General features: G+C 37.6%; 1 protein-coding gene and 1 long non-coding RNA gene across 2 annotated transcripts; one reads left to right on the plus strand and one right to left on the minus strand.

Annotated features, from left to right (window-relative positions):
• Window positions 1-11,946: 11,946 nt before the first annotated feature.
• LOC139126850 (uncharacterized) lies at window positions 11,947-16,922 on the minus strand. Its single transcript, XR_011550826.1, has 4 exons — window positions 16,765-16,922; window positions 15,689-15,858; window positions 12,951-13,188; window positions 11,947-12,054 (listed from the first exon to the last, which is right to left on the minus strand). It is a non-coding gene; the product is annotated as an uncharacterized lncRNA (long non-coding RNA).
• Window positions 16,923-29,660: 12,738 nt separating this feature from the next.
• Window positions 29,661-42,239, plus strand: LOC139126849 (uncharacterized). Its single transcript, XM_070692780.1, has 10 exons — window positions 29,661-29,931; window positions 32,485-32,813; window positions 33,422-33,594; window positions 34,479-34,651; window positions 35,258-35,463; window positions 36,916-37,008; window positions 37,943-38,573; window positions 39,220-39,415; window positions 40,104-40,304; window positions 41,086-42,239. Exons 1-5 carry the CDS (start codon window positions 29,761-29,763, stop codon window positions 35,447-35,449), a joined length of 1,038 nt encoding a protein of 345 aa, XP_070548881.1. The 5' UTR covers window positions 29,661-29,760; the 3' UTR covers window positions 35,450-35,463; window positions 36,916-37,008; window positions 37,943-38,573; window positions 39,220-39,415; window positions 40,104-40,304; window positions 41,086-42,239.
• The last annotated feature ends 29,850 nt before the right edge of the window (window positions 42,240-72,089 follow it).

Raw genomic sequence — 72,089 nt, forward strand, 5'->3', positions numbered from 1 at the left:
GCGATGACATGGACATGGAGAGTGACAGCTGGATGTAATGATAAAAGAGTTAATTATACTGGCACCCAGAGGGAATATGTTTTAGGTATGTGATAATTGCAGACAATCAAATGCACACAACAAAGTTTTCTTTTCATGACATTGACTGAAATACATAAGATTCAACCAATGTTACATCATAGACCCTAAAAACGTTTTTAGGGTCTATGGTTACATTTACACTAGATACATGGAGATATAAATGAACACCCATTAATTACAGGGATAAGTAATCATTATTTTTTTCCAGTACATCTGATGGGTTCACTTTTGTAACAACTTACAAAACTTACTTGCACAAGCATGATGGTATTGAGATCAACCTAACAATTTAAACTGTCGTGAACTTTTTTCAGATCATGACCTAACTTGACATCTTCAATTGAGATACACTGCACTGTTAGTAATTGTATTATTTCAGGGGTGGACCATTTGAAATTAGAGGGGTGTCCTGGAAGATTGATTAGCTAGCGCATTATGTTATTACTCGATTTATCGTTTTTTTCAGTCTGTTCCTTTTTTTTGTCAAACCTTTCCTGGCTGTTTTTTTCTTCAGTGAAATTTGATGACATCTTTATTTTCCCCAAATATGTTCTTTCCCTATTCTTGTGTAACTAAGGTGGAGCTGTATGTTACCAATACAGTTATTTTCAGATACTCACTATTTCACGGTAATGTAAAAATCAACATACAAGACCTTTCTTTATTTTTGAGTATTTTAATGAAGAATGGAAAGGTGGGAAGGACTGTGGACATGTTGGTTGATTTGGTGTAGGTAAACTTTATATATTTATAAAATATATATAATGCATTCTAATGTATACACACATACACAACCACACACAAGTTATGAAGCAGTAATGGAATGTAATATATTTATTTAAACAATGCAATTGAATAACTGTGAATTATCAAAAGAACGTTGGCTAGAAGTGGTACGGCTTCACAAAAAACACTTGTATAAAGATAAATATATAATGGCAAAAATAACAATAAATATAATGTAAAAATAATCTGTAAATACTAAGTACACAAAACTATTTAGTTATACACTGTAACAAATATTAAATAGAGCATCAATGAAACTTGGCTCACAGTTAGTTTGGTGTGATAGGTCAGAATGAGTATACTTAAGTTATACTCCTTGGAACATGTAGATTACAATGGCACATACAGACACCACATACCTACTATATAAGTTCTCTGTAGTGGTGGTGGTATACCAAATGTGAGTAAATCAAAAAGGCAATATGACAAATCAAATGAAAAAAATGCAGATTAGATACTGAATATGAAATTTTTTTTTCTAAAATCTGCCAAATGAAAAAAAATAAACAAATAAAAAGCATAACATAACACTGTGATAACGGAGTTAAAAAAACAAGGAACAAAGTGTAAATAAAAGCTGCAAGCAGAGTTGGCGGAGCCAAGCATTTTGTAAACACTAATATGGGTGCCAGGGATTTGAGTGAAATTTTAGCACAATCAGTTTTTTTTTGTTCTGGAATTAAAGATTTTTAAGAGATTAAATTGCTATTATTGGAAAATCCAATTTTGAAGTCATGCGTGCTGTATAAAACTTTCACAATGCCCAGACCTGTAAGTCATTGGGAGAAGCCCTGTTCTGTTTGGTGAAAAGTAAATCTGGTAACTTGTTAAAATTTCAAGAATTTGGTTCACCACCTCTCATCGCCTCTAAACACTCTGCGACGTTTGAGAAGTGTACATACAGTGGTTTTTTTAGATGTGGGCTGGCAAACAATAGAAAGAAGAATAATAAAGAAAGAAAGAAAGAATAAGATTTTCTCAAAACTAATAGGGGCTAGCGTATGGGCTTTGATGTGTAACTATTGAAAGTACAATAATACTCACTGTGAGGATATGTATGCACTATTATATAAAATAAATGAACTTGTCTTCAAATGCATCAACAATGATTGTAATAGTGACTATTTGAATTTGAATTGGTGTTTGTGTCTTATAGAAAATATTTGGATGTTTTCATGCTTATTTAGATTCTATGCTCTCAATGGCAATGATGGTATTGGTGGTGTTAGCCTTGAAATTAATTTCTCGGCCATCACAAAATGCTGCTACTTCTTGTTGTAGTTGGGATTCGGTATTATTGAAAGGGTCGATTTTGAGTTTTCTAAATAGGATCTTTGCCTGTTTTGGGTATATCTTGTAGGTGGTTGAGGACATGTCATTCTCCAGTGAGAGATTAAGAATTACACCTTTTCGTGATGATGGGCCTTGCCGCTGTTTGCAAAATGTGCATCTGAAATGAGAAGAGATATTAAAAACAGTTAGTTAAAGTTACAATTGCATGGCGGTGTGGATTTTGGGTGGACTTACCTATCAAATATAAATGGGATGTGGGTAAATATTCAGAGTAATTTAACAGGAAATGTATGGTGGGATATGTTTGTTTTTTGTATATCTAGCGTTAAAATGGAATGTGCTAAAAACAGTGAAAAATGTTCAGTTCATTTGTCAATGACAACATTAGCGCCTATCTATTTACAGTGCTATTAAAGTGTATTCAAACACGCTGTAGGTAGTGGACCAAGAAACAGTGGTTGACACATGACAAAAATTGCTTAAATAGCTTAATGTTTAGGTTTATTAAGGTCATACACTAAGACATTTGTTCCATCAAAACAACCAAAATGCATGTTGACACACGTTTCATAATTCAAAGTGCAGGTTTCCTCCAGTATGAATTACAACTAAAAATGTGGCTATGAACTATTTGCTGATTGACATTTTTTCATCACTAGTACACACTTAGGGAAAATACTATACTTTGTCAGAACAAGAACAACCATCTTTTCACAAAAATTTTGAAGAATGAAACACGGTCCCTCGGGGACCGTAAATGAAACAATAAACTAAACTTGTTCACACCAAACTTGATAATGAAAGAATTTACCAACAACAGCTACGTAACCCCCCCCCCCAAAAAAAACGAATTTCGAACCCTCCATTACATTATTACAGACCCACAAGTCATGTACCTTTCATTGCATGAACTGATGCCACAAACTGGTGCTACAATACCCGGGTACAATACACGTACGTGCGAGCTAGGTGGTACCGATCGACTACACACGACTGACGTGTTGTGCCGAACGATATGCAACGACACGACATCGACACATGAACACTTCCTCCTAATCATATGCACTCTATTTATATAGCGCAGTCGCGAGCATCGAAACTTGAAAACCGAAGTGGCGAAAGAGTATCTTGATTAATCGCAATAAAGGCAACAATATTTTTTTATCTAGACAAAGTAGAAAGACAAGAGAAAAACACTGGTTCGTTTTAGTCGTTCGCGACCGGTAGCTCAATGACCCGCTAAAACTACATGTACTTCCGGATTTACTGCAGCTGCAGCTTGCACCGAACACCCTATTCTCGCGAGAGTTTTGACGTCACACGTGTACATAAGCACATGTATAAATGCATTTTACACAGGCTGAGCAGTCTTGATCTTACAAGAATTATAACTGGCTTTGTTGTCATCAGGACGATGCCGACCGCCCGTCGCAGCAGCGAAATTGAATCGTCGTGTTCCTAGTTGCTGGTCTCGGCCAGTATTTCTTACTCAATCGAAAATTGCTAAGTTTAGGAGGATTCAAGCTGCGAAACATCAGTTAAAAAATCTACTAAAATATAATCGAGATATTCGTGATACGAGGCTGATAGTAGAGGTGACGTTGCGCGGACGACCGCACCGTGCGTAAACACTGTAAACCTACGCAGAAAATGAAAATCACACCGGCCCTTTCAAAAGTGACTTTACTGATGAAAATCACACAGAATCAGTCAGACATCAAAATGAAAATGGTCTACATGCGGATTGGACGTACTCTCAAAATAACCTCACAACAAGTAATCCGCCCCGTCATTTCGGGACATTTACTGATGAAAATCACGCTACTTCAAAAGCGAGTTTACCGACGATAGACGTACATAGTACCACCAATGCCTCCCAACTGAACAGACTGACATTCAACGCTACTCGCTAGGGCTTAGACGTCAGTCTGACATCAATAATCTACATGCCGTTTTGACTTAAATCAAATTCAAATTCACATCAAAATACATGCTAAACAGTTCACTAGACGTAACCTCACAACAAGTAATCCGCTTTGTCAATTAGGAACATCTTGACACGGCAATGCCGTTTTGAACAATTTCACAGCCGCCAGCCGCACAAACAACAGAGATTCAGCAAGTGCCCGTATACAGGCCACAAATAATCATTCACAAATTACAATCCACCACTTCTAAATGTACAAATATGATAGACCATACATCCAAAAACAGCTATAATAGACATACAGATTAGCTTACCTCCTCAATCGTAAAGTATGCGCCAGCGGCAGGAAAAAATCCGGATTCCTCAGTCGACTTTGACAACACTCGGCTCGTCGTCGTTCACTTTGTTTTAGACAATGGTGCATACGCTGGCAAATTCGCTATTACATTAATTGTTACTATTCCCTCCTTACATGTATCGTTTCACCATGCAACAATAGGGTCCTACACTATCATCGTAACAGCAATTACGCAATAGAACATAGGCTGATCTTGCATAAGCAGCAATGACGCAGTTAAAAATAAATTTAAACTTTTTTTCCTTTGCGTATTTCTTCCCTTTTAGAAGTACACTCTCCATGTAATTTACCCACAAATAGTTAACAAAGAGCAATCCCACTGGCAAGAAGGTATAACAATTCTAAACCTTTTATTATTCAACATGCATTTTTGAAGAGCACAGTTGTTCAACCATAAATGAAAAAAAAAATCTTAAAAATACAAAAATTAAAGATATTCCTGTGAAAATTAACATTTTTGTAAACGATTGGTGCTACCTACCTATGCACAAAATATCAACACATTCTGCCCGCTGGTTCCTGAGTTGCAGCAGCTCAATGGATTTTCACATTTTTGTACCTCATTTGCATATTTTTGATCCAAACATTTTGATTTGAACAAATTCACATCTCCAACCTAGGATGCCCTTTGTATTAAATATGAAGACGTAGGTATTGCGGTTTTCGTGCTTTTGAGAAGGACGGACATACATACATAGATACATACATACATACGTACATACATACATACATACAGACAACCATTTTCCCACCTTATACGAATAGCTCCCATTTGCATATATGCTAATATGGGAGCTAAAAAACCAAATGTTACTGTGGCTGGTACTATTTAGTAAACCGATCATGACTGTCTAAGAGGGGGGCCATCGATAATAAAAGCTGACGCACGACAAACGTAATTCTTTCATTTAGGGGGAGTGGGTAAAAGCTCATTTGTTTTGTGTGCGTCAAAATCGCATAAAGATTTTCTACTGTTTTTGAAGTGCGACTTTGCAGTGAGAATGCAAAACTACCTTTGCGTTCATCGAGAACAGAATGACCACAAAATACGGAGACAGAAAAGACAACGAAAAGACATGAATGTGAAATAAAAACTTGTATGCTCTTTCAACGTGAAACATGTATGTGAAACATTTTCCTATGTGCGAAATACATTAAAATGTTCTGTCTTAAAAAGTGAAACGCGTAAAGTGGAGGTTTAGTAATCAATGTGCCCTTCCGGTATTTTTCATGGGTGTGCGGATCGTAGAGGTGTGTGTGGGTTTGTCAGAAATGGCATAATACGAAATTGATTTATCATAAAAACTTTCGTTTTGAGGGGGGAGGGAGGGGGTTTCATGTAAAACGAAGGAATTACATTTCTTGTGCGTCTGCTTTTATTATCGACAGCCCCTAAACATTTTATCAAATTTCCACTGTATAAAACATGTGCACAAACCTAAAGGTCGTTTGGCCAGCATATCCAAAATACATGTACCATACCATATTTTGGCTGTCGATTGTGGGTGGGGGAGGGGAGACGTGAAGATTGATTGGGTATACAATATTTTTGTGGTTATTTTCAACATCAGTACAAACTATGGACTATGCTTACAGTTTTGCGAAATCATTAGTGTGGCAGTGCCCACCACCAACCATTCATGACACTGCCTCATACTTCTTGCTAGCTTACGTTCAAAAAGGTTCAGTTTTATGATATCAGTACACCACTTTCACAAATCCAAGAGAATCAATTACAACTCAAAGAGTTTACCTTTCGCACATGGATTTATATATATGCACACACATGATTTGTTTATCTTGTAATTGTTCTGGCTTACACGGCAGATGTTCAAGCAGATGACACCTCTGAGTATCACTGACCGATTGACAATTGTTTGAGTAGAGGAACCGAAGTTTCCCAAGTGCCCTTGTGTTTCTTCATAAAGTCATTTTCCCAAAAAATCTTTGTACTTGGAAAATCCTTTAAAGTTATGTGGATTTCTGTATGGTCTACGTGTTTATGAAATGATAAACATTCATGTCATTCCAATAATTTTTGTTGACTGGTGGTGTGTTATTTTCACTGAGCGGTACACCTTACTGTTGCTATTGTTATTGATGTGTTATTATGAATTTTCGAATAGTAAGGATGTCTTTGATATCCAATATTGGAGTTTAAAGGGTGTTAGCGAAGTGACAGAGATTTAAGAGGATATGGCTAACCTTCAAGCAAATCAACCCCTTTGATTCTTCAAATAGTGTGAAGTCATCATCTTTAAACTGGAGAACTGGTCTCCAGTTTGAAGTTGAACGATGTCTATATCTCATCCGCACTTTACCATCAAATTCCTTGAACTGAAAATGCAGTGGCTTTGACTGTCCCTTGAAGTTCTTCACCATGTGTGGCAACAGCCATTTCTTTATGTCAAACACTCCTTCTACATGTTTGACAAATACAGGGACATTATATGAATTCATCACAGCACGCACGCTCCATATCTGCACAGAAAGACATTCAGAATAATAAACACTAAAGGGAATAGGGGAAGTGTGCTTAAGACTGCGTTCACAAAAACCAGGGGGGTTGGAGAAATTCGGGTAACATTTGAAAATTTTTAGGGTTAGAGGAGGGGGACTGTAAAGTTTTGCTCTACCTACAGGGGGACTTAAAATTTTTTGGTTCCCTTTTTTATGATTCCAAGGTTTGGTTGAAAATTCAATGAAATTTAATTACATTTTTATGTAATTCAATTGTTTTAATGTTAGTAATAATTATGAAAGATCTAGAACCATTTTGTACCATTTCATTACTTTTGTCTCAAAAAAAATTTAAAATTTATGAATTTTCGTTAAAAAGCAAACAAGTAGGCGTAGTATGGGGCAGAAGCTGGAACTGTTGATAAGTTTTTCAATAGTTCTTTGAAATATATCAAATACAGTTGCTTGCTGTCTCCCTAAAGTATGCTGAAACACATATTATTCAGTTTGTCGACAAAAGCCTGCATATGGGAATATTGGGTGATAATTGAATCAGAGTCCAGACTGAAAGTCATTTGTCAATGATACAAATGCGGGATACATATTCACAGGCTGTGTTGGCACGCTGAATACTGTACAGTTCAACACTCTGTAGGAGTTGAACAAGAATGCAGTTGTATAAACTGAACAAAATTATTGTCAATATTATCAAAGTTAATACAGCTACTGCCTTGCTACTGCCTACAGGCAGTGTCACTGCTACTGTATACTATAGCAGTAGTGACAGAGATAGTTCTGACCATGAAGTAGCTGAAGAAGAGTTTGGGTCATATGACACTCATGACAGTGAAACATATTTGTACACGTGATCAGGCCAGAAAGCACGACACAGAAGACCAGGAGACTTGAAAGTTATCTGGGATTTTTGAATTCTAGCACATGAGAATAATCAAATATTTCAATTTATTAGTAAAGGAAAACAAGCGACCTAGCGGCCGATATAGCTCCGCTGTGTTTATGTAGGGAATAACTATTTTTGACACATGTTGTGGAGAAGGTGGAAATCTTTGATAGCTCAATGCTATGGCCAGAAAAAAGTGGCACAATAAGCTTCAAAATACACGATTGAAGATTTCATCATATTTTGAATATATCACATCGAATCATCTCTAAGAACATGTCAACCAAAGCTATCTGATGAGTAGTTTTTTGAGAATAAAATTTTCTGACAAAAAATGGCAACAATTGCCCCCAAAAATAAAGATTGCAGATTTCATCATAATTTCAAAAGATCAAATTTAGTTCATCTTTAGAAACCTGTATTCCAAATTTCAAAGCTGTTGGACCAGTACTTTTTGAGAAACACATTTTTTGACCAAAAATGGGAAAAATTACCCAGAAAATTTAAAATTGCAGATTTCATCATTATTTCAATAAATATCATTTAGTTCATCTATAGAAACCTGTATACCAAATTCAAAGCTATCAGATTAGTAGTTTTTGGAAATACACATTTTTTGACCAAAAATGGCAAAAGTTGCCCCAAAAATACAAAATTACAGATTTCATCAGAAATTCAATATATATTACTTGGCTCATCTGTAGAAACCTGTATACCAAATTTCAAAGCTATCAGACCAGTACTTTTTGAGAAACACATTTTTTGACCAAAAATGGCAAAAATTGCCCCAAAATTACAAAATTGCAGATTTCATCATAATTTCAACAATTATCATTAAGGTTATCTGTAGGAACCTGTATACCAAATTGCAAAGCTATCAGATGAGTAGTTTTGGAAATACACATTTTTTGACCAAAAATGGCAGAAATTACCTCAAAAATGCAAATTTGCATATTTCTGCACAATTTGAAAAAATCTGAAATAGATCATCCCCACAGACATATGTACCAAATATCAAAGCTATCTGACCGGTAGTTTTGAAGAAGAAGATTTTTAAAGATTTTTTTACCAAAAATGACAAAAATTGCCTTAAAAATACAAATATGCAAATTTCATCACGATTTGAACAAATCTGACTGAAGTCACCCTAAGTAAACTGTATATTAAATTTCAAAGCAATCGGACAAGTGGTTTCAGAGAAGAAGATTTTTTACCAAAAACACAAAAATTGCCCCAAAATACAAATATGCAAATTTCACCACAATATGAACAAACTTAAGTGAGGTCACCCAAAGTGAACTGCATATAAAATTTCAAAGCAATTGGACTTGCAGTTTCAGAGGAGAAGGCAATTGTTGACGGACGACGACGGACGACGACGACGGACGACGACAGACGACGACGGAAAATCAACCTATTTGATAAGCTCCGCGTCGCTGACAGCGGAGCTAAAGATAGGGTCACCATGCTTGATTTTCTAAATTTTCATATTAGTAATACAGTAAAGACTCTAATTTAAAAAATACCGTCAATGACGCTGTAGCTTCTCTAATTAGTGGCCAGGTTAGATAATTGGTTATTGGCATGGAGTTGCTGGCAAATAGTTGATGATGTATTGGCATGAGGTGGATATGGACCCAAAGAACCCAACAGAACAGATGATTAAATATATGAATCAGAAAAAATTTTAAGTTACAGTATAAACTGCCTAAAGATAGTTCATTGTGGAAAGAAGTTAAATAATAAGAAATAAGAAATAAAAATCCTGAAATAGTAATGACACACTTCCCTGCTGACCTGAATGATGTGAAATGAACAACCTGGCGTCTGTAAATTAATGTATACCAAGTGAATATTTAAGTCACTATTAACTGTTAAAATGCAATTTCTAAAGAGTCCTTTGAAAATGATGAAAAATGCTTATTTGGGGTTTGTGTTTGTAAATGTACCGCATGGCCAATACTAGTAATTGTCATATTATAGAAAAAAATTGAAAGTGATGAAATTACAGTTTTAATAGGCATATTTTCCTTGAAATATATGACCCTGTAAAGAATATATGCTGGAAGTGTTGAAAGTAATTTCTTTAAAGAAATTACTCTGTGATAAAGGATGTTTATTCTTTGAGCTTAACATATTCAAACATTGCAGTTTTTTCAATGTTGTGCAGTGCAAAAATTTTAAATGCCTGAAAAATACAAATTTGGCAGAATTACAGTCTTTGTGATGTAAAATTAGGGGTTGACAGAAAAATAATGGTTAATCTGTTTGAAGTACTACTTGACTATGATCTAAAAATAAGTACTAGTATGCTGTAAGTGGAATGGTGTGGCTGCATCCACATGCAGCAATAGGAATGCCTTTGTCTCTCGCCCCTCATTTCCAGCCTGCCCCATCCCTGAAAAAATAGTTTGGTCCTATATATATAATGTTAATAATTTCTGTATTTGTTAAAATATGCCCATCTCAAAAACTTTGTTTATAATATAGCTTAGAATTTTTTGATTGATATATTTAATCATCTTTTGGGTTCTTTGGGTCCATATCCCACCTCATGCCCCTACATCATCAACCATTTGCCAACAACTCCATGCCAACAACCAATTACCTGACCTGGCCACACATTAGAGAAGGTACTCCGTCATTGACAGTATTTTTTTACAATTCTAATAACTTCTCTGTCTATACATATACGAGAAGCTAATAAAAATGTGTGACTAGATGGAATTATTTTAATTTTAGCAAAATTAGCATCATTCACCAAAAATTTCAGCGATTAAAACTTTTATTTGATGGAATATTTTATCATTTCTTATTGGTATTGTCAATTTAGTAAACTTCTAACTAGCATTTAATGTGCCTTGGCATTCACAATTCGTATACTCTTTCATGGCCATCATTTTGGTGTGCTCTTCAGCAGGTGCCATTGGTGTGGCCATTTCAAGTTGGATTACCTTAAAGCCGCACTTTTCAATCCCAGGTTTTCGCATTAGTGGAATTCTCCTCCCAGTCAAACGCTTGGCCAGTAAGATGTTTGATTTCTATAACACTGATTACACAAAGTGATCTCAACCTTTTATCACATTTTGATAATCCTGCAAACAGAGTTTATGCAAGCTATTGATTGACGGTCGGTTCAAATCGCCAACGGTCATTGATTCCCCACCACAAACGCTCGAATTTCCTAAAAAATTGTCTTCCAGTCGCGTTAGACTTTGAATATAACCACAGAGTTCGATCGGCAGCAACTTCGCGCTGACCGCTTGGCAGTCTGTCTGTCTTTTTGCGGCCGGGGAAAACTAAAAAGTGGCATTTTCTGGAGCGTGTGCCCGCTTGTTGCCTGTTTGGTGTCCACTTACACAATGAACGCCGCCATACCTTGGCGTCCTTTTAAAGGGAGGCTCCGCCTTTAAGTCGGCTTTGCCTGATAATTCAAAAAAGTCGACTATCTTTAAAAATGAATCAATTAAAGAACTTGCCTGGGAATATGGCTCTACAAACTGCTAATAACAGGTAGTGTTGGACACTTCTGAGCAGAACTGCCCAATAGATTTCTATATTTCTTTGTGTGCATCCCTAATACATATGCAGCTACATGATCATTGTAATCCCTAAGCAATTATAGTGTTGGCTGGCACTCTTTAATTTTTGGTAAATATTATTTATAGAAACTCATTATCATGACAATTAAATTTATTGTTATGGAAAATGGTCTCCACTCTACCAGAAAATCCTGGGAAGAACATGATGATAATTGGGGGGGGGGGGCTTTAAAATTTTTGATCATATAGACGGGGAGCTTGAAAATTGTTAAGGGTATTGAGGGGGGGGATCTGAAAAAAAATAAGATTTCAATCACAATTCCTCCAGCCCTCCTGTTATTTGTATACGCAGCCTAACATTTCCTTTTTTACTCAGGACAATGAAAACTCACAGCATGTTGCCTAAGTGACTTGAAAAAACTCAATCTGAGGAAAGTTAATGCTGAAATTACAATATTAGTATCAGACACCTGCCGTCTTATCAGAAACCTATATGGTAGTTTTCTCATTTTGTACAATATCATGAATGCATAACCTTAATGCAAGGGGGTATACTGGTGTTTGTAGCAAATCCATGTCACTCCTTTAAATTAAAACTTACCATCCATGTATAAATGTTTGTCTTCTTCAAGTGTCTGCTGATGCAGGAAAACAACTGGTCAATATCCTCGTGAGTATGACCGACCGGTAGGAAATGAAGGTCAACCTGTGATTGTGAAGGATACATCACTGAATAAATAGTGACCATTCAAACACATGGAAAACATTGTATTCTTTCACTTTAATTTACCATTTTCCATATAGGATAGAGATAAGGAAATATCTTGATAACTCTGTGCCTGATTTGAAATTAAAGGGGAAGTTCACCAAGGCTGATTTTTGCGTATGTGCTGCCTTTAGTGTCACTTATTCCGAAAAGCCATTTTCACCATTCATACCTCATGCAATTTTTTACAAAAACAGATAAAAATAGTAGTGGAAGTTGTAGTTTAGGGCTTCTTCAACTCAATTTATTTTGGATCATGGAGAGAAAGTGAAAAGCTTGGCGCTTTCATCATGTGATATGGCAAAGAAATCGCGGGGAAATGGCTTTTTCCAGAATAAGCGACCCAAAAGCTATGTAAAAATCAACCTTCGAACCTCCCTTTGAAGTTTTACACTACAGGTATAATCACACCCGTTTAAACTCATTGTCTATTTTAAAGGCACATAAGCTGTAACTTGTATCAAGTTTTTTCAGTATTTTGCTTCTGTATATCAACTACAGTGTTTGACCAAAATCCATTTGTCATGCAGAAATTTCAGGTGTTTTTTGGGTCAATGCAGCTTGTATGTGTGTAGTGATCATTGCTTACTGTTTACAAATGAATTCTAGTCTGGACTTGAAAACAGTTTTCAACAATAACAATACAGATTACACTCATATAGATTGTGTTGATATGCTAAATACTTGGCATTAAATTACAGTTTAGGCATTCAATGCAGAAAGTTTAGGGAAACCACAAAACAAAAGTTCTGAAAAAAATATCCAAAAGATACAGCTTCTGGAGCTTTAATATGAGGGATCTATTTAAAGTAACACTGTTTACTAAATAAACTCACCATATCAAATACCTTGTACTGCACCAACACATGAGCAAGACTTAACATGTATCGATTTTTATTTTCACGATAGCAGTTGTCTAATTGAGTAAATAAACATCTGGATAAACGGGCTCGGTTGTCAAACAATGTTTGCAGCAGCAGGTGCATGGATAGGTTGCTGTCGTGTGGATAGTTCACAGGTCAACATAAGCCGGTATTATTTTACCACCTGGTACATTAGTATGGATAATATTGCCTGTATTTGGAGAAAAGAAAAAATATTGGGAGAATTATTTCATACATTATTTAACAATCACTGTACTTGACTATTAGAATCAATGACATTTATATGACATGCAGACATGCAATATGAGCGATATAACCTAAAATAAAATTACTGAGCAATCATAAAAATCACACACAGCCTCCTCTCCCCATTCATTATTCCTCCCTTGTAATAGTCGCGCCAGCGGCTTACTGACTACGCATGCGCTCATTCATAATATACTATGCGAGTAACGGAAGTGTACCCTTCTTTCGGGGGCGCCGCCATGTTTTTTTTGAGTGCTCGTAAATAAACAAATTCAAAACGTGCTCTCTATTATTTTATAACATGCCATTAATAAAATTATCTTTTTTATTAGCGAGTAATTATTATTATCCACCCTGTCGCTGATACAAAATTTCTTATCATGCCTAAAAATTAAAAGAAGAGAGAAAACTGTCGTGCATATGAACGAGAACATTTGCAAAGAATGCTGGGATTGAACCTTAGAAAAGCGCCCTCTGTGTCAATAACTATATGCAAAATTTACCCGTTTTTAGAAGTAACGCTGGTTTTCAGCTTACAATATCGGAAGTTGGGCGGTACAGTTACTATTGCAAAGTTAATGATGGCACAATACGTCCTTGTTAAACACAATATATATTAATCATGGTAAAAAATTGCAAATTTATGTCAAACTTTTTTACACATAACAGAAAATCTATACCTAAAGGGGTCCGACATCATGTACGTGAACTGTCATTAGAGGGTAGGCCCTAAACCGGTCATACTTGTACAAACGTATATAGAAAGTAACAATTAATTCTATTTTATCCTTTATGATTACTAATCATGAATCGATACAAATTACATTTTTACTCTCAACGCCTGGCGTGACACCAAGGGCTGAGCCCTATATAATATTAGTATCATCTGAATAATCATATATCCCTTTGGAGTCATGATTGAGGTAAACAGAGGAATGATACCAGTATTGCCATCATGGACTGGCTGATGCAACAGGAGTTTTTCTGAATCTTTTTTCTCATACATGAAAAATAATTACAAAGTCATAAAATCAGCTTGACCTATAATTCTTGAGTATATAATTTTGTCATATTTTTTATTTAATTTTACATAATGATAAGTTTTGTTTCCAACAAAATCTCATAAACAGTCCAGGTTGCATCCATGTACCGGTACAAAGGAGATATGTTCAATGGTTCTAAAGTCGTTACAGGATACACACCGACACGGTACTGCATTACAAGCAGAAATTTCCACTATAAATGCTTAATTTTTGTAAATCTGGACAAATGTCAAAAAGTCAGCTATTGATCGAACTTGTTTGGTTTGATCCAAGAATCTCCTTATTTTACCATGTTAAAAAGAGGCCCTTGTCATTCAATCATATGATGTCTGAAAATCTTAACAAACTAAAAAAAATATTGTTTTTGTCATAGAATGCAAGTTTCAAAAACATGTGCTACACCTTGAGTGAAACAGATAGTGTTTACCTCAAATAGATGGTTATAGCCACTGTTTATTATACCAGCATTCAAAAACTACCCTCAGTGTAAAATGACATGCATCATCAGCAGTTCCACAGTGCACCCATGACTTCTTATATTCCCATTGAAATAACCACAGACAGTAGGGGGAAGATTTTTATGCAGATTTCCTCCTTAAAACACTGTGTTACATGAATATATCTAATTAACATTAGAACTTTCATCCTGTGGCCCACATACTTCTACAATCGTTTGTGTTGTAAACACAAATTTGTGCACTTTCAGAGACATGTCATACTGGCATCTGCACAGTTGCATTATTATTGGACAATAGCATGGAGAAAATTGTGTTAGCGACAACTGAGCAATGGATATACCACTAGGTTTTGACCGCTTCACTCCAGATTAGCACTTGTCATTGTTTGCGAATATATGTTGGAAACTGGTCAATATATTGCATCATATCATACCAGCATATTGATGGCACAAATGTAGCTATCAGATTGGTTGAGAATGAAAAGAACCATGGTATATACGTGATATATCATGTTTGGCACCTGCATGAGCTTTCGGCAAGAGCAAAAATCCTTTTCTGACATCAGTGCAAGAATTCCAATATACTGTTGTGATATAATAGCAATAAATCACATCTAGCAATAGTAAACCACTCATTTTGACCAGTTACTTCTTGTATACAATGGCTCTTCCTTGTGCAAATAGGTTGTGAACTGATCAAAATCTCATGGTATGCCGTCACTGGGTGTGCTTTCCCTATGTAAAATACTGGATATACGTTCTTGGACAATTACAGAACACCGCATTAGATCTTTGGGATGTATACCGCTAGTGTCGTGTGCCATACATTCATAAACATAAATCTACAAGAACGTACATAAAGTATTTTACTTGGTGTTTATTGCTTAATATCCATTGCTTGGTGTGGCATATCGCCTATGGGACAAAAGCTGACAACAACTCACCGGTAATATGCAATCGTATTCGGGCAAGCAAGCTTGTCATCTTATCCTCATTTACTAGTCTTGGGATTGCTGTTTTCTTCTGATCCATTCCATCCTGAATTATACACATTATTTCATCAGGTTCAAATCTTGCCTGTTCTCGGGTTGCATGATACACCTTTCTCTCTGTCCTATATACATAAAAGATACAATATCAACATTCTCAATACTAATCTATGATACTTCACAAAATCAACCTTCTGGGTAACAATGAAGCTTTTCACTGCTATCAAAAGACACAGGTACAACTGTGAATACCAAAGCCAATACACATGCATGTATGCGTGCAGGTACGGGTGTTAAAAAAACAAAAACTATTTTGCAAATGCATGGCCATTTATTAGTTTGTGAGGTTGTTATGTTGGTTACGTTTGCATTTGTTTTGGTCAATGGCATATCAGTATCACAGTCATTCAATCAACTTATTTCAAACAAACTAGTGCATTATGACGACATATAATACTAGAGTCAAGATAGAGTATTGTCCAAGGATAGAACTCTGAACACTTTGTCTCTCTTCATGATTGATTTAGCTCACATGCTTACAATGTTATCCATGAAACAATGAATAACTTGAAAGTATACAGCAAATAACTTACAGTACACATACATTCTCTAGGAAATTGAATTCTGAAGTGGACTTGAACTCATTTCTTAATATAACAAAATTTACTTCTTACACAGAGATGGACAAATTTGACAGGAAGAATAGTGGCATTTGGTTTATTATAGTATGATGCAAAATAGATCAAGAAGAGCAGTTCATAAACAAAAAAAGCAAAGCACTGAAATTATCAAATTTAGCAGCTTTCAACAATATAATGAATGAAGGGACCCCTATCATACTGGTCTCCCCTGTTTCAAATCTATGTGTCTGCACTAGTGACGTACCTGAGAATTTTCATTAAATTTCAGTCCTGAAAACAGCATATATCATCATAAACATTGGAACCAATTAACAATATTCACAAGGCAGGACACATGTACAGCACATAATATTATCATTCCATGAAAATTATCATACACAAAATACTTACTCAACTTGGACAAAATGTTTTTTCAGCAATTCCGAAATGATTTCTTTTTCTTGTTTTGTCTTAGCTCGGTTTCGGTCTTCTTTCAACTGTGCACATATGCTACACTCAACAAATTCTGAAGTCTGTGAATGAATATGAATGAGTGAAAACAAGATGGAAAACTCCAGTTCGTGCTGTCATATTGAGTAAATGCAGAAAAATACCCTGCACTGATATGTTCATTCATATTTTTTGTGTTGTAAGACTGTGACCCATACATCATGGCAAGTTAAAAACATCAATGTGGCCAGACTAATTCAATTGCATTGTGATCACATTTCGAATACGTATATATCAATCAAAACTACGAAGAATCACAAAATGATCAAAACCTACGGCCTTCACTTCCCTTCAAATGTTTCAGAAGTTGTGTTTGTGTGTGGGGGGAGACAATGCATGCCTTCACCTTGCCCTGCAGTTGCTAGTTGCATTACCCTGGTAATTTATTTTAATCATCGAGTTAGGAAAATTCCTAAGTCATTTGGCAAACCAGCTCTATATATAAAAGTATTCATATGCTAATTTAAGTTATCGCTATTTGTTCACTCCAGTTGATCTCCATTTCAGTTCACTATCATTACATAAATTTAGATTATAAAGTGACTACCAAAGCCCCAACTAAGTTGGTGCCAACACGTTTAGTAAGGTTTGAATAGTCTAATGCATCGATACCACAAATTTAATTGTAATTTTATGACAGAAGTCTTTTCATTGTACTTCCCTCCATATGATTTAGTTCAGGACATTAAAGTATAAGCACAAGTCATAACAATGTGCAGCGACTATTATGCATAATTTGTCATTGTGTAAACACCAAAACAATGCGGATATTGTTGCAAGCGGGTAAATGCGGGTAAATGCTCGGCCAAATTGTAGTGAAATATTCATAGCTTATGTTGTCCTCTGGTTTTATGTTATAGTCCTCTTCAAACTCTTTGCACATTCTCTGATAGAACATTTCTTTGATGATGTTTTCGGCAGGTGAACTTCAGTTTTGTGCGGCATCCAATCACCAATTCGCTCGAACAGGAAGCGCATCCACGTCAACGCCATTGTCGTTTTGCTCTTCATTTTTATCTGATCGGCATTACCGTGTACTACGTTGATAACACCATCCTTGTACATGCGTACACAATTTTCGTACCGCTTCTGACTGATGTTGTGCATTTCACGCCATGCCTTTACGCAAACGGCTTGCCGAGAATGCGGAAATCAGTCTCCGTGTGCTTTCGTTTCCCTTTCATACTGAGAACGGAATGTTGTCTAATGTTGTCGAGGATATATTGTTTCTGTTTCACTTCATTGCCAATGTCCTTGAATGTGAGTTCTACATCTTTTAATTCAGCGGGAGAAAAATCTTGTATGCATACGTTTTTGCAACATGTGACCTGGTACAAAATGGAATAGTTTCTGAGTGGCTGTGATAGACGGCGTCTCTTTGTTTGCCGTACTCTCATACTATCGTCACATGAATTTGAACTTGATGCATACTCACTGGCGTTCTCACTGTCACAATGTGTAGATAGTTCATTAGTGTGGCTTGTTTCCGTTTCTTGGTGAGTAGACAGTGATGATGAATCGCTGGATTCTGTTGGTTGATGAGAGGAAAGTATCGATGTGTCATCAACAAGATGATCTCTGCCGAAAGGTGCCGAGGGTGCCTCGCCGCTTGAAAGCGTGTCGCTGAATGGATACCCAGTTCTGCATATGTGTAACATATTGCGATTGGTTCTTCTTTGGCTATCGGTTAGGAAATTGTTGGTATGGTGGTACCTTCCTGGTTTCTTCACGCGTGTCTATATACAGGAGTTAGTCAGACGCGATTTATTTTTGGCTGGTTTTGATCCCCGTTTGGATCTGTAGCGTACGTACGCGTATACCAGCGTGAAGGTTATAGGTGTATTTGTATTTGATATTTGATGAAATTTGCATAAAATTACCATAATGTCATGTATGTAAACAGCTGTCCCCGCTCGATGTGGCATGGGATTAAAGAACTACAGTATATTAGTACGGCCCCGGAGGGACCGTGAAAGGGCAGCGCAACATGATCGCGTCTCGGCGGAAAAAGAAAAGATCGCACTATAGACACACCTTAACATGAAAATTTATCGATGGTCGGTGCCACTTGCTTTCGAATAAATGCAAGCGAGCCGCCAAACCATCACTGATACATGTATATTGCACCAGTGACGGTTTTGCGGTTCGCCTTCTGATCGGAAGCCTGTGGTTGGTGCCAACTTTGAACAGAAACAATTTCGCCAAATTCATCACTTCGACTGCGGTAGACAATCTTTCTTTGCCCGGATAACCCAGTAACACAGTGAACGATGTGATATGCAGGGTGGGGTGGGGGTTGGTTAGAAGATTTACTCTGAAGCATCATTCCTTCTTCCTGGCTGCGTCATCTTGATTTATTTCTGTCAACCGCATCTCTTTTTCATTTCCTTTTTCTCAGAAGGTTTTTTCGCCCTAATGCGCATGCTGAAATGCCAATATTTCCTGTTTTTTTCTGTCACAATGCTTTTCTTTATATGCCATGACAAAACGAATAGAGAAATTTAATGCTGCACCAAATTTACATGGAAGTACAGGATAACAGCATCTGCTCCAGAATGCTGGAAAGTTTGAAAGAAAAAAGAAGCATCTTTTTACACGGTACAGCAAATCACAGATGTGCAGACGAGAAATCATCGAGATCTCAATCTTTAAAGAACCACTACCAATTTTAGTGATAAAGTTTGTTCCAGGTATAGTAAAGGGTGCTGACACAGGAAATTATGAATAAAGTTAGGTTATTTGGTAGCCATTTTGAGTGCTCTTATACAGTCTAGTTTTTTAACGGACCCGAATTGTGTTAAGACTGAAATGATTCCAGTTACTACACATGAAATGATTTCCTGTAGGCCTACGCAGCTACTACTTGTACATTGTCAACAGAGACAAGTCACCCCACAAAGCCAAATTTCCATGTTTTTTTTTTTTAAAGAAAGGCAAATTAATAAAGCAAAATGCAGCATCTGTATATGTATATGCTACAGAATTTCCGTAGTATATATTTCAAAAGTTTATGTGATACATTTGTTCAAATTGAGGCTCATTTTGGAATGTAGCTCTGTTACCAGGTGTATGCATGCTTTGACAGACAAAATGGATAATAAATTATGGTTATCATCACGACGTACATTTATAAGAAGTGGCCGTGGTCAATTTTATGGCAAACTCTGGCATCCTTGTCCAACAATGATAGAAACTGGAAACGAGAAACATTCATTATTGGGGCGATTTTCTGAACCTCTTTATGTAAAATATACTTTTGTTGACAAGTCGTGATAAGCCTGGCACATCATTGTGAAGAACAACAACGTACACACCCGATATCCAGTGCCGGCTATGTCGGGGTCAAGCTGAATTTAGTATTCAAGGTATAACAGGTGCGAGCTGTATAGCATATATGAAGGGAGCATTATTTTTTACAGTGAGGGTCAGTGGAAATGGGGGGGGGGGTGACTTTACATTCAATTATTGAGGGAGGCGCGAGGCGCGGCAATTTCTACAAAAGTTTCTATAGGCCTAGAGTTGTGGCAAGAACACAAGAGAATGACTAAAACGAATGAAAAAACAATACAACATGGCTTTATTCTGCCTGAACAGATGGCAACAAGCAGAAATAGCCCTTGCTTTCACAAAATAAAAATTATCAAGCTGACCTGCAAAAGTAAGTTTCATGCCATGTTCACTTTATAAATGTTATAAGCAAGATTGGAACTAATTCGTGATAATTGGATCTTCATATCTTTCAAATTTATCACAATTGTTAAGCTCTATAGCTCAATGTTGCAATTTTACACATTACTATAAAAATAACTGTGTAACTTAAAAAGGAAAGCAGATGAGCTTACATTTGCAGATTAAATCGACACTACTTCACCATCCAATTATCCAAAAATTAGTTCCAATCGCGTTTATAACACTTTGAATAAATAATAATCTGAATTCGAGAATATCCTGCAAACTAATCATCGATTGTTTTCCAAACATTGAGCGAGTTTGAGAGCTCAACTGTTGACGAAGCCGTAATTCTATAATTCTATGATAGTACAGTGTTACTTTTAATATGGCCCTGAGCCCTCGAAGCCATCTCGAAAGCTTATGGATCCCAACATGCTCTCTGAATAAGGTCACTGGTCATTCAAGCTCCAGCATATAGGCACGACATTACAGACAACACGAAAAGATCTTTGTCTGTGCACAAACGTTTAGCATCGGATATACATATATCCTAGAAGTGCTAATTAAGAAAATATCGACACCATCGATAACACTTATAACATATCAATTTGATTTCGCTAGATACACATGTCGCTTCTGACATATGAACAAAATAAAATTCGATAGTAGGCCTATCCGATACTATCTGGTATCGTCTGCTGTATTGGACTAAAGATCAATAACGCCTGTGAAACATACGATGCTACCGATAATGTCGATAGGGGTACGATATATAGTATCGATAAGTTTACCGGTGTGTCATTACAGACTCATGTCACCTATGACATGGTATGTCTATGTCGCCTATAAAATATTGGACACTATTTGATACTGTATGACATTGTTATATTGTATAGTCGTGTATTCATTATTTATATTACACAAACTGTAAGCTTCTATTTAGACTTTTGAACACAAGGTGCCTATCGGAAAGCCATACTTAAACACATAAACACGAATGATACCATCAATATACTTTCAATTATTGCAGTACAGTAAAGTTTTACATCCACCAAAGCAAAATTCAAAGTGTGGAACTAGGAAACAACGTCAAAAGCTCGATGTCGGATGCTTTAATTGTTTTTTTTTGTTGTTTTGTTTGTTTTGTTTTAGGGGTAACCCAACCAAAAAACTTTTTATCCGACAGAAACAATATCAAGATATCCTACTTTGGTTTGGTCAAAAGTAAGTGTCCTATAATAATAAATTGCTAATATAATCAGGTGTTGGCCAGAGAAATTGCAAGCTGGCGAAGTCGTTTCTCTGGCTGTAAAATTTCAAAGTTGCAAACAAATAATGATTGAAAGGGAAAAAGTTGACTCTAACTGTTAGTCTTTTAGGGTAATATAAGATTTTACAAATGACCCAAGTCCGTTACGCTGGACATACACGCACAGCCTGCTAGAAAGTGATTATGCATATACCGGTTTGTGTTATGATGTGTCGGATACTCTCTTGCCAATGAGACTCTCGTACCCAAAAATCGTAATATTTAAAGTTTCATATACAGCATTTTTTTGCGTCATTGAAAATGGTTTGACCTTTCGTAGAGTTCGCATAATTTCAGTAATCGGTCGCACTGTATGAGCCATGAGCCAACTATCTTTAATTGTTCGATATTGGCATGAGAAGGAAATCGGGGGGGGGGAAGAAAGCAATCAATCAAGGGACAAAGTCGCACATTTTTTCATGAATTTTGTTTGATACGAGATACGATATATATTGCTTGATATGTTGAAAGATACTGAATGAATGGGTGACCATGCATATATTCGATACCAGTTTTAGACACGAGATATGAAACCAACGGAGAATTAATGAATTAATGGTCACAATCTTTGGTATATCCGAGAGCTAATTATTTTACCAGCCGTATAGAGAGTTAGGTACGGAATTGTGTCTGTTCCTCAAAGCCATTTCTAACTACGTGTATTCCCTATGGGGGCTAAACTAGCTAAAAACGATATACACAAAACCCCGATAATTATCGCTTTCTGAATAGCGTTCTAAGTTTAGAAATTAGCTTTAGTTTAGAAAGTCGGGCCTCTGATGAAAAACTTTTTCCAATGATATATCGGATAAAAACGATAATTATCGCTTTCTAAATAGCGTTCTAAGTTTAGAAATTAGCTGTAGTTTAGAAAATCGGTCCTGAGGTTGTAATTTTTTTTCCAAGGATATATCGGATAAAAACGATAATTATCGCATTTTAAATAGCGTTTTAAGTTTAGAAATTAGCTATAGATTAGAAAGTCGGGCTTGGAGCAGAAAAGGTTTTTCCAAGGATATATTGGATAAAAACGATAATTATCGCTTTCTAAATAGCGTTCTAAATTTAGAAAATAGCTGTATAGTTTAGAAAGTCGGGCCTTAGGTTGAAATTTTTTCCAAGGATATATCGGATGAAAACGAAAATTATCGCTTTCTGAATAGCGTTCTAAGTTTAGAAATTAGCTGAAGTTTTGAAAGTCGGAGTTTGAGTTACTGTAGAAAAAGTTCTCCATAGATATATCGGATAAGAACGTTGGTACACCATTTCTATTGTCATCTGTATATTCGTAAGTGTTTCAATGGAAAAAGTGTGAGTTTGTAGGAGCAGTCTTCAGTCCAGAAGTAAGTTTTAAAAGCAAAAGCTTAAATGTGACTTGTCCAATAGACCGACGATATAGTACTTCCCATAAGTGATGCAAATTAATGCATTGGCCTTATCAAAAGTGTTGCCGGACCAGGCTGCCATCTCCCAGCTGCGTGCTCACAGTGAAATGTGCAGTGCTTGAGATGAAGTCCCGCAAACACTTTCAAGATTATGTCGGAAAAAAGGTTGATTCACAGTTTCTGTGGTCATCTGTAAATTCCCGAGTGTTTTAAATTAAAAAGTGTGAGCATGTAGGAGCTTTCTTGTATAGCCTGGAAAATACTATTTCCCCCCGGAAGTAAGTTTTAACATCCAAAGCTCAAATGTGACTTGTCCAATAGACAAAAAGGAACCGTACTGCTTCAGCTAATGACCAAGGTGTGTTCCATAACGATCGCGTCAATTTGTGCTGATAAAGTTGTGATTCAAGTTAATGCTAATGAGGCATTGATAAGGCTGTTAGCATTAATTTGCACTACAATGGACGCGATCATCGTGGAACAAAGATAATCTGAACCACGTCTTGTCTGTCTAGAACGCTATTTAGAAAGCGATAATTATCATTTTTATCCGATTATCTTTGGAAAAATGTTTCCACTCGAGGCCCAACTTTCTAAACTTCAGCTTTTTTCTAAATTTAGAACGCTATTTAGAAAGCGATAATTATCGTTTTTATCCGATATATCCTCGAAAACATGTTTTCACTCGAGGCCCAACTTTCTAAACTTCAGCTAATTTCTAAACTTAGAACGCTATTTAGAAAGCGATAATTATCGTTTCTTGCTTAACTTTCTAAGTTTAGATTTAGATTTAGACAAATCTAATTTAGCTTTCTAAACTTCTAGCTAAACTTTCTAGAAACGGTAGAAACACAATTTCGCACCTTAATGCGTCTAGATGTATTGTAAATTGTTGCATTGTTGAATAATTGTTCCTCAGCCACTGATCATGCAAAAATTTAAAAAAATCAAATAAAATTATCATTGTCATTGAAAAAATATCATTGTCGAATGTCATTTTCAAACGGTCTTAATGCAAAACAAAACTTCTCTCAGATAGTACCAGTGCAGACAGCGATTTTTCAAAATTTTCTATGGGAGAGGGGACATCTCTTGCTCTCCCATCAAAACTTTTGCACGTTTTCCCCCAAATATCTCCCCTGTACTTTGACACTATCCCCTGAGAGATATTCTACAGCTTGTGAAAACCCTGAGTAATTACACATTTTCGCTCCTTTCGCGGTAAAGTCAATAGAGACCCTTTGATACTTTGATATTGATGTTATATGTACAGTGACAGACCGGGAAATTTTTCGAACTTAACTGGTGTTTTCATTTGAATAATGTTGCAATATCACCAGTCCTGAGTATCACTGTAAGAAATATTAGGAAGCTGTGATCAACATTCAACAATTAAGTTTCATGGGGGTTTGGGTGGGAGGTGGGGGAGGTTGCGCGATAAACTTAAAGATTTCAGTTTTTGATCAGACTTTGAACTTTTTATGTCACCTCTAATTGAACCCATAGTTGTTATCATGAAAGCTCAACACCCAAACATGCAATGCAAGATATACATCGTCTAGAATCGAAAATAGAAATTAATGACACTATCGTGTAGTCAAAACTACTACGGATCGACTAGTAGCGACACCTATGCAAAAGTTACATGCAATTCACCCGGTGCCATGGCGACATCCTTTATCTCGAATATGAACAGGAAAATATCAGAGACTATTGATAATATCGTTTTTGTCAGGTTGAGTTCACAATCTGACTCGCCGAGATTTCTGACAATGTCATCCAAACTATCCAATGCTGTTGAATGTATATGATACCAAAGACAAAAAGATCTAGGAATGTGTGACGATACGTCTAGCTGATAATTTCTAGGTTATTAAGTCAAAGTGTATTTTATGACAACAGTAGCTTTTGCCGACAATGTCGCTCGACTAATAATAACTTTCGAGCGACGTCTTATTTCCGAGAGACCCAACATCATAGTTGTCGGTGTTCGTTGCAGCTTTTAGCTTGTATGGGACGAGTAAAATTAAATATCATGGATGCCTTTTCTTTTTATGTTATCATAATTATTCTCCTCTAAAAGCAATCCTGTGAGTTTCCTAATCGTGATGTGACAAAATCCATGTTTACATTCTCACGGACGATCGGACAGGCAGTTACGAGACATGATCGGCGTCGGAGAAGAAACAATGGGGATTAGATCCATACAGGTGTAAATGACAGTGAGAGATTATAGCCGCTGTAGAAAACCGCGTACCTGGCAGGTTTTTAAAATGTCAAAGTTCACTTGCAATTGGCCGTTGTTTGGCCTCTTCTTGACGAATATTTTCCGAAACTTAAAAATTTCTATGATTCTGAAAGCACCCTTGAATCATAAAATCACCGAGTGAGCCAAAAGTACTAGTTAAAAAATGTATTTTAGCTTGAATAGCTAGACAACATTAGCTCTGCTATCACACAGTCCCTCTATCCACCGTGGCTATCGATAACATCTGACAATGGAGGTAAGAAGAGATCTGAAGTATGATACACGTGTCATCTTGTTGAGAGTCAGCCAAATCATCCACTTTCGTAAACCCAAACAATACTGCAGGGCTCGAAATTAGCGGTAGTCCCGCGTCCACAGACTACCAACTTTTCCCTGGGGCTACCGAAGTCCATGAAATGGTAGCCCACACGGACTACCAAAGCCTGGGACATGAAATACTTGGCGTGCGATGTCCGTCACTTTCGGACGAGCTAAATGCAATCAACATACAGTTTCATTTGTTTGAATAAATTATCCTTTCATCTGTAAAGAGTTTTTTTCTGGTGACTATTACAATTTTCACTGCTATGTTGTTATTTTCACAAGATGCAGAGCGTTTGATACTAGAATGTTGAGTTGCTTTTCCGTCACACGGTGTGCAGTCTTTGCATGCCAGTTCACACTATGCTGTTGATCGGCAGCATACAAGACGTACTTGTGTCGAGTTTTGGGTTTTGATGCTGAAATTTCACAAAACTGTCACTTCTATATCAAGAGATTGTGTAATCAGTTTGATTTGAAATAGTAATACAAGAGTTTCGCTGTCTTTTATCTATGGTTGTCGATCAGTATCAATGTTTACTTTCTGTATAGATAGACTCGGGTGTAACAAGGCATGCCAGTTCATAAAGATCATGAGAATATTTTTTTTCTGTTTTTTTTACTAAAGTTACAATTTCTTTGGATGTGTAAGCCGATTTTGAAAGTGATAGAAAGTGTTAAAATGTATATAAATTAACATAAAATTAAGCGTTCGTGACACATAACATGGGGTTTCTCGAGTTGAAGCCCCTAGTTTTACTGCTATTTTGTGTTGCTGAACCGGGGCTTATAGTCGAACGAGTACAGCATCCCTAAACTAAAATATTCATGGACTACCAGCCATTGTCACTGGGCTACCAACTTCAGCAAATGGTAGCCCAAGTGTACTACCAAGGTAAAATGTTAATTTCGAGCCCTGCAATACTGGACGATGTTATTGATAGTACTTGAGTATTTTTCGGTGGGAAACTACCACAATGAACCAAAATACTGTGTAGTTTGAAAAGAATTGACGGTGCTCCCTATAATATCAGCTAATTTCAACCAGCCAAACTTGTAATAAAGTATCGTCAGGCTTGACGTAGAAGTTACCACACTGTACTGTCTATAGTATAGTGTTATATATTGACAATTTTAAATAATTACTTGTGCTAGTTTTGACATTCGACAAAATAGTGAGTGACATTCACAAAAATTAGATGAAATAATTGTGGTACCTGTCACGCAGCCAAAAAGCAATTGAATTTAGTTAATTCCATCTCTTTCCTTACTTGTTCAAAGTGTGAAACTAATTACGCATTGCATTTATCATGAACACGAGACATTCGCAAAGCGAGAAATATATGGTTTGGTGTCGATAGCAAAAATAACGACACAATCATATGGTATAAAAATATGAAAGATCGATAGTAGCATTGCTCATGGCAAAGTTACACTAAATTCAGCCGGTGCCATGATGTCAAATATCTCAAAAATGAACTGTCATAATATCCAAGACCATCGTATACCATCGTTGACGTGAAGACTTCACGAAAGAGATTACCTAAAATGTTGCACTAAAATGTTGTGGAGGACCGTGTTTGACGATATTTTATTACGGCAGTGTCGCTCGTCAAAATGATTTTCGAGCGACGTCTGATTTCCAGGAGACCAAATTAGTATCCCGCATTCATCACAACGATCGAACCAGTGTATCATATTTAGCGTTTGCCCCAACATGCGCGTCATGATGTATTTATATATATATATATCTTTCTGAGTTCGTCGAATCTTTCCTCTTGCTGGAGACCAGTAAATTAAATGTATGTCATAGATGCTTATTCGTTTTATGTGACAGAATCCATGTTTACATTCTCACGGGCAATCAGACAGCAAGTTACAAGACATGATTGGCATCAGAGAAGAAACAATAGGGCGTAAATCCATACAGGTGTAAATGAGAGCGAGAGATTATAGCAGCATGCGTACCCTGGCAGATTTTAAATGTCAAAGTTCTTTGTCAATCGGTTGATGTTTGGCCTGTGCATGGCGATTTCTATAACCTTTACCAAACATGAAAATTTCCATCGATTCTGAAAGCACCTTTGAATCGTGAGATTACTGAGCTAGTCAAAGTTGTGATAATTTATCGCCTAACTTCAAAACCTAGGCGTTACAGTTGATACTATTCGACGGTATCGGACTTTTTATACCAGCCATTGTCTGGAATCAGTGACATTTGTAATGAAATATCATCTACCTTGAAAAGTCTGATAGACTAAGAGATTTCGAAAATTTCGATAATTAGATATATCTCTGCGTGCGACCACAAAATATCTTTCAGCTCGAAAAGCTCGGGAACCAACTAAACTTGCAAAAAAATGCGATCTAGCTTGGAAAATTACAGTATATCAAACTAGCCTGTCGATAGTATGATGGTATAGCGTTTGCTCTGAAAACTTAGACGGTACTGGACGCTATACTGCTATATATTCATTGAGATATATGTCTCATGGTATATATCCAACATCATGTAATATCAACTCTTCTCGCTTGTGGCCTGTAATGTAATCCTGTACCTGGGCCTAGACAGGGTTCGTGGTCTCCGTCATCAATCGGTCAAAATAAACTGACTTTGCCTAGCCCATAGCGTCTTTGTGTCACATATTGAGTTTGTGGTCTTTTCCCCTCTTTGAATTAGACTTAATCGTTGGAATTTTTTACTTGACAAGAGTAGTGTGATGTCAAACTACCGAGAGCAAAGGTTGAATATGAATACATTTATTCGTTTTTCTTGCACCCGTACATGATTTTCTTGCTGCAGGTATTTCTGGTGGTACGGGCTTTGCGCCACATAGGCCAGGTTTGTTTTACATCATTCTAGGAAGTACAAGTACGTTTACCGGAAACAGTGTTGGCAATGCTGGTTTCTAATTATCATTAATGTTGACAAGACGAGACAACCATATCGTATTCTTGAGGTACCAGTATCTTCATGGCCTACTTCAGATTTTATTGCAGGTCGATATTCATTTCAACAAATATACAGATTCTATCTATTTCCTGCTTTCCATGTTTTTTTATATTTTTATTACTAGCCTTCCATATACAGTAGTCATGAGACAATTCCCAGAGAGCTGTCGATTCGAATGACATACCTTGGGATTTCAAATCCTGACATCAGGCAAGGCTTATACCATGAATGTCATGATTTTCGAAAAGTGAGACAATTACAAACCCTGTAAATAAATTCGGTACAAATTTTCTGATATGTTCTATTCCGGGCTTCTATTCAAGGGAACAAAATGATACGTTCTTGCGTTGACAAAAAACTTACTTAAAACCTACCAAACTCCGGTCATGTGATCTAGCGCATTGTGTAGATCTGACACGCGATCGACACGCTCGCACAGCCAGGGCCGGGTCTAACATCGACCGTACGTACGTGTGTATGGCGTTGATTTGTCTTGTTTATACTTGAAATGAATTTCAAATTGTCTACATAGGAACAAAGAAATACTTTTAACTCCATGATAGGAAATATTTAAAACAACATGATATTTTATTGTAATTTCATATTACACATTCCTGTTTGTAAAATGGTGATTAAGAGAGGTTTATGGCTGTATCTTCGACATCCACCTGCAAACCACAGTAATCATTGATATATGCTATCGGGAAAATGCGCCAGTATGCAAGCAGATTGGTTGGTCACTGTCACACACGGACAACAACGATTACAAGACGATGAATTTTCGTTAACGAGGTGTTAATCGTTCTTGCATACCTAGCGTCGACTCCAGGTAGAGGTATCAGACTGCATGACGCCTGTACCTCACTAATTTGCATGCGGCACTGATCAACAGTGATAAAAGTATTTTGACTATGAGCACAATCTGGACCACGGTCCTTCAACAAGTGCTTTGCGTGTCAGGTTCCTGCCGTTCTTTCTGCGTGCTCTAAGCTGACTCAGGCTGAACAAGATGACTCGTGCTCGTGGTTGGTGGTTCGAGAAGTCAGACGACTCAATCTTCATCATATTCGATTATCGAGAAAACCCGTCAAGGCTCCGAAAGAAAGGAGGCTCGAGCGCTGTATACAGCAGTGTAGCGAAATTCAAGGCATACTCTGGTATCGGCGATGACGCAATCAAGGTAAGTTTAGTACTTGTGTTTGTTATTTGTTTCATGTTTTATCAGGCTTTGTTTGGCAATGCACTGTGATGTCTTGTTGGATTATTCCCTTCATGATATCTGCATTTTCGAAGTGCGCTGTGTTTTAAAATAAAATAAAGTATTTCAACGGCGCCGTCGCTGATCCAAAGGAAGAATCTTTGGAGATGTCTTCCCTCAGGAGAAGTTTGGAGGCAAAGAATAATAATGCGCAGGAGACCCCGGGCCCGATCCAGGTATCTATCCACAGTCACATGTGATCTATTCAGCTCTGGGACTATGCGCCCCATAGACATGTGTACATATGTCTGAGAATCTTTTTCTCAGGCATATGTACACACGTCTATACGGAGAGCATAATGGACGCAGAGCGGAATACATCACGGGAACTGGTCAATTGGACCCCACGCCAATTGGACCCAAGTCAATGGACCCAATGGTAGAGATAGAGATTATTTAATCATTTCACATTTTGTTGGTCAGCTAACGTCCGGCATCCCTGATCGCATTAAAACACTGTGACTAAGACTTGTATTGCATAGTTTGTTATTCCAGTCTCAGGTCTTGATATAATTGTGCAACGAAATTCACTTCGACAGCACTTGTACTCCGAGACGGCAACCCAGCCTGCCCGCTGTACAGTACAGTACAGTACAGTACAGTACAGTAATATGTATGGTACATTTGCGTGGCGAGCTTTGGGAGTCAAGGCCGGTTCACGGTCGTGAATTCCTCGCGAACTCCAAACATAAAAGCATGTATGCTAAATAAAAGCGATGCTCAAATAGATTGTATGAGTTCATGATTTGGTAAAACTTCGCGATCAATCATGGGGTCCAATTGACTTGGGTCCAATTGGCATAGGGTCCAATTGACTTGAAACCTCATCACAGGTGACTGTGATCTATCGGCGGCAACCGTGCGAATTGCGGACAGGCTAGGCTAAAGGCGTCTGAATTATCCGGAATAACAGCATCGAATTGTTATGGTCAACTATTCATACATGATATACCGTGAGGGAAAAAAGTAAAAGAAAACACCCGGGGCCAAGGATCACTGTTACACAGTAGCCTAGATTGGTTTGCGACAACTGGCAACATACCGGTTTACGGTATATATTGAAGGTCACTTTATAGGTCACTCCCGTGAGCATTTGCGTTGCCCAAAGCCAAGGCATGGTCGCAGGGTGTTCGTTCAACCAGTGCTGTGTTGAAGATGCTTCAAAAGTAATTGGTAAGATTTTTTTATGATAGACAAGCACTCGGAATTCAATCCACTATGTCAACCTTCCAGTCGTTTCGACTGATTTAAACACATTCGTTCAGACACGAAATATCCTCTTAACCGCACCCTGGCGGTGACGACGCGACGCTGTGCTATGGGTTGCTGCGAATCGGTAGCCTTTGCCACTCGGTTGTAGCTTGGTCATTGGAGTGGCTACCCCACTCCCAAAGAACATGTCAAGGAGTGGCAGTGCTTGTTTTCGCAGCAATGCTATGGCATGACCGTTGTTCGACCCACAATCATTGTCAAAGACCCTCGAGTTTTCTGGAAGTTCTATACCACAGTTACTTGAAATAATAGTACTAGTTGGCTGCAAGTCCGCGGTAGCTTCGCGGCCCGTGCATGGATGTGTGTAGATACACGTCTGTTGGTCTGATGTGTACACGCCATTACTACATTAAAATTCAGTCAATACGTTTTATTTGCCAACACAGATGCAACTTATTCCCTTAGTTTCCTTGAAAATATGGTGTATGGCTGTCAAAAATCTATGTCGACAAAATTACAAAATTGCTATCTCCTCCGCAGAAAAGGGGTTATTCGTCTCATTATTCACAGTGAGAAATCAGAAAAATTATGATTATGAGAACTATGTTGCGGGAATTTTGAAATTTGGACAGAGTTTTTCTGTGTACGGAAGAAATTTGCTTCAGTGAGTGATCTCCGTGTGTACAGATCATGGAGAATTGTGGGTAGCCTCACTTGTGCATCAGCCAAGTTAGTTAAAGCGGTATTGAGCCAAATCATGACGTATTTTCACCTGGTTGGCTTGGTCTATATAGCATCTTTAGTCCCAAAAAATCAAGTTTACAGTATTTATGTTTTCAACCACCTTCAAATGCACAGTATTTTTTTAAAATACACAATATATGGAATATGTTGTGTTTCATTAATTTTAACCATCTTGAGGTGATAGTGAAATATGGACTTGGCAGCAATAGGGTTAGACTGGCTTTCCACACCTTATTGTTTCAATGATACAGTTTATGATTTAGGCAAAGTTTTCTCTGACAGTGGAGATGGACATTGCCGAAAAATGAAGCAACTTGTTAAGTATTTCACTCTTGCAGCAAAGTATTTCATCAATTAATGCAAACTACTCACTTTGAGTAAAGTGATGAGGTCTGAATAGTGAGAATATTCATGATGGTTGGACCATGGTTTGTTAGCATTGATTGATAAATCAGTATATAAGTATTCTGCATTTGCCAAATACATCAACCATAATGATAATATTTGTGTTTTTTTCAGGTTTACTTTACTGACAAAAATGATCATCCATACAAGCTCCTACGTTCTTCCTTTGTGTGGAACAAGAATGACATGTGTCGCCAATTCAGAGACCTTAGAAGTCCACAGGAGTTCTGTGATCATTTTAATTCAGTATTGTCCGGTAAGGAAGACACATCTTCACCTGCATCAAGTGTGAGTAACCTGACCAACGATTCCAGTGAAGATGACTCAGAGCCAGAGGGTGAATCAGAAACAAGAGAAAATATTAGTCATAGTTCCAGTAATGGCATAGAGTCTACACCAGATGATGATGATGATGATGATGTGATGAGTCCCGCAGCTAGTATGTAAGTACATCGACATCTGAGAGACTAAAACACAATTGATGAAAACAAAACCCATGACAATTCATTGAAGAATTCTTTGGACCATACATATCATGAGTTTAACCATTTGAACTTCTAAATTTGTGTAATTTGATTCATGGTCATTGTACCCTTGAACTAGTGACCTTCTGTTACACTCCTTTGCAGTGGAATCAACTGAAACATGGTTCACATTTCACAGAACTATGAAATCACAAGTTTTCTCAGGTACCAAATTAGAGAAACCGCACATGTATGAATGCAAACATTCCAGTCCTTTGTAACCAAGCCTACAAAGAGATCTAACACAATGAGATTCACCAAGCTACTTTGGTACATATGAAGCAGCAAAGAGAATACAAGTTGCAACCAACAAAATACAGCAAAAGCTAGAGTACATATAATGCTCAAAGTCATATAAGACTGAAGTGCATGTAATACGGGTAGTCTGTCCAAAGATTTGTAATAACATAAAGCATTAATGTGAAGGGTAATGGTCCAAATCTCTGGAGACCTATTGCTGACATTGAAACCAATATGTTACTTTGAGTTGAATACAACATTTCTTTTTATTTTGATTAATTACACAGGTCAAATACTCCCTTATCAAGAAGCACAAAGAAGAGAAAATTGACAGATGCTGCAAAACAATTAGTGCTACCGACACTTTCAAAGAAAAAGAAGGCTGAAAAACTCAACAAAGAAATGAGTGAGGAGGAGCTATCGATGAAAGAAAGCATCAGGGACTGCCACATTGGAACTGGTAAGCTTGACAAAGATTTCTCTATGTTTCCCTTATCTGTCGGAAAGACAACACTCTTTGAGGAAATCTAGTCAATATCAATTAGTGCAAAGAGGAATAATTGAGGTATTTGAAATAAAGTGCAGATAAATACTAAACAACACTGACCTTTTTGGTTAAGTACAAGAAAAGAGAAGCTCGTGAAAGACTCGCTCATTCTTCAATGCGGTATGAAAAACAAAATGTCTAATTATATATGTCGTGTGCAGCTGACAAACATCACTAGTGTCAGTATGAAGCTCCTGGTTAACCTTATAAAAAGTGTATGGTTTGAAAGTGTTTACTGTTGATTATTTTAATTCTAAGGATTGGTTTAATTGAGTAATTCTTGCTGATTTTTGACAAAGAAATAAACTTGAATTGGTTATTAATTTAAGCTTAGTGCTCATCATAAGGGGATTTCAGTAGGTGACTAATCCTGAGCTTTTTGACAAGTCTATTCATACATGTATATTATTGTCTGCCAAAAAGCATTTACACAACCCAAGGATATTCACATAAAGTTATGTGTACTTGCCAATCCTAAGTTGTTTCTCAAGTGGCATGATTGATGGTAGGAACAGTGGTTTAATAAGAATTCTGTGGGTTAACAGTCCACCCATAGTTGACACACTTTCACCATCAAAACATGAACCAAATATTAGTGATATATCAAACTGTGATGTTCTATCGAAGACAAGTGCCATGTACTAGCAGATGATAACTGAAGTCTTTCTGTGCACATCTTTGGTATGGTGTGTCAGACTTTGATGAAAACATTTACATAAAAAATTATTAGAAAAATCTTATTTGTATATTATCCTGCTGTCTTCCCAATGACAATGTAATGTTTGTCTTTTCTTAAGGACCGTTTTTAATTGATATCAGCGCATTGGAACTAGGGAAGCAAGCAAGGGCTCCTGATGACAAATGGGTTGACAAATTGGAAGCAGCTATGGAGGATTACCTTGATGAGGCATATCAACCATTAATTGTTGTGTTGAAAAATGAATCAAAGGAGAACTTTAGGGAGTCCAATGTGAGTATCTTGGAACTGAACTTTACCTATGTTTGCTTGGCACGCATTGTGTCCTAACACTTTCCAGGTTGAGAATGTATCTAAACAACATCTGGGTCAATATATGGAAGGGTAATGTAATGAAAATACATTTCAACTTCTCCCTGTGAAATGTGAGACAGAAGCAGTGTCATGCAACTCAATGCCTGTGAAATGAATGCATGCAAAATGTGCTATACACATTTAGCTGTATTTACAGTATTTTTATCTTTGGACATACGGCCTCTACTTAGCAAACACATTCACATTTATTCTGTGCCTTATCCTTCACCTAGTGTTTGAATGTCAAAACATGTATCAATGATGTTAAAATTTATTAAATATACCACAGACTTTTTGGTTGATTTCCCTGTACTGTTTGAATAGCAATAATCACAACATTTCTAGATAGGGGAGACTACTTCTTTAGTTAGCGTAACAATTTCATGGTGACTTCTGATAAGAAAGAGAAAATGTATGTAATGATTGGCATTCACAAAGTAGAGCTTTTTGACGTATGTAAAGTGAACAGTTATTGCAATGTTTAACTTGTCCTGTTTCAAAAACCTGTTCTCATTATTATTCTAGGTTAACGGCTACACATATGAGGTTATTGGAGGGCAGCATTCTTTCCTTGCTGTTAAACGCCTGAGTGAAAAATATGGAAATCGGAAAGAACTGAAAAGTAGACTCGCTGTTGTCTATGCAGGACTGAGCGATGACAGAGGAAGTGGTTGGCCCATAGACATAATGCAACTGTTGAATTCCATCATTCGATGACTTTCAAAGAGAAGGTAGGATGAGTTATCTTACACATCTGATGTACTGCACTGTTCCAAGTATAACCTCAGAGACACAAAACTGCTTTTTAAAATCTTTTACTCACAGGGTTCTCCACAAGGGGTTTTTATGGGTGGGCCACCCCTCCGTTTTTGGAGCAATTTATTCTTATGTTAATAACTGCACATAAGAATACATTTTCACAAGAAAAGAATTTGCAAATTATGCACTGTTGTGTAAATTGGCCATCCATCTGTTTTTCTAAGCTGTGGAGAACACTGACTCATGTAACCAGATCTCAGAAAACAACAACATAGATGGGAAATTCTTGTATAGTGATTGTTAAAATCTATAAAGATGAAAAAAAGTAATTGTTGGAAACCAAAAAAATGTTTAGAGGATGAAATGCAACATTGTGAATAAGAATAGAAATGAAAAATGCATTGACCTAAGAGTACCGGTATATCTGTTCCATTGCACAAAGGGACAACAGAGTTTCACAAAATGATAATAAGGGACCATAAATAGCGCAGATGTTACATTATGTTACCTTCATGGAAAGGTTAATTTCACATTTTTTCACACAGTTTCTTTGGTCTGAAAAGAAATTTTACCAGTTGATTTATGTATGTGTGCAGCAAACGTAGGGCTTATGCAAAGATCTACTTCATTTTAAACCTTCCACACAAAATTAGTGCAGGGGCTTATACACGAGTAGGGATTATACTTGGACAAGCAGTATTAACTGTAACATGCTTTGAAAATTGTACAAATTTGTTCATCACAAGCCGTGTAAGTTATAAAAAATAGCCTTCGTTCCTCAATACATATACATTCCCATAAGGCTGAAGTGCCTTACTTTTGATTGTCAACAAATTGGATTTGAAATTACTTAGCAAGAACAGAGTGTTGGGTGTAAAGACTATGCAATATCTAAACAAGAAAAAAATTGTTGATACTGATAGAACAAAATATCTCTAGCCAGAATGTCAGACATTTTGGAGATTATTGTAAGTTGAAATGTGCATTGAAGCCTTAAAGGTACCATCTAATTATACAACAGCATTGATGACAGTACAATTTACATAATACATCTCCTGTTGAACTCATATAATTTTTAAGTAAAACTGGAGACATTAAAGGAGAGTTTTGAGTTTCCAACAGTTGTACAACATTTTAACCCTTTGCACCCTGACCCCCTGGTACTCTATGACGTCATCGGACATTTTTGTCCGAGTTGGTTGAAATGGTTAAGTTTATTATTGCAAGTAAAGTCAAACAAATACCAGTTGTCTTTTGGTAAGAAATTTGACAGTTTTATTTGCAGGACACTTTTGTCTGATAGACTGAACAAAAGTAATGAGTAATTCAGATAATTGATTGTGCTCAATGATTTTTGTAAAATATGTATCTAGTATGTATTTTGTTGGATAAGATGTAATTGCCCTCTTGTTTATGGTCATTAGGTTCAAATGTGCCGGGATAGATACGAAGAAATGCCAGACATAGAAGCAAAAGAAGAACAGTGGGAGAAATCATGTGCAATGATACTTAAGGAGGTAAGTTTACTAATGACTGTATCAGTTGATACATAAACATTGATGTTATATATTGAAAATGTAAGACTAAAAACCTACACTGTGTAGGTTTTCAGTCTTATATGGACAAGCTGTGTATTACCAGAACATCACATGATAATCTCCAGCTTTTGTAATTCATATAGGACTCAGCCCTTGGTGTCACGTCAGGGGTTAAGATCTTAATTTTATTTGTATTGATTCATCATTAGTAATAGTAAAGGATAAAATAGAATTAATCATTACTTGCTTTAAATGCCAATCTACCTACTGACCACAACAGTTCAAACACATACACAATATCAGACTCCCTGCAGGTATAGATTTTCTGTTTAATGTGTAAAATGTTGGACATAAATTGGCAATTTTTACCATCATACTTACCTATTGTGTTTAACAAGGGATGTACTGTGCCATCATTACCATTGAGTAACTGCACTGCCTAACTTCCACTTGCAAGCCAAAAACTGACATTGTGGCTGAAAACTGGCAATTTTTGCATCAAGTTATTTACACAGAGGATGCTCTCTAAAATTCAATCCAACATTCTTTACTTATGTTCATAGGTACAGCAGTTTTCTCTCTTTTTCTGTTTTTCTTTAGGCATGATAGTAACAATATTTTATATCATTGACAAGATGGATTATGATACTAACTGGCTAATAATAGAGATACATATTTTATTAATGGCATGTTATAAAGTTATACTTTGCACACTTCATATTTGTTTATTCACAAGTACTCAAAAAGCATGGCAGCACCCATGAATTTAATTGTGTACACTTCCGGTTAATCGCATAATATATTGTGAACCTGCATACATATTGTCAGTAAGCCACTGGCGCAATTATCGATGATGTTAAGTGTCATGCTCATGAAATTGATATGTTAATTACTAATTATTTTCTTGACACAGAAAGCCGACTCCCTCTTCATGAAGATATGCTGTGCTGTTGCGAAAATGAGACATTTTTCATTGATGATGGAAGTGTTCGCAATGTATGAAGAAGGTCGAACAAGATCTCAGAATCTCAAGCCTGCTGAACTGAGAGGATTGAAGAGGCCAGAAATTCCGTTCAGAAAATTAGGTGACTTTCTTCGGCTTAACAATAACGATCAGAAATGGCTGTTAGAAGAAATAATTTCAACAGAAATTTCTGTTACAGAGCTAGTAAAGGAATCGGCAGTACTGAGGAAATTAGACCTGGTACAGAGATTTTTCGTCATGATTACTGGCTGTGTTGAAGGGGGCTGGGAAGAGGCAAGGCAAAGATTTCCAAACGAAACAACAAGAGAAAAACTAGAACAGTTTGTAAACCTATCGTACAGTCGTGGTGTACCAGCACAGTTTGAATCATTTTGCCAAAGAGCAGTAATTCTAGAAAAAAAACAAGGAAGATGCGAGTAAAACTGCCGTATTTGCAACTGATGGCGCCTATGGATTCACAATCCACAATGCAGATGTGCTTGATCTGAATGCCTCTTCACTAAAACAGCAGTGTCCAGGATTCCGAGGAATTGACCTAACATTGGTTGATATGCCTTCAGTAAGTGTACTCTTATCATTGTTACTAACACGACCAACCAAAGCTGCTTCTTTTAATGTGTTTTGGTCATAGCCACGGAAATCAATAAGTATGGAGGTCCTTGCGTACCGATAGTATTTCCCCCCTGACATAGTTTTTCGCTTCAAATTCCACACATACACATGGTATAATCATCTGTTGTATAGGCTGGGAAACTTTTTGCCATGACTTTTACATCATATGGAGTCATCTACACTGAAAAGTGTAAGTTGAGATCTCAGTTTTTTACTGTCTCAGCCATGACTCTCAACGGCTATCTGAATTTTATGATAAGTTGTTTCATTCAATGTCATGGTTATAAAATTGTTATTGTTCATGTTTCATTGCTTGTTGGAACCCTTACGCCACCTAGCATGTCACTTTATATCTTATACTCATAAACATACACCGGGACTGTTTAGTCATGTGTTTCATGTATGTTCATGACTTAATACGGCTAGTTTTCAATCGGATTCGAACCCACAACATACGGCATCAGTCGCCTAGCTGAGAGGCCACAGACAGAACCACTCGGCTAAATCTCCACTCCCAGAATCATACTGTCTATGCTTAAATCTACCAGGATGTCAAATAGTGAATTAAAGCTGTCTCCTATTTTATTTTCAAGGAATGGTCAGCAAGTGATATCCAAAGACTGATGATTACCATCAAGGCAATAAATGTCGACTGCCAACAAAGTGCATTTAACATAGCTGTCATCTGCAGAGCATCAGAGATGGGAGAGATTATGCAGGCATTTAAAAGAGACAAAAACTTTGTCTCTGTGCAACCTGTGTTCTGTCATGTACAAAGTTGTAGCTCAAGTAAGTGCAATCACGGTTTTTACCCTATTGTTCTTTCTTCCCCTCCCTCTCGTACACATAAAATAGACCACATGATGTAGTGTAACGACCAACACACACACCCTTGTTGGTGCTTATTGACAAGTTTGATGCATGTTTTTTGGAAATATGTCAATTTTGTGTAAATATCTGATGAAGATAGATTGCCAAATACATTTACCAAATGAAATTCATTTAACCCTTTCACCCCCAGTTCCCTGTATACAGGTCCAACTTTACCATAGAAAACAATGGATTTGGGACAAACCATGGTGGTGAAAGGGTTAATTAACCCTTTTCCTGCCAGACGATATTACTTCCCCATCAGCCAACTCAGGGAAAAGCAGTGTTGAGCCACAACAATACGCATTTCCACCAATTTGGCTTGGTCTGTTCCAACAGCTTTAGTCCATACAAATAATGTTTTCAGTATCTGTGATTTCAAGGTCTTCAAAAGTTCAATTTTGTTGTTAAAATGCACCGAATGTTACATATTGTGCTTCACTAGTTTTAACGATCTAGACCTGATGGGGAAATATGAACTTGGCAGGAAAAGGGTAATGTATTCTTGGCACTCTTTGTAATCGATATTTACAAACATAAAGTGTAAAAATGCTGAAGTTAGATTTAGGCTTGTAAAATAATAGATATTATTATTTCTACATTTCAGCCCGCAGATTTGGACTGATAGAGGCCGTACAGTGTATGGTGGTGGCTATGTACTGCTCACAAGACAAGAATCCAATTCAACATCCAACCGAAGAACGACACAATATGTGGTCCTGTGACACTCCACAAAGAACGTATGACCATGTGATTCAAACTTTCAGCCACAGAGGGGGATGGATACTTCACATATTCAGTGGATCTGGTAAATAAATTACTTTTAGTTCCATTTCGTGCTTTCAAAAAAAGCAGATGCCAATGCAATTGTAGGACAAGGCAGACTACAAGAATCACACACAATTTTATTTTCCTTACTGTATCTGCATGTGCTGAGAAAGGTCTCTTTTGCAATGCTTCAAGTGCTGCAATAATTCAACTAATCTTTCTCACAAGAAAAAATTATAGTTTTGCGTACATTGATAATTTAGGAAATGTATGTTTTTAATTTGGTCAAAATTACTTGATATACGATTTATTCCTTCATATTACTGAAATACAATATAGTATTATAACCCATAAATCCAACATAACATCAAAGCACCAAAAGCTGCAACTTTTGACATTATTGTTAATGAGTGTGCAAATAAATATTATCTATCAACCTCTGTTCATGCCTTAACACTTATTATAATTGTGAACAATTCAATTTTAAACAAGTGCATGCATACAACATAGTTGCAACTCTTGCCATGGGGCTGATTAATGGAGAGCAGCACCCACGTAAAAATTATTTTGCTCACATTTCGACATTCTGTCATTAGCAGAGGTTGATAATATCGGTATGTGTATGGATACCCAACAGTATGTCTATCTACATGCACTAATTGTACATTGCATGTAACATTATGAAATATTGTGAAAAGTTGCAGCAGGACTTTTAATGAATTTGTTGATAAGACAATATGAATTCACTCATCTTTCCACAACACTTATCCTTTAATTTTCTTCAAATTTAATGGACTAATAAAAATTTGTTTCATTCACAGGTAATGGAATGATATCATCCTTGAAGAATGGCAGACACTGCATCGTCACTGATCATTCATCGGACCAATTAGCTATCCTCTGTGACAATGTCTCTCAGTTTGTTGGTACTGAAGAGCTATGAGAATCTTTGTGAAGCAAGGCAATCTCTGGGTATAGTATTATTGATAAGGGACTTTTAAAGGCGGACAATCCATGTAGCTATGTTTTTACTGCCCACTTGTGTACCATCTTAACCAATGAGTCAGGGAATGTTTGAATGGCTTTCATTGGCTGACACTGTACACTACTTCATTTAAATTTTTATCCAAATATTCAATTTAAGGCAAATTAATTTATGTTTTACTTTTAATTTGGCCTTTTAAAATGAGTAAATTATTAAAAGAATCCATTCCTCGGCACCAAAAGATACATTCAGCAATAAAAGGACAAATACAAGAAAAAAATGTACACAAAGATTGAAAAAATGAAAATTCCTCAAAACAGCATAACAGAGTTTGACTTTACAAAGGAGCCACTATTGTCATATGATGATGGTCATGTTACATATGCCCTGACTAAAGAATTTAAATCGATTACTGACAATTGTACCAATTAGCTTTCAACAAGTGAATTAGAATTGGACCAATGCCATAGATTAGTGTGTCAACCAGTGAAGGACATATGAAATATGCCCTGACTTCTGAATTAGAATTGGGCCAATGTCAAAGCCAGCCAAAGAAAGGTCATTTTAAATTGACCCTGACTTCAGATACAGATGTCTGACCAATGTCCTAGTTAAGATTGTCTTCCAGTGATGGTCATTTTAAATATGCCCTGACTTTAGAATTGCAATTTTACTGGTGTCAAAGTTTATTGTTTCAACCAGTTAAGGTCATTTTAAATTGACCCTGACTTCAGATACAGATGTCTGACCAATGTCGTAGTTTAGATTGTCTTCCAGTGATGGTCATTTTAAATATGCCCTGACTTTAGAATTGCAATTTTACTTGTGTCAAAGTTTATTGTGTCAACCAGTGAAGGTCATTTTAAATTGACCCTGACTTCAGATACAGATGTCTGACCAATGTCATAGTTTAGATTGTCTTCCAGTGATGGTCATTTTAAATATGCCCTGACTTTAGAATTGCAATTGGACCAATGTCAAAGTTTATTGTGTCAACAAGTGAAGGTCGTTTTAAATTGACCCTGACTTCAGATACAGATGTCTGACCAATGTCATAGTTTAGATTGTCTTCCAGTGATGGTCATTTGAAATATGCCCTGACTTTAGAATTGCAATTGTACCTATGTCAAAGTTTATGTGTCAACCAGTGAAGGTCATTTTAAATTGACCCTGACTTCAGATAGATGTCTGACCAATGTCCTAGTTTAGATTGTCTTCAGTGATGGTCATTTTAAATATGCCCTGACTTTAGAATTGCAATTTTACCTGTGTCAAAGTTTATTGTGTCAACCAGTGAAGGTCATTTTAAATTGACCCTGACTTCAGATAGATATCTGACCAATGTCCAAGTTTAGATTGTCTTCCAGTGACGGTCATTTTAAATATGCCCCGACTTTAGAATTGCAATTGGACCAATGGCAAAGTTTATTGTTTCAACCAGTGAAGGTCATTTTAAATTGACCCTGACTTCAGATACAGATGTCTGACCAATGTCGTAGTTTAGATTGTCTTCCAGTGATGGTCATTTAAATATGCCCTGACTTAAGAATTGCAATTTTACCTTTGTCAAAGTTTATTGTATCAACCAGTGAAGGTCATTTAAATTGACCCTGACTTCAGATACAGATGTCTGACCAATGTCATAGTTTTAGATTGTCTTCCGGTGACGGTCAGTTGAAATATGCCCTGACTTTAGAATTGCAATTGTACAATGTCAAACTTTATTGTGTCAACCAGTGAAGGTCATTTTAAATTGACCCGGACTTCAGATAGATGTCTGACCAATGTCCTAGTTTAGATTGTCTTCCAGTGATGGTCATTTTAAATATGCCCTGACTTTAGAATTGAAATTTTACTTGTGTCAAAGTTTACTGTGTCTACTAGTGAAGGTCATTTAAATTGACCCTGACTTCAGATACAGATAGTCTGACCAATGTCATAGTTTAGATTGTCTTCCAGTGACGGTCATTTTAAATATGCCCTGACTTTAAAATTGCAATTGGACCAATGTCAAAGTTTTGTTGCAACCAGTGAAGGTCATTTTAAATTGACCCTGACTTCAGATACAGATGTCTGACCAATGTCATAGTTTAGATTGTCTTCCAGTGACGGTCATTTTAAATATGCCCTGACTTTAGAATTGCAATTTACTTGTGTCAAAGTTTATTGTGTCTACCAGTGAAGGTCATTTTAAATTGACCCTGACTTCAGATACAGATGTCTGACCAATGTCATAGTTTAGATTGTCTTCCAGTGATGGTCATTTTAAATATGCCCTGACTTAAAATTGCAATTTGGACTTGTGTCAAAGTTTATTGTATTCAACCAGTGAAGGTCATTTTAAATTGACCCTGACTTCAGATACAGATGTCTGACCAATGTCATAGTTTAGATTGTCTTCCAGTGACGGTCATTTAAATATGCCCTGACTTTAAAATTGCAATTTTACTAATGTCAAAGTTTATTGTTTCAACCAGTGAAGGTCATTTTAAATTGACCCTGACTTCAGATACAGATGTCTGACCAATGTCATAGTTTAGATTGTCTTCCAGTGACGGTCATTTAAATATGCCCTGACTTTAAAATTGCAATTGGACCAATGTCAAAGTTTATTGTGTCAACCAGTGAAGGTCATTGTAAATTGACCCTGACTTCAGATACAGATGTCTGACCAATGTCATAGTTTAGATTGTCTTCCAGTGACGGTCATTTTAAATATGCCCTGACTTTAAAATTGCAATTGGACCAATGTCAAAGTTTATGTTTCAACCAGTGAAGGTCATTTTAAATTGACCCTGACTTCAGATACAGATGTCTGACCAATGTCATAGTTTAGATTGTCTTCCAGTGACGGTCATTTTAAATATACCCTGACTTTAGAATTGCAATTGGACCAATGTCAAAGTTTATTGTTTCAACCAGTGAAGGTCATTTTAAATTGACCCTGACTTCAGATACAGATGTCTGACCAATGTCATAGTTTAGATTGTCTTCCAGTGATGGTCATTTTAAATATGCCCTGACTTTAGAATTGCAATTGGACCAATGTCAAAGTTTATTGTTTCAACCAGTGAAGGTCATTTTAAATTGACCCTGACTTCAGATACAGATGTCTGACCAATGTCATAGTTTGATTGTCTTCCAGTGATGGTCATTTTAAATATGCCCTGACTTCAGAATAAGAATTTCAAAGCCAGCCAGTAAAGGACATTCTAAATTTGCCTTGATTTAAAATAACAATTAAAACAATGTCATAGTTTAGATTGTCTTCCAGTGATGGTCATTTTCAATATGCCCTGACTTCAGAATTGCAATTGTACCAATGTCAAAGTTTAGTGTTTCACCAGTGAAGGTCATGTTTGATATGCCCTGACTGCAGATACAGATGTCTGACCAATGTCCTAGTTAAAAGTTTCTACCAGTGAGGATCATTTGAAATATGCCCTGACTTTAGAATTGTATTTAGATTGTTTCAGTTAGCAAAAATTACTGATTGTTTACTTGATTGTGTGAAATAACTTTGAAGAATTGAGTTTTCACAGTAATTAATAGAGTTTGACTCATTTTGATGTACTTCTGTGAAAAATATGCTGTTGTAAGTTCCTTTTCCTGACAGAATTTAGTCATTCATGGTTATGCATGGATATTCTTCTCTTTTTACACCTGGTCAATATTCAGTTTTAATTTACACTGTAAAATTTACATTTTTTACTGTCAGTAATGTGATGTGTTGTACCATATTGGAAAAATGTCATGTGTGATGAAATTTTATGTGTAGGAAAAATAAAGATTGTTAGCAATTCTGCAAGAATTACCTTGTCAATTATTCTTCAGTGACAGTGTGAATGTGAATAGTGGAATTTAAGATTTTGCGGGGAGCGAAATTACAAACTGACATTATAACAGCATTTTGACGCATGAAAGAAAGTCAAACAATTCAGCATATTTTGATGAAAAATATCAGGTTATCTGTTGTCTACTGACAAAAACTAAAATATGCTGTCATTTTAAATCTTCATAGTAATGATTATGACAATTTGCGTTTTTTTAAGGAAATTCAAAATTTTTCCACATTTACATGTCATTTTGAACTGATTAAAGCATTTTTTTGTATTTGTTGCAAATCCAATCCAATTATCCAAAATAGTTCCAATCGTGTTTTTTCTGACAGGCGATGGGTAGTACTCTACGGGCAAACTCGAAGTCTTCTGCCTGTGTATAACCATTGAAATTGCCGTACTTTAGGTAGGGAATATAGTCAGCTCTTTATTGGGCACTTGTCACAAGCTGCCCGCTAAGAGTCACTAAATTTAACGGCCGACTTTCTAGTCCTCGCCACTTTTAGTGGTCGGCATTGCCAAACACTACCGAGCATATTGGTCACTTTATTCCTGATACAAGACAACATAGCAATACATCCGTTCTATCATGACTTTTTTGACCACTTCTAAGCAGTAAGAGACTTATTAAGCTTCTATCATCTCGGCCGTAAACTGCCTCGGGAGAATATTAAAATGCCCTTAGAACCCTGCCAGTCCAACGTACATATCACAAGGCATTTCCGTTATTACATTTATGCTGAGTCATTGAATGGTAAATTTTGTATAAAAAAGAAAATCAATCTAAATTCATGTTTGCCAGAAATAGATTGTTCCATCTGCGGTAAATGTAGACGCAGAATAAAATTTGTACATTTTTGTCTTTATTTACTTTTCTGACAGGCGATGGGTAGTACTCTACTGGCAAACTCGAAGTCTTCTGCCTGTGTATAACCATTGAAATTGCCGTACTTTAGGTAGGGAATATAGTCAGCTCTTTATTGGCACTTGTCACAAGCTGCCCGCTAAGAGTCACTAAATTTAACGCCGACTTTCTAGTCCTCGCCACTTTTAGTGGTCGGCATTGCCAAACACTACCGAGCATATTGGTCACTTTATTCCTGATACAAGACAACATAGCACTACACCCGTTCTATCATGACTTTTTTGACCACTTCTAAGCAGTAAGAGACTTTATTAAGCTTCTATCATCTCGGCCGTAAACTGCCTCGGGGAGAATATTAAAATGCCCTTAGAACCCTGCCAGTCCAACGTACATATCACAAGGCATTTCCGTTATTACATTTATGCTGAGTCATTGAATGGTAAATTTTGTATAAAAAAGAAAATCAATCTAAATTCATGTTTGCCAGAAATAGATTGTTCCATCTGCGGTAAATGTAGACGCAGAATAAAATTTGTACATTTTTGTCTTTATTTACTTTTCTGACAGGCGATGGGTAGTACTCTACTGGCAAACTCGAAGTCTTCTGCCTGTGTAAAACCATTGAAATTGCCGTACTTTAGGTAGGGAATATAGTCAGCTCTTTATTGGGCACTTGTCACAAGCTGCCCGCTAAGAGTCACTAAATTTAACGGCCGACTTTCTAGTCCTCGCCACTTTTAGTGGTCGGCATTGCCAAACACTACCGAGCATATTGGTCACTTTATTCCTGATACAAGACAACATAGCACTACATCCGTTCTATCATGACTTTTTTTGACCACTTCTAAGCAGTAAGAGACTTTATTAAGCTTCTATCATCTCGGCCGTAAACTGCCTCGGGGAGAATATTAAAATGCCCTTAGAACCCTGCCAGTCCAACGTACATATCACAAGGCATTTCCGTTATTACATTTATGCTGAGTCATTGAATGGTAAATTTTGTATAAAAAGAAAATCAATCTAAATTCATGTTTGCCAGAAATAGATTGTTCCATCTGCGGTAAATGTAGACGCAGAATAAAATTTGTACATTTTTGTCTCTTATTTACTTTTTGACAGGCGATGGGTAGTACTCTACTGGCAAACTCGAAGTCTTCTGCCTGTGTATAACCATTGAAATTGCCGTACTTTAGGTAGGGAATATAGTCAGCTCTTTATTGGGCACTTGTCACAAGCTGCCCGCTAAGAGTCACTAAATTTAACGGCCGACTTTCTAGTCCTCGCCACTTTTAGTGGTCGGCATTGCCAAACACTACCGAGCATATTGGTCACTTTATTCCTGATACAAGACAACATAGCACTACATCCGTTCTATCATGACTTTTTTGACCACTTCTAAGCAGTAAGAGACTTTATTAAGCTTCTATCATCTCGGCCGTAAACTGCCTCGGGGAAATATTAAAATGCCCTTAGAACCCTGCCAGTCCAACGTACATATCACAAGGCATTTCCGTTATTACATTTATGCTGAGTCATTGAATGGTAAATTTTGTTAAAAAAGAAAATCAATCTAAATTCATGTTTGCCAGAAATAGATTGTTCCATCTGCGGTAAATGTAGACGCAGAATAAAATTTGTACATTTTTGTCTTTATTTACTTTTCTGACAGGCGATGGGTAGTACTCTACTGGCAAACTCGAAGTCTTCTGCCTGTGTATAACCATTGAAATTGCCTACTTTAGGTAGGGAATATAGTCAGCTCTTTATTGGGCACTTGTCACAAGCTGCCCGCTAAGAGTCACTAAATTTAACGGCCGACTTTCTAGTCCTCGCCACTTTTAGTGGTCGGCATTGCCAAACACTACCGAGCATATTGGTCACTTTATTCCTGATACAAGACAACATAGCACTACATCCGTTCTATCATGACTTTTTTTGACCACTTCTAAGCAGTAAGAGACTTTATTAAGCTTCTATCATCTCGGCCGTAAACTGCCTCGGGGAGAATATTAAAATGCCCTTAGAAGCCTGCCAGTCCAACGTACATATCACAAGGCATTTCCGTTATTACATTTATGCTGAGTCATTGAATGGTAAATTTTGTATAAAAAGAAAATCAATCTAAATTCATGTTTGCCAGAAATAGATTGTTCCATCTGCGGTAAATGTAGACGCAGAATAAAATTTGTACATTTTTGTCTTATTTACTTTTCTGACAGAAGATGGGTAGTACTCTACTGGCAAACTCGAAGTCTTCTGCCTGTGTATAACCATTGAAATTGCCGTACTTTAGGTAGGGAATATAGTCAGCTCTTTATTGGGCACTTGTCACAAGCTGCCCGCTAAGAGTCACTAAATTTAACGGCCGACTTTCTAGTCCTCGCCACTTTTAGTGGTCGGCATTGCCAAACACTACCGAGCATATTGGTCACTTTATTCCTGATACAAGACAACATAGCACTACATCCGTTCTATCATGACTTTTTTTGACCACTTCTAAGCAGTAAGAGACTTTATTAAGCTTCTATCATCTCGGCCGTAAACTGCCTCGGGGAGAATATTAAAATGCCCTTAGAACCCTGCAGTCCAACGTACATATCACAAGGCATTTCCGTTATTACATTTATGCTGAGTCATTGAATGGTAAATTTTGTGTAAAAAAGAAAATAACTAAATTCATGTTTGCCAGAAATAGATTGTTCCATCTGCGGTAAATGTAACGCAGAATAAAATTTGTACATTTTGTCTTTATTTACTTTTCTGACAGGCGATGGGTAGTACTCTACTGGCAAACTCGAAGTCTTCTGCCTGTGTATAACCATTGAAATTGCCGTACTTTATGTAGGGAATATAGTCAGCTCTTTATTGGGCACTTGTCACAAGCTGCCCGCTAAGAGTCACTAAATTTAACGGCCGACTTTCTAGTCCTCGCCACTTTTAGTGGTCGGCATTGCCAAACACTACCGAGCATATTGGTCACTTTATTCCTGATACAAGACAACATAGCACTACATCCGTTCTATCATGACTTTTTTTGACCACTTCTAAGCAGTAAGAGACTTTATTAAGCTTCTATCATCTCGGCCGTAAACTGCCTCGGGGAGAATATTAAAATGCCCTTAGAACCCTGTCAGGCCAACGTACATATCACAAGGCATTTCCGTTATTACATTTATGCTGAGTCATTGAATGGTAAATTTTGTATCAAAAAGAAAATCAATCTAAATTCATGTTTGCCAGAAATAGATTGTTCCATCTGCGGTAAATGTAGACGCAGAATAAAATTTGTACATTTTGTCTTTATTTACTTTTCTGACAGGCGATGGGTAGTACTCTACTGGCAAACTCGAAGTCTTCTGCCTGTGTATAACCATTGAAATTGCCGTACTTTAGGTAGGGAATATAGTCAGCTCTTTATTGGGCACTTGTCACAAGCTGCCCGCTAAGAGTCACTAAATTTAACGGCCGACTTTCTAGTCCTCGCCACTTTTAGTGGTCGGCATTGCCAAACACTACCGAGCATATTGGCACTTTATTCCTGATACAAGACAACATAGCACTACATCCGTTCTATCATGACTTTTTTGACCACTTCTAAGCAGTAAGAGACTTTATTAAGCTTCTATCATCTCGGCCGTAAACTGCCTCGGGAGAATATTAAAATGCCCTTAGAAGCCTGCCAGTCCAACGTACATATCACAAGGCATTTCCGTTATTACATTTATGCTGAGTCATTGAATGGTAAATTTTGTATAAAAAAGAAAATCAATCTAAATTCATGTTTGCCAGAAATAGATTGTTCCATCTGCGGTAAATGTAGACGCAGAATAAAATTTGTACATTTTTGTCTTTATTTACTTTTCTGACAGGCGATGGGTAGTACTCTACTGGCAAACTCGAAGTCTTCTGCCTGTGTATAACCATTGAAATTGCCGTACTTTAGGTAGGAATATAGTCAGCTCTTTATTGGGCACTTGTCACAAGCTGCCCGCTAAGAGTCACTAAATTTAACGGCCGACTTTCTAGTCCTCGCCACTTTTAGTGGTCGGCATTGCCAAACACTACCGAGCATATTGGTCACTTTATTCCTGATACAAGACAACATAGCACTACATCCGTTCTATCATGACTTTTTTTGACCACTTCTAAGCAGTAAGAGACTTTATTAAGCTTCTATCATCTCGGCCGTAAACTGCCTCGGGGAGAATATTAAATGCCCTTAGAACCCAGTCCAACGTACATATCACAAGGCATTTCCGTTATTACATTTATGCTGAGTCATTGAATGGTAAATTTTGTATAAAAAAGAAAATCAATCTAAATTCATGTTTGCAGAAATAGATTGTTCCATCTGCGGTAAATGTAGACGCAGAATAAAATTTGTACATTTTTGTCTTTATTTACTTTTCTGACAGGCGATGGGTAGTACTCTACTGGCAAACTCGAAGTCTTCTGCCTGTGTATAACCATGAAATTGCCGTACTTTAGGTAGGGAATATAGTCAGCTCTTTATTGGGCACTTGTCACAAGCTGCCCGCTAAGAGTCACTAAATTTAACGGCCGACTTTCTAGTCCTCGCCACTTTAGTGGTCGGCATTGCCAAACACTACCGAGCATATTGGTCACTTTATTCCTGATACAAGACAACATAGCACTACATCCGTTCTATCATGACTTTTTTGACCACTTCTAAGCAGTAAGAGACTTTATTAAGCTTCTATCATCTCGGCCGTAAACTGCCTCGGGGAGAATATTAAAATGCCCTTAGAACCCTGCCAGTCCAACGTACATATCACAAGGCATTTCCGTTATTACATTTATGCTGAGTCATTGAATGGTAAATTTTGTATAAAAAAGAAAATCAATCTAAATTCATGTTTGCAGAAATAGATTGTTCCATCTGCGGTAAATGTAGACGCAGAATAAAATTTGTACATTTTGTCTTTATTTACTTTTCTGACAGGCGATGGGTAGTACTCTATGGCAAACTCGAAGTCTTCTGCCTGTGTATAACCATTGAAATTGCCGTACTTTAGGTAGGGAATATAGTCAGCTCTTTATTGGGCACTTGTCACAAGCTGCCCGCTAAGAGTCACTAAATTTAACGGCCGACTTTCTAGTCCTCGCCACTTTTAGTGGTCGGCATTGCCAAACACTACCGAGCATATTGGTCACTTTATTCCTGATACAAGACAACATAGGACATAATCCGTTCTATCATGACTTTTTTTGACCACTTCTAAGCAGTAAGAGACTTTATTAAGCTTCTATCATCTCGGCCGTAAACTGCCTCGGGGAGAATATTAAAATGCCCTTAGAACCCTGCCAGTCCAACGTACATATCACAAGGCATTTCCGTTATTACATTTATGCTGAGTCATTGAATGGTAAATTTTGTATAAAAAAGAAAATCAATCTAAATTCATGTTTGCCAGAAATAGATTGTTCCATCTGCGGTAAATGTAGACGCAGAATAAAATTTGTACATTTTTGTCTTTATTTACTTTTCTGACAGGCGATGGGTAGTACTCTACTGGCAACTCGAAGTCTTCTGCCTGTGTATAACCATTGAAATTGCCGTACTTTAGGTAGGGAATATAGTCAGCTCTTTATTGGGCACTTGTCACAAGCTGCCCGCTAAGAGTCACTAAATTTAACGGCCGACTTTCTAGTCCTCGCCACTTTTAGTGGTCGGCATTGCAAAACACTACCGAGCATATTGGTCATTTTATTCCTGATACAAGACAACATAGCACTACATCCGTTCTATCATGACTTTTTTTGACCACTTCTAAGCAGTAAGAGACTTTATTAAGCTTCTATCATCTCGGCCGTAAACTGCCTCGGGAGAATATTAAAATGCCCTTAGAACCCTGTCAGTCCAACGTACATATCACAAGGCATTTCCGTTATTACATTTATGCTGAGTCATTGAATGGTAAATTTTGTATAAAAAAGAAAATCAATCTAAATTCATGTTTGCCAGAAATAGATTGTTCCATCTGCGGTAAATGTAGACGCAGAATAAAATTTGTACATTTTTGTCTTTATTTACTTTTCTGACAGGCGATGGGTAGTACTCTACTGGCAAACTCGAAGTCTTCTGCCTGTGTATAACCATTGAAATTGCCGTACTTTAGGTAGGGAATATAGTCAGCTCTTTATTGGGCACTTGTCACAAGCTGCCCGCTAAGAGTCACTAAATTTAATGGCCGACTTTCTAGTCCTCGCCACTTTTAGTGGTCGGCATTGCCAAACACTACCGAGCATATTGGTCACTTTATTCCTGATACAAGACAACATAGCACTACATCCGTTCTATCATGACTTTTTTGACCACTTCTAAGCAGTAAGAGACTTTATTAAGCTTCTATCATCTCGGCCGTAAACTGCCTCGGGGAGAATATTAAAATGCCCTTAGAAGCCTGCCAGTCCAACGTACATATCACAAGGCATTTCCGTTATTACATTTATGCTGAGTCATTGAATGGTAATTTTGTATAAAAAAGAAAATCAATCTAAATTCATGTTTGCCAGAAATAGATTGTTCCATCTGCGGTAAATGTAGACGCAGAATAAAATTTGTACATTTTTGTCTTTATTTACTTTTCTGACAGACGATGGGTAGTACTCTACTGGCAAACTCGAAGTCTTCTGCCTGTGTATAACCATTGAAATTGCCGTACTTTAGGTAGGGAATATAGTCAGCTCTTTATTGGGCACTTGTCACAAGCTGCCCGCTAAGAGTCACTAAATTTAACGGCCGACTTTCTAGTCCTCGCCACTTTTAGTGGTCGGCATTGCCAAACACTACCGAGCATATTGGTCACTTTATTCCTGATACAAGACAACATAGCACTACATCCGTTCTATCATTTTTTTGACCTCTTCTAAGCAGTAAGAGACTTTATTAAGCTTCTATCATCTCGCCGTAAACTGCCTCGGGAGAATATAAAATGCCCTTAGAAGCCTGCCAGTCCAACGTACATATCACAAGGCATTTCCGTTATTACATTTATGCTGAGTCATTGAATGGTAAATTTTGTATAAAAAAGAAAACAATCTAAATTCATGTTTGCCAGAAATAGATTGTTCCATCTGCGGTAAATGTAGACGCAGAATAAAATTTGTACATTTTTGTCTTTATTTACTTTTCTGACAGGCGATGGGTAGTACTCTACTGGCAAACTCGAAGTCTTCTGCCTGTGTATAACCATTGAAATTGCCGTACTTTAGGTAGGGAATATAGTCAGCTCTTTATTGGGCACTTGTCACAAGCTGCCCGCTAAGAGTCACTAAATTTAACGGCCGACTTTCTAGTCCTCGCCACTTTTAGTGGTCGGCATTGCCAAACACTACCGAGCATATTTGTCACTTTATTCCTGATACAAGACAACATAGCACTACATCCGTTCTATCATGACTTTTTTTGACCACTTCTAAGCAGTAAGAGACTTTATTAAGCTTCTATCATCTCGGCCGTAAACTGCCTCGGGGAGAATATTAAAATGCCCTTAGAACCCTGCCAGTCCAACGTACATATCACAAGGCATTTCCGTTATTACATTTATGCTGAGTCATTGAATGGTAAATTTTTGTATAAAAAGAAAATCAATCTAAATTCATGTTTGCCAGAAATAGATTGTTCCATCTGCGGTAAATGTAGACGCAGAATAAAATTTGTACATTTTTGTCTTTATTTACTTTTCTGACAGGCGATGGGTAGTACTCTACTGGCAAACTCGAAGTCTTCTGCCTGTGTTTAACCATTGAAATTGCCGTACTTTAGGTAGGGAATATAGTCAGCTCTTTATTGGGCACTTGTCACAAGCTGCCCGCTAAGAGTCACTAAATTTAACGGCCGACTTTCTAGTTCTCGCCACTTTTAGTGGTCGGCATTGCCAAACACTACCGAGCATATTGGTCACTTTATTCCTGATACAAGACAACATAGCACTACATCCGTTCTATCATGACTTTTTTGACCACTTCTAAGCAGTAAGAGACTTTATTAAGCTTCTATCATCTCGGCCGTAAACTGCCTCGGGAGAATATTAAAATGCCCTTAGAACCCTGCCAGTCCAACGTACATATCACAAGGCATTTCCGTTATTACATTTATGCTGAGTCATTGAATGGTAAATTTTGTATAAAAAAGAAAATCAATCTAAATTCATGTTTGCCAGAAATAGATTGTTCCATCTGCGGTAAATGTAGACGCAGAATAAAATTTGTACATTTTGTCTTTATTTACTTTTCTGACAGGCGATGGGTAGTACTCTACTGGCAAACTCGAAGTCTTCTGCCTGTGTATAACCATTGAAATTGCCGTACTTTAGGTAGGAATATAGTCAGCTCTTTATTGGGCACTTGTCACAAGCTGCCCGCTAAGAGTCACTAAATTTAACGGCCGACTTTCTAGTCCTCGCCACTTTTAGTGGTCGGCATTGCCAAACACTACCGAGCATATTGGTCACTTTATTCCTGATACAAGACAACATAGCACTACATCCGTTCTATCATGACTTTTTTGACCACTTCTAGCAGTAAGAGACTTTATTAAGCTTCTATCAATCTCGGCGTAAACTGCCTCGGGGAGAATATTAAAATGCCCTTAGAAGCCTGCCAGTCCAACGTACATATCACAAGGCATTTCCGTTATTACATTTATGCTGAGTCATTGAATGGTAAATTTTGTATAAAAAAGAAAATCAATCTAAATTCATGTTTGCCAGAAATAGATTGTTCCATCTGCGGTAAATGTAGACGCAGAATAAAATTTGTACATTTTTGTCTTTATTTACTTTTCTGACAGGCGATGGGTAGTACTCTACTGGCAAACTCGAAGTCTTCTGCCTGTGTATAACCATTGAAATTGCCGTACTTTAGTAGGGAATATAGTCAGCTCTTTATTGGGCACTTGTCACAAGCTGCCCGCTAAGAGTCACTAAATTTTACGGCCGACTTTCTAGTCCTCGCCACTTTTAGTGGTCGGCATTGCCAAACACTACCGAGCATATTGGTCACTTTATTCCTGATACAAGACAACATAGCACTACATCCGTTCTATCATGACTTTTTTTGACCACTTCTAAGCAGTAAGAGACTTTATTAAGCTTCTATCATCTCGGCCGTAAACTGCCTCGGGGAGAATATTAAAATGCCCTTAGAACCCTGCCAGTCCAACGTACATATCACAAGGCATTTCCGTTATTACATTTATGCTGAGTCATTGAATGGTAAATTTTGTATAAAAAGAAAATCAATCTAAATTCATGTTTGCCAGAAATAGATTGTTCCATCTGCGGTAAATGTAGACGCAGAATAAAATTTGTACATTTTTGTCTTTATTTACTTTTCTGACAGGCGATGGGTAGTACTCTACTGGCAAACTCGAAGTCTTCTGCCTGTGTATAACCATTGAAATTGCCGTACTTTAGGTAAGGAATATAGTCAGCTCTTTATTGGGCACTTGTCACAAGCTGCCCGCTAAGAGTCACTAAATTTAACGGCCGACTTTCTAGTCCTCGCCACTTTTAGTGGTCGGCATTGCCAAACACTACCGAGCATATTGGTCACTTTATTCCTGATACAAGACAACATAGCACTACATCCGTTCTATCATGACTTTTTTGACCACTTCTAAGCAGTAAGAGACTTTATTAAGCTTCTATCATCTCGGCCGTAAACTGCCTCGGGAGAATATTAAAATGCCCTTAAACCCTGCCAGTCCAACGTACATATCACAAGGCATTTCCGTTATTACATTTATGCTGAGTCATTGAATGGTAAATTTGTATAAAAAAGAAAATCAATCTAAATTCATGTTTGCCAGAAATAGATTGTTCCATCTGCGGAAATGTAGACGCAGAATAAATTTGTACATTTTTGTCTTTATTTACTTTCTGACAGGCGATGGGTAGTACTCTACTGGCAAACTCGAAGTCTTCTGCCTGTGTATAACCATTGAAATTGCCGTACTTTAGGTAGGGAATATAGTCAGCTCTTTATTGGGCACTTGTCACAAGCTGCCCGCTAAGAGTCACTAAATTTAACGGCCGACTTTCTAGTCCTCGCCACTTTTAGTGGTCGGCATTGCCAAACACTACCGAGCATATTGGTCACTTTATTCCTGATACAAGACAACATAGCACTACATCCGTTCTATCATGACTTTTTTTGACCACTTCTAAGCAGTAGAGACTTTATTAAGCTTCTATCATCTCGGCCGTAAACTGCCTCGGGAGAATATTAAAATGCCCTTAGAAGCCTGCCAGTCCAACGTACATATCACAAGGCATTTCCGTTATTACATTTATGCTGAGTCATTGAATGGTAAATTTTGTATAAAAAAGAAAATCAATCTAAATTCATGTTTGCCAGAAATAGATTGTTCCATCTGCGGTAAATGTAGACGCAGAATAAAATTTGTACATTTTGTCTTTATTTACTTTTCTGACAGAGCGATGGGTAGTACTCTACTGGCAAACTCGAAGTCTTCTGCCTGTGTAACACCACTGAAATTGCCGTACTTTAGGTAGGGAATATAGTCAGCTCTTTATTGGGCACTTGTCACAAGCTGCCCGCTAAGAGTCACTAAATTTAACGGCCGACTTTCTAGTCCTCGCCACTTTTAGTGGTCGGCATTGCAAACACTACCGAGCATATTGGTCACTTTATTCCTGATACAAGACAACATAGCACTACATCCGTTCTATCATGACTTTTTTGACCACTTCTAAGCAGTAAGAGACTTTATTAAGCTTCTATCATCTCGGCCGTAAACTGCCTCGGGAGAATATTAAAATGCCCTTAGAACCCTGCCAGTCCAACGTACATATCACAAGGCATTTCCGTTATTACATTTATGCTGAGTCATTGAATGGTAAATTTTGTATAAAAAAGAAAATCATTCTAAATTCATGTTTGCCAGAAATAGATTGTTCCATCTGCGGTAAATGTAGACGCAGAATAAAATTTGTACATTTTTGTCTTTATTTACTTTTCTGACAGGCGATGGGTAGTACTCTACTGGCAAACTCGAAGTCTTCTGCCTGTGTATAACCATTGAAATTGCCGTACTTTAGGTAGGGAATATAGTCAGCTCTTTATTGGGCACTTGTCACAAGCTGCCCGCTAAGAGTCACTAAATTTAACGGCCGACTTTCTAGTCCTCGCCACTTTTAGTGGTCGGCATTGCCAAACACTACCGAGCATATTTGTCACTTTATTCCTGATACAAGACAACATAGCACTACATCCGTTCTATCATGAATTTTTTTGACCACTTCTAAGCAGTAAGAGACTTTATTAAGCTTCTATCATCTCGGCCGTAAACTGCCTCGGGGAGAATATTAAAATGCCCTTAGAACCCTGCCAGTCCAACGTACATATCACAAGGCATTTCCGTTATTACATTTATGCTGAGTCATTGAATGGTAAATTTTGTATAAAAAAGAAAATCAATCTAAATTCATGTTTGCCAGAAATAGATTGTTCCATCTGCGGTAAATGTAGACGCAGAATAAAATTTGTACATTTTTGTCTTTATTTACTTTTCTGACAGGCGATGGGTAGTACTTTACTGGCAAACTCGAAGTCTTCTGCCTGTGTATAACCATTGAAATTGCCGTACTTTAGGTAGGGAATATAGTCAGCTCTTTATTGGGCACTTGTCACAAGCTGCCCGCTAAGAGTCACTAAATTTAACGGCCGACTTTCTAGCCCTCGCCACTTTTAGTGGTCGGCATTGCCAAACACTACCGAGCATATTGGTCACTTTATTCCTGATACAAGACAACATAGCACTACATCCGTTCTATCATGACTTTTTTGACCACTTCTAAGCAGTAAGAGACTTTATTAAGCTTCTATCATCTCGGCCGTAAACTGCCTCGGGGAGAATATTAAAATGCCCTTAGAACCCTGCCAGTCCAACGTACATATCACAAGGCATTTTCGTTATTACATTTATGCTGAGTCATTGAATGGTAAATTTTGTATAAAAAAGAAAATCAATCTAAATTCATGTTTGCCAGAAATAGATTGTTCCATCTGCGGTAAATGTAGACGCAGAATAAAATTTGTACATTTTTGTCTTTATTTACTTTTCTGACAGGCGATGGGTAGTACTCTACTGGCAAACTCGAAGTCTTCTGCCTGTGTATAACCATTGAAATTGCCGTACTTTAGGTAGGGAATATAGTCAGCTCTTTATTGGGCACTTGTCACAAGCTGCCCGCTAGAGTCACTAAATTTAACGGCCGACTTTCTAGTCCTCGCCACTTTTAGGGTCGGCATTGCCAAACACTACCGAGCATATTGGTCACTTTATTCCTGATACAAGACATAGCACTACATCCGTTCTATCATGACTTTTTTTGACCACTTCTAAGCAGTAAGAGACTTTATTAAGCTTCTATCATCTCGGCCGTAAACTGCCTCGGGGAGAATATTAAAATGCCCTTAGAACCCTGCCAGTCCAACGTACATATCACAAGGCATTCCGTTATTACATTTATGCTGAGTCATTGAATGGTAAATTTTGTATAAAAAAGAAAATCAATCTAAATTCATGTTTGCCAGAAATAGATTGTTCCATCTGCGGTAAATGTCGACGCAGAATAAAATTTGTACATTTTTGTCTTTATTTACTTTTCTGACAGGCGATGGGTAGTACTCTACTGGCAAACTCGAAGTCTTCTGCCTGTGTATAACCATTGAAATTGCCGTACTTTAGGTAGGGAATATAGTCAGCTCTTTATTGGGCACTTGTCACAAGCTGCCCGCTAAGAGTCACTAAATTTAACGGCCGACTTTCTAGTCCTCGCCACTTTTAGTGGTCGGCATTGCCAAACACTACCGAGCATATTGGTCACTTTATTCCTGATACAAGACAACATAGCACTACATCCGTTCTATCATGACTTTTTTTGACCACTTCTAAGCAGTAAGAGACTTTATTAAGCTTCTATCATCTCGGCCGTAAACTGCCTCGGGGAGAATATTAAAATGCCCTTAGAACCCTGCCAGTCCAACGTACATATCACAAGGCATTTCCGTTATTACATTTATGCTGAGTCATTGAATGGTAAATTTTGTATAAAAAAGAAAATCAATCTAAATTCATGTTTGCCAGAAATAGATTGTTCCATCTGCGGTAAATGTAGACGCAGAATAAAATTTGTACATTTTTGTCTTTATTTACTTTTCTGACAGGCGATGGGTAGTACTCTACTGGCAAACTCGAAGTCTTCTGCCTGTGTATAACCATTGAAATTGCCGTACTTTAGGTAGGGAATATAGTCAGCTCTTTATTGGGCACTTGTCACAAGCTGCCCGCTAAGAGTAACTAAATTTAACGGCCGACTTTCTAGTCCTCGCCACTTTTAGTGGTCGGCATTGCCAAACACTACCGAGCATATTGGTCACTTTATTCCTGATACAAGACAACATAGCACTACATCCGTTCTATCATGACTTTTTTGACCACTTCTAAGCAGTAAGAGACTTTATTAAGCTTCTATCATCTCGGCCGTAACTGCCTCTGGGAGAATATTAAAATGCCCTTAGAACCCTGCCAGTCCAACGTACATATCACAAGGCATTTCCGTTATTACATTTATGCTGAGTCATTGAATGGTAAATTTTGTATACAAAGAAAATCAATCTAAATTCATGTTTGCCAGAAATAGATTGTTCCATCTGCGGTAAATGTAGACGCAGAATAAAATTTGTACATTTTTGTCTTTATTTACTTTTCTGACAGGCGATGGGTAGTACTCTACTGGCAAACTCGAAGTCTTCTGCCTGTGTATAACCATTGAAATTGCCGTACTTTAGGTAGGAATATAGTCAGCTCTTTATTGGGCACTTGTCACAAGCTGCCCGCTAAGAGTCACTAAATTTAACGGCCGACTTTCTAGTCCTCGCCACTTTTAGTGGTCGGCATTGCCAAACACTACCGAGCATATTGGTCACTTTATTCCTGATACAAGACAACATAGCACTACATCCGTTCTATCATGACTTTTTTTGACCACTTCTAAGCAGTAAGAGACTTTATTAAGCTTCTATCATCTCGGCCGTAAACTGCCTCGGGGAGAATATTAAAATGCCCTTAGAACCCTGCCAGTCCAACGTACATATCACAAGGCATTTCCGTTATTACATTTATGCTGAGTCCTTGAATGGTAAATTTTGTATAAAAAGAAATCAATCTAAATTCATGTTTGCCAGAAATAGATTGTTCCATCTGCGGTAAATGTAGACGCAGAATAAAATTTGTACATTTTTGTCTTTATTTACTTTTCTGACAGGCGATGGGTAGTACTCTACTGGCAAACTCGAAATCTTCTGCCTGTGTATAACCATTGAAATTGCCGTACTTTAGGTAGGGAATATAGTCAGCTCTTTATTGGGCACTTGTCACAAGCTGCCCGCTAAGAGTCACTAAATTTAACGGCCGACTTTCTAGTCCTCGCCACTTTTAGTGGTCGGCATTGCCAAACACTACCGAGCATATTGGTCACTTTATTCCTGATACAAGACAACATAGCACTACATCCGTTCTATCATGACTTTTTTTGACCACTTCTAAGCAGTAAGAGACTTTATTAAGCTTCTATCATCTCGGCCGTAAACTGCCTCGGGGAGAATATTAAAATGCCCTTAGAACCTGCCAGTCCAACGTACATATCACAAGGCATTTCGTTATTACATTTATGCTGAGTCATTGAATGGTAATTTTGTATAAAAAAGAAAATCAATCTAAATTCATGTTTGCCAGAAATAGATTGTTCCATCTGCGGTAAATGTAGACGCAGAATAAAATTTGTACATTTTTGTCTTTATTTACTTTTCTGACAGGCGATGGTAGTACTCTACTGGCAAACTCGAAGTCTTCTGCCTGTGTATAACCATTGAAATTGCCGTACTTTAGGTAGGGAATATAGTCAGCTCTTTATTGGGCACTTGTCACAAGCTGCCCGCTAAGAGTCACTAAATTTAACGGCCGACTTTCTAGTCCTCGCCACTTTTAGTGGTCGGCATTGCCAAACACTACCGAGCATATTGGTCACTTATTCCTGATACAAGACAACATAGCACTACATCTGTTCTATCATGACTTTTTTGACCACTTCTAAGCAGTTAGAGACTTTATTAAGCTTCTATCATCTCGGCCGTAAACTGCCTCGGGAGAATATTAAAATGCCCTTAGAACCCTGCCAGTCCAACGTACATATCACAAGGCATTTCCGTTATTAATTTATGCTGAGTCATTGAATGGTAAATTTTGTATAAAAAGAAAATCAATCTAAATTCATGTTTGCCAGAAATAGATTGTTCCATCTGCGGTAAATGTAGACGCAGAATAAAATTTGTACATTTTTGTCTTTATTTACTTTTCTGACAGGCGATGGGTAGTACTCTACTGGCAAACTCGAAGTCTTCTGCCTGTGTATAACCATTGAAATTGCCGTACTTTAGGTAGGGAATATAGTCAGCTCTTTATTGGGCACTTGTCACAAGCTGCCCGCTAAGAGTCACTAAATTTAACGGCCGACTTTCTAGTCCTCGCCACTTTTAGTGGTCGGCATTGCCAAACACTACCGAGCATATTGGTCACTTTATTCCTGATACAAGACAACATAGCACTACATCTGTTCTATCATGACTTTTTTGACCACTTCTAAGCAGTAAGAGACTTTATTAAGCTTCTATCATCTCGGCCGTAAACTGCCTCGGGGAGAATATTAAAATGCCCTTAGAACCCTGCCAGTCCAAGGAACATATCACAAGGCATTCCGTTATTACATTTATGCTGAGTCATTGAATGGTAAATTTTGTATAAAAAAGAAAATCAATCTAAATTCATGTTTGCCAGAAATAGATTGTTCCATCTGCGGTAAATGTAGACGCAGAATAAAATTTGTACATTTTGTCTTTATTTACTTTTCTGACAGGCGATGGGTAGTACTCTACTGGCAAACTCGAAGTCTTCTGCCTGTGTATAACCATTGAAATTGCCGTACTTTAGGTAGGGAATATAGTCAGCTCTTTATTGGGCACTTGTCACAAGCTGCCCGCTAAGAGTCACTAAATTTAACGGCCGACTTTCTAGTCCTCGCCACTTTTAGTGGTCGGCATTGCCAAACACTACCGAGCATATTGGTCACTTTATTCCTGATACAAGACAACATAGCACTACGTCCGTTCTATCATGACTTTTTTGACCACTTCTAAGCAGTAAGAGACTTTATTAAGCTTCTATCATCTCGGCCGTAAACTGCCTCGGGGAGAATATTAAAATGCCCTTAGAACCCTGCCAGTCCAACGTACATATCACAAGGCATTTCCGTTATTATATTTATGCTGAGTCATTGAATGGTAAATTTTGTATAAAAAAGAAAATCAATCTAAATTCATGTTTGCCAGAAATAGATTGTTCCATCTGCGGTAAATGTAGACGCAGAATAAAATTTGTACATTTTTGTCTTATTTACTTTTCTGACAGGCGATGGGTAGTACTCTACTGGCAAACTCGAAGTCTTCTGCCTGTGTATAACCATTGAAATTGCCGTACTTTAGGTAGGGAATATAGTCAGCTCTTTATTGGGCACTTGTCACAAGCTGCCCGCTAAGAGTCACTAAATTTAACGGCCGACTTTCTAGTCCTCGCCACTTTTAGTGGTCGGCATTGCCAAACACTACCGAGCATATTGGTCACTTTATTCCTGATACAAGACAACATAGCACTACATCCGTTCTATCATGACTTTTTTGACCACTTCTAAGCAGTAAGAGACTTTATTAAGCTTCTATCATCTCGGCCGTAAACTGCCTCGGGGAGAATATTAAAATGCCCTTAGAACCCTGCCAGTCCAACGTACATATCACAAGGCATTTCCGTTATTACATTTATGCTGAGTCATTGAATGGTAAATTTTGTATAAAAAAGAAAATCAATCTAAATTCATGTTTGCCAGAAATAGATTGTTCCATCTGCGGTAAATGTAGACGCAGAATAAAATTTGTACATTTTTGTCTTTATTTACTTTTCTGACAGGCGATGGGTAGTACTCTACTGGCAAACTCGAAGTCTTCTGCCTGTGTATAACCATTGAAATTGCCGTACTTTAGGTAGGGAATATAGTCAGCTCTTTATTGGGCACTTGTCACAAGCTGCCCGCTAAGAGTCACTAAATTTAACGGCCGACTTTCTAGTCCTCGCCACTTTTAGTGGTCGGCATTGCCAAACACTACCGAGCATATTGGTCACTTTATTCCTGATACAAGACAACATAGCACTACATCCGTTCTATCATGACTTTTTTGACCACTTCTAAGCAGTAAGAGACTTTATTAAGCTTCTATCATCTCGGCCTAAACTGCCTCGGGAGAATATAGAATTGCCCTTAGAACCTGCCAGTCCAACGTACATATCACAAGGCATTTCCGTTATTACATTTATGCTGAGTCATTGAATGGTAAATTTTGTATAAAAAGAAAATCAATCTAAATTCATGTTTGCCAGAAATAGATTGTTCCATCTGCGGTAAATGTAGACGCAGAATAAAATTTGTACATTTTTGTCTTATTTACTTTTCTGACAGGCGATGGGTAGTACTCTACTGGCAAACTCGAAGTCTTCTGCCTGTGTATAACCATTGAAATTGCCGTACTTTAGGTAGGGAATATAGTCAGCTCTTTATTGGGCACTTGTCACAAGCTGCCCGCTAAGAGTCACTAAATTTAACGGCCGACTTTCTAGTCCTCGCCACTTTTAGTGGTCGGCATTGCCAAACACTACCGAGCATATTGGTCACTTTATTCCTGATACAAGACAACATAGCACTACATCCGTTCTATCATGACTTTTTTGACCACTTCTAAGCAGTAAGAGACTTTATTAAGCTTCTATCATCTCGGCCGTAAACTGCCTCGGGGAGAATATTAAAATGCCCTTAGAACCCTGCCAGTCCAACGTACATATCACAAGGCATTTCCGTTATTACATTTATGCTGAGTCATTGAATGGTAAATTTTGTATAAAAAAGAAAATCAATCTAAATTCATGTTTGCCAGAAATAGATTGTTCCATCTGCGGTAAATGTAGACGCAGAATAAAATTTGTACATTTTTGTCGTTATTTACTTTTCTGACAGGCGATGGGTAGTACTCTACTGGCAAACTCGAAGTCTTCTGCCTGTGTATAACCATTGAAATTGCCGTACTTTAGGTAGGGAATATAGTCAGCTCTTTATTGGGCACTTGTCACAAGCTGCCCGCTAAGAGTCACTAAATTTAACGGCCGACTTTCTAGTCCTCGCCACTTTTAGTGGTCGGCATTGCCAAACACTACCGAGCATATTGGTCACTTTATTCCTGATACAAGACAACATAGCACTACATCCGTTCTATCATGACTTTTTTGGACCACTTCTAAGCAGTAAGAGACTTTATTAAGCTTCTATCATCTCGGCCGTAAACTGCCTCGGGAGAATATTAAAATGCCCTTAGAACCCTGCCAGTCCAACGTACATATCACAAGGCATTTCCGTTATTACATTTATGCTGAGTCATTGAATGGTAAATTTTGTATAAAAAAGAAAATCAATCTAAATTCATGTTTGCCAGAAATAGATTGTTCCCATCTGCGGTAAATGTAGACGCAGAATAAAATTTGTACATTTTTGTCTTTATTTACTTTTCTGACAGGCGATGGGTAGTACTCTACTGGCAAACTCGAAGTCTTCTGCCTGTGTATAACCATTGAAATTGCCGTACTTTAGGTAGGGAATATAGTCAGCTCTTTATTGGGCACTTGTCACAAGCTGCCGCTAAGAGTCACTAAATTTAACGGCCGACTTTCTAGTCCTCGCCACTTTTAGTGGTCGGCATTGCCAAACACTACCGAGCATATTGGTCACTTTATTCCTGATACAAGACAACATAGCACTACATCCGTTCTATCATGACTTTTTTTGACCACTTCTAAGCAGTAAGAGACTTTATTAAGCTTCTATCATCTCGGCCGTAAACTGCCTCGGGGAGAATATTAAAATGCCCTTAGAACCCTGCCAGTCCAACGTACATATCACAAGGCATTTCCGTTATTACATTTATGCTGAGTCATTGAATGGTAAATTTTGTATAAAAAAGAAATCAATCTAAATTCATGTTTGCCAGAAATAGATTGTTCCATCTGCGGTAAATGTAGACGCAGAATAAAATTTGTACATTTTTGTCTTTATTTACTTTTCTGACAGGCGATGGGTAGTACTCTACTGGCAAACTCGAAGTCTTCTGCCTGTGTATAACCATTGAAATTGCCGTACTTTAGGTAGGGAATATAGTCAGCTCTTTATTGGGCACTTGTCACAAGCTGCCCGCTAAGAGTCACTAAATTTAACGGCCGACTTTCTAGTCCTCGCCACTTTTAGGGTCGGCATTGCCAAACACTACCGAGCATATTGGTCACTTTATTCCTGATACAAGACAACATAGCACTACATCCGTTCTATCATGACTTTTTTGACCACTTCTAAGCAGTAAGAGACTTTATTAAGCTTCTATCATCTCGGCCGTAAACTGCCTCGGGGAGAATATTAAAATGCCCTTAGAAGCCTGCCAGTCCAACGTACATATCACAAGGCATTTCCGTTATTACATTTATGCTGAGTCATTGAATGGTAAATTTTGTATAAAAAGAAAATCAATCTAAATTCATGTTTGCCAGAAATAGATTGTTCCATCTGCCGTAAATGTAGACGCAGAATAAAATTTGTACATTTTTGTCTTTATTTACTTTTCTGACAGGCGATGGGTAGTACTCTACTGGCAAACTCGAAGTCTTCTGCCTGTGTATAACCATTGAAATTGCCGTACTTTAGGTAGGGAATATAGTCAGCTCTTTATTGGGCACTTGTCACAAGCTGCCCGCTAAGAGTCACTAAATTTAACGGCCGACTTTCTAGTCCTCGCCACTTTTAGGGTCGGCATTGCCAAACACTACCGAGCATATTGGTCACTTTATTCCTGATACAAGACAACATAGCACTACATCCGTTCTATCATGACTTTTTTGACCACTTCTAAGCAGTAAAGACTTATTAAGCTTCTATCATCTCGGCCGTAAACTGCCTCGGGAGAATATTAAAATGCCCTTAGAACCCTGCCAGTCCAACGTACATATCACAAGGCATTTCCGTTATTACATTTATGCTGAGTCATTGAATGGTAAATTTTGTATAAAAAGAAAATCAATCTAAATTCATGTTTGCCAGAAATAGATTGTTCCATCTGCGGTAAATGTAGACGCAGAATAAAATTTGTACATTTTTGTCTTTATTTACTTTTCTGACAGGCGATGGGTAGTACTCTACTGGCAAACTCGAAGTCTTCTGCCTGTGTATAACCATTGAAATTGCCGTACTTTAGGTAGGGAATATAGTCAGCTCTTTATTGGGCACTTGTCACAAGCTGCCCGCTAAGAGTCACTAAATTTAACGGCCGACTTTCTAGTCCTCGCCACTTTTAGTGGTCGGCATTGCCAAACACTACCGAGCATATTGGTCACTTTATTCCTGATACAAGACAACATAGCACTACATCCGTTCTATCATGACTTTTTTGACCACTTCTAAGCAGTAAGAGACTTTATTAAGCTTCTATCATCTCGGCCGTAAACTGCCTCGGGAGAATATTAAAATGCCCTTAGAACCCTGCCAGTCCAACGTACATATCACAAGGCATTTCCGTTATTACATTTATGCTGAGTCATTGAATGGTAAATTTTGTATAAAAAAAAAAATCAATCTAAATTCATGTTTGCCAGAAATAGATTGTTCCATCTGCGGTAAATGTAGACGCAGAATAAAATTTGTACATTTTTGTCTTTATTTACTTTTCTGACAGGCGATGGGTAGTACTCTACTGGCAAACTCGAAGTCTTCTGCCTGTGTATAACCATTGAAATTGCCGTACTTTAGGTAGGGAATATAGTCAGCTCTTTTTTGGCACTTGTCACAAGCTGCCCGCTAAGAGTCACTAAATTTAACGGCCGACTTTCTAGTCCTCGCCACTTTTAGTGGTCGGATTGCCAAACACTACCGAGCATATTGGTCACTTTATTCCTGATACAAGACAACATAGCACTACTCCGTTCTATCATGACTTTTTTGAGACCACTTCTAAGCAGTAAGAGACTTTATTAAGCTTCTATCATCTCGGCCGTAAACTGCCTCGGGGAGAATATTAAAATGCCCTTAGAACCCTGCCAGTCCAACGTACATATCACAAGGCATTTCCGTTATTACATTTATGCTGAGTCATTGAATGGTAAATTTTGTATAAAAAGAAAATCAATCTAAATTCATGTTTGCCAGAAATAGATTGTTCCATCTGCGGTAAATGTAGACGCAGAATAAAATTTGTACATTTTTGTCTTTATTTACTTTTCTGACAGGAGATGGGTAGTACTCTACTGGCAAAACTCGAAGTCTTCTGCCTGTGTATAACCATTGAAATTGCCGTACTTTAGGTAGGGAATATAGTCAGCTCTTTATTGGGCACTTGTCACAAGCTGCCCGCTAAGAGTCACTAAATTTAACGGCCGACTTTCTAGTCCTCGCCACTTTTAGTGGTCGGCATTGCCAAACACTACCGAGCATATTGGTCACTTTATTCCTGATACAAGACAACATAGCACTACATCCGTTCTATCATGACTTTTTTGACCACTTCTAAGCAGTAAGAGACTTTATTAAGCTTCTATCATCTCGGCCGTAAACTGCCTCGGGGAGAATATTAAAATGCCCTTAGAACCCTGCCAGTCCAACGTACATATCACAAGGCATTCCGTTATTACATTTATGCTGAGTCATTGAATGGTAAATTTTGTATAAAAAAGAAAATCAATCTAAATTCATGTTTGCCAGAAATAGATTGTTCCATCTGCGGTAAATGTAGACGCAGAATAAAATTTGTACATTTTTGTCTTTATTTACTTTTCTGACAGGCGATGGGTAGTACTCTACTGGCAAACTCGAAGTCTTCTGCCTGTGTATAACCATTGAAATTGCCGTACTTTAGGTAGGGAATATATTCAGCTCTTTATTGGGCACTTGTCACAAGCTGCCCGCTAAGAGTCACTAAATTTAACGGCCGACTTTCTAGTCCTCGCCACTTTTAGTGGTCGGCATTGCCAAACACTACCGAGCATATTGGTCACTTTATTCCTGATACAAGACAACATAGCACTACATCCGTTCTATCATGACTTTTTTTGACCACTTCTAAGCAGTAAGAGACTTTATAAGCTTCTATCATCTCGGCCGTAAACTGCCTCGGGGAGAATATTAAAATGCCCTTAGAACCCTGCCAGTCCAACGTACATATCACAAGGCATTTCCGTTATTACATTTATGCTGAGTCATTGAATGGTAAATTTTGTATAAAAAAGAAAATCAATCTAAATTCATGTTTGCCAGAAATAGATTGTTCCATCTGCGGTAAATGTAGACGCAGAATAAAATTTGTACATTTTTGTCTTTATTTACTTTTCTGACAGGCGATGGGTAGTACTCTACTGGCAAACTCGAAGTCTTCTGCCTGTGTATAACCATTGAAATTGCCGTACTTTAGGTAGGGAATATAGTCAGCTCTTTATTGGGCACTTGTCACAAGCTGCCCGCTAAGAGTCACTAAATTTAACGGCCGACTTTCTAGTCCTCGCCACTTTTAGTGGTCGGCATTGCCAAACACTACCGAGCATATTGGTCACTTTATTCCTGATACAAGACAACATAGCACTACATCCGTTCTATCATGACTTTTTTGACCACTTCTAAGCAGTAAGAGACTTTATTAAGCTTCTATCATCTCGGCCGTAAACTGCCTCGGGGAGAATATTAAAATGCCCTTAGAACCCTGCCAGTCCAACGTACATATCACAAGGCATTTCGTTATTACATTTATGCTGAGTCATTGAATGGTAAATTTTGTATAAAAAAGAAAATCAATCTAAATTCATGTTTGCCAGAAATAGATTGTTCCATCTGCGGTAAATGTAGACGCAGAATAAAATTTGTACATTTTTGTCTTATTTACTTTTCTGACAGGCGATGGGTAGTACTCTACTGGCAAACTCGAAGTCTTCTGCCTGTGTATAACCATTGAAATTGCCGTACTTTAGGTAGGGAATATAGTCAGCTCTTTATTGGGCACTTGTCACAAGCTGCCCGCTAAGAGTCACTAAATTTAACGGCCGACTTTCTAGTCCTCGCCACTTTTAGTGGTCGGCATTGCCAAACACTACCGAGCATATTGGTCACTTTATTCCTGATACAAGACAACATAGCACTACATCCGTTCTATCATGACTTTTTTGACCACTTCTAAGCAGTAAGAGACTTTATTAAGCTTCTATCATCTCGGCCGTAAACTGCCTCGGGGAGAATATTAAAATGCCCTTAGAACCTGCCAGTCCAACGTACATATCACAAGGCATTTCCGTTATTACATTTATGCTGAGTCATTGAATGGTAAATTTTGTATAAAAAAGAAAATCAATCTAAATTCATGTTTGCCAGAAATAGATTGTTCCATCTGCGGTAAATGTAGACGCAGAATAAAATTTGTACATTTTGTCTTTATTTACTTTTCTGACAGGCGATGGGTAGTACTCTACTGGCAAACTCGAAGTCTTCTGCCTGTGTATAACCATTGAAATTGCCGTACTTTAGGTAGGAAATATAGTCAGCTCTTTATTGGGCACTTGTCACAAGCTGCCCGCTAAGAGTCACTAAATTTAACGGCCGACTTTCTAGTCCTCGCCAATTTTAGTGGTCGGCATTGCCAAACACTACCGAGCATATTGGTCACTTTATTCCTGATACAAGACAACATAGCACTACATCCGTTCTATCATGACTTTTTTGACCACTTCTAAGCAGTAAGAGACTTTATTAAGCTTCTATCATCTCGGCCGTAAACTGCCTCGGGGAGAATATTAAAATGCCCTTAGAACCCTGCCAGTCCAACGTACATATCACAAGGCATTTCCGTTATTACATTTATGCTGAGTCATTGAATGGTAAATTTTGTATAAAAAAGAAAATCAATCTAAATTCATGTTTGCCAGAAATAGATTGTTCCATCTGCGGTAAATGTAGACGCAGAATAAATTTGTACATTTTTGTCTTTATTTACTTTTCTGACAGCGATGGGTAGTACTCTACTGGCAAACTCGAAGTCTTCTGCCTGTGTATAACCATTGAAATTGCCGTACTTTAGGTAGGGAATATAGTCAGCTCTTTATTGGGCACTTGTCACAAGCTGCCCGCTAAGAGTCACTAAATTTAACGGCCGACTTTCTAGTCCTCGCCACTTTTAGTGGTCGGATTGCCAAACACTACCGAGCATATTGGTCACTTTATTCCTGATACAAGACAACATAGCACTACATCCGTTCTATCATGACTTTTTTGACCACTTCTAAGCAGTAAGAGACTTTATTAAGCTTCTATCATCTCGGCCGTAAACTGCCTCGGGGAGAATATTAAAATGCCCTTAGAACCCTGCCAGTCCAACGTACATATCACAAGGCATTTCCGTTATTACATTTATGCTGAGTCATTGAATGGTAAATTTTGTATAAAAAAAGAAAATCAATCTAAATTCATGTTTGCCAGAAATAGATTGTTCCATCTGCGGTAAATGTAGACGCAGAATAAAATTTGTACATTTTTGTCTTTATTTACTTTTCTGACAGGCGATGGGTAGTACTCTACTGGCAAACTCGAAGTCTTCTGCCTGTGTATAACCATTGAAATTGCCGTACTTTAGGTAGGAATATAGTCAGCTCTTTATTGGGCACTTGTCACAAGCTGCCCGCTAAGAGTCACTAAATTTAACGGCCGACTTTCTAGTCCTCGCCACTTTTAGTGGTCGGCATTGCCAAACACTACCGAGCATATTGGTCACTTTATTCCTGATACAAGACAACATAGCACTACATCCGTTCTATCATGACTTTTTTGACCACTTCTAAGCAGTAAGAGACTTTATTAAGCTTCTATCATCTCGGCCGTAAACTGCCTCGGGGAGAATATTAAAATGCCCTTAGAACCCTGCCAGTCCAACGTACATATCACAAGGCATTTCCGTTATTACATTTATGCTGAGTCATTGAATGGTAAATTTTGTATAAAAAGAAAATCAATCTAAATTCATGTTTGCCAGAAATAGATTGTTCCATCTGCGGTAAATGTAGACGCAGAATAAAATTTGTACATTTTTGTCTTTATTTACTTTTCTGACAGGCGATGGGTAGTACTCTACTGGCAAACTCGAAGTCTTCTGCCTGTGTATAACCATTGAAATTGCCGTACTTTAGGTAGGGAATATAGTCAGCTCTTTATTGGGCACTTGTCACAAGCTGCCCGCTAAGAGTCACTAAATTTAACGGCCGACTTTCTAGTCCTCGCCACTTGTAGTGGTCGGCATTGCCAAACACTACCGAGCATATTGGTCACTTTATTCCTGATACAAGACAACATAGCACTACATCCGTTCTATCATGACTTTTTTGACCACTTCTAAGCAGTAAGAGACTTTATTAAGCTTCTATCATCTCGGCCGTAAACTGCCTCGGGAGAATATTAAAATGCCCTTAGAACCCTGCCAGTCCAACGTACATATCACAAGGCATTTCCGTTATTACATTTATGCTGAGTCATTGAATGGTAAATTTTGTATAAAAAAGAAAATCAATCTAAATTCATGTTTGCCAGAAATAGATTGTTCCATCTGCGGTAAATGTAGACGCAGAATAAAATTTGTACATTTTTGTCTTTATTTACTTTTCTGACAGGCGATGGGTAGTACTCTACTGGCAAACTCGAAGTCTTCTGCCTGTGTATAACCATTGAAATTGCCGTACTTTAGGTAGGTAATATAGTCAGCTCTTTATTGGGCACTTGTCACAAGCTGCCCGCTAAGAGTCACTAAATTTAACGGCCGACTTTCTAGTCCTCGCCACTTTTAGTGGTCGGCATTGCCAAACACTACCGAGCATATTGGTCACTTTATCCTGATACAAGACAACATAGCACTACATCCGTTCTATCATGA

Source organism: Ptychodera flava, unplaced genomic scaffold (assembly GCF_041260155.1).
Source record: "Ptychodera flava strain L36383 unplaced genomic scaffold, AS_Pfla_20210202 Scaffold_137__1_contigs__length_134875_pilon, whole genome shotgun sequence".
Lineage (NCBI taxonomy): Eukaryota > Metazoa > Hemichordata > Enteropneusta > Ptychoderidae > Ptychodera > Ptychodera flava.

Bases quoted from the DNA above. Each gene is read 5' to 3' on its own strand.
- LOC139126849 (XM_070692780.1), top strand. From the start codon at position 29,761: ATGACTCGTGCTCGTGGTTGGTGGTTCGAGAAGTCAGACGACTCAATC. The intron at 33,595-34,478 runs GTAAGCTTGACA...TCTTTTCTTAAG, and splicing joins GGACTGCCACATTGGAACTG to GACCGTTTTTAATTGATATC. The intron at 34,652-35,257 runs GTGAGTATCTTG...TTATTATTCTAG, and splicing joins AGAACTTTAGGGAGTCCAAT to GTTAACGGCTACACATATGA.